Source organism: Biomphalaria glabrata, chromosome 1 (genome assembly GCF_947242115.1).
Source record: "Biomphalaria glabrata chromosome 1, xgBioGlab47.1, whole genome shotgun sequence".
In the NCBI taxonomy this organism is placed as follows: Eukaryota; Metazoa; Mollusca; class Gastropoda; family Planorbidae; genus Biomphalaria; species Biomphalaria glabrata.
The window spans coordinates 46,273,614-46,345,702 of NC_074711.1; the positions used below are offsets into that span (position 1 = coordinate 46,273,614).

General features: G+C 33.7%; 5 protein-coding genes across 16 annotated transcripts in view; 2 read left to right on the forward strand and 3 right to left on the reverse strand.

Moving 5' to 3' along the window:
- The window catches only part of LOC106073778 (kxDL motif-containing protein 1-like), an 8,000-nt gene extending 2,290 nt beyond the window's left edge, over positions 1-5,710 (reverse strand). Inside the window, exons 1-4 of one of the 5 annotated variants that reach the window (XM_013234423.2) lie at positions 5,593-5,710; positions 3,493-3,749; positions 2,367-2,519; positions 1,673-1,719 (exon numbers count right to left, since the gene is read on the reverse strand). In XM_013234423.2, the coding sequence (XP_013089877.2) occupies positions 1,673-1,719; positions 2,367-2,519; positions 3,493-3,617 (325 nt within the window). In that variant the 5' untranslated portion in view covers positions 3,618-3,749; positions 5,593-5,710. Of the gene's footprint in view, positions 1-1,672; positions 1,720-2,366; positions 2,520-3,492; positions 5,349-5,592 lie in introns of those variants that run through there. The other 4 variants (XM_056039766.1, XM_013234422.2, XM_056039765.1 and 1 more) reach the window with 4 other exon arrangements.
- A 3,226-nt stretch (positions 5,711-8,936) lies between these two features.
- On the forward strand, positions 8,937-14,822 carry LOC106073777 (ribosome biogenesis protein NSA2 homolog). The gene is made up of 9 exons (XM_013234420.2): positions 8,937-9,020; positions 10,097-10,164; positions 11,589-11,708; positions 11,889-12,039; positions 13,227-13,311; positions 13,509-13,603; positions 13,999-14,139; positions 14,344-14,395; positions 14,700-14,822. Exons 1-9 carry the CDS (start codon positions 9,018-9,020, stop codon positions 14,765-14,767), a joined length of 783 nt encoding a protein of 260 aa, XP_013089874.2. The 5' UTR covers positions 8,937-9,017; the 3' UTR covers positions 14,768-14,822.
- An 8,259-nt stretch (positions 14,823-23,081) lies between these two features.
- Positions 23,082-43,529, forward strand: LOC106060013 (transcriptional repressor NF-X1-like). Of its 3 annotated transcripts, none has more exons than XM_056039773.1 (22): positions 23,082-23,196; positions 24,056-25,085; positions 27,487-27,642; positions 27,839-27,913; positions 29,447-29,549; positions 29,770-29,841; positions 31,209-31,348; positions 33,953-34,043; positions 34,150-34,358; positions 34,735-34,866; positions 35,047-35,129; positions 35,886-35,994; positions 36,258-36,377; positions 36,685-36,764; positions 38,201-38,305; positions 38,504-38,629; positions 38,786-38,961; positions 39,078-39,212; positions 39,324-39,390; positions 39,501-39,646; positions 43,175-43,279; positions 43,388-43,529. In XM_056039773.1, exons 2-22 carry the CDS (start codon positions 24,083-24,085, stop codon positions 43,509-43,511), a joined length of 3,357 nt encoding a protein of 1,118 aa, XP_055895748.1. In that variant the 5' UTR covers positions 23,082-23,196; positions 24,056-24,082; the 3' UTR covers positions 43,512-43,529. The 3 variants fall into 3 exon arrangements, with proteins under 3 accessions (XP_055895748.1, XP_055895759.1, XP_055895755.1); XM_056039784.1 differs by lacking the exon at positions 23,082-23,196 and adding an exon at positions 23,208-23,228; XM_056039780.1 differs by lacking the exon at positions 23,082-23,196 and adding an exon at positions 23,302-23,418.
- Positions 43,530-43,984: 455 nt separating this feature from the next.
- Positions 43,985-55,775, reverse strand: LOC106060014 (BLOC-1-related complex subunit 8-like). Of its 6 annotated transcripts, XM_056039800.1 has the most exons (9): positions 55,638-55,766; positions 53,667-53,748; positions 53,363-53,452; positions 52,880-52,992; positions 52,248-52,312; positions 51,603-51,707; positions 47,800-47,895; positions 44,282-44,377; positions 43,985-44,029 (listed from the first exon to the last, which is right to left on the reverse strand). In XM_056039800.1, the coding sequence occupies exons 1-8, from the start codon at positions 55,638-55,640 to the stop codon at positions 44,323-44,325; spliced, it is 609 nt and encodes a 202-aa protein (XP_055895775.1). In that variant the 5' UTR covers positions 55,641-55,766; the 3' UTR covers positions 43,985-44,029; positions 44,282-44,322. The 6 variants fall into 6 exon arrangements, with proteins under 6 accessions (XP_055895775.1, XP_055895806.1, XP_055895769.1 ...); XM_056039831.1 differs by lacking the exon at positions 51,603-51,707 and having other exon boundaries at positions 55,638-55,769; XM_056039794.1 differs by lacking the exons at positions 43,985-44,029; positions 44,282-44,377 and adding an exon at positions 46,464-47,609 and having other exon boundaries at positions 55,638-55,764.
- A 10,326-nt stretch (positions 55,776-66,101) lies between these two features.
- LOC129924754 (myosin light chain kinase, smooth muscle-like) lies at positions 66,102-66,986 on the reverse strand. The gene has a single exon (XM_056021365.1). It carries the CDS (start codon positions 66,984-66,986, stop codon positions 66,102-66,104), a length of 885 nt encoding a protein of 294 aa, XP_055877340.1.
- Between the last annotated feature and the right edge of the window lie 5,103 nt (positions 66,987-72,089).

A 72,089-nucleotide genomic window follows, 5' to 3' on the forward strand; every position in this document is an offset into this window, starting at 1 on the left:
ACAATGTTATAAACAAAACAAGTATTGAGACAATGTTATAAACAAAACAAGTATTGAGACAATGTTATAAACAAAACAAGTATTGAGACAATGTTATAAACAAAACAAGTATTGAGACAATGTTAAAAACAAAACAAGTATTGAGACAATGTTATAAACAAAATAAGTATTGAGATAATGTTATAAACAAAACAAGTATTGAGACAATGTTATAAACAAAACAAGTATTGAGACAATGTTATGAACACAAACTGAAACATTTAAAACAAATATTTAGTTCAGAACTTGTAAAACATATTAAGGAAATGTATACATTTTACACTAGATCTATATAAATAACATTTGGTTTATGTCAGGAAACATACTTGTCGAAATTAAACCAATCAACAAAACTGTTTTACTGTTTTATCAAGTTTTAGGTTATTTCAAGGAAAGAAAATGTTTAGTGTCTGGTTAGTTGATTAGCTAAGTCTACATCTGTTACTCTATATAAAAAAAAATCCAGTAAACATTAAAAACTTATCTGATGAGACTATAAAATATGAATGGCACTTGTGAGGACCAGACTAAAGTATAACAGTCTTGCAAATAGACGTTTTGAGAAAAAATATCTAGAAGAACCCACATATTGGAATAGATTTGGTTCAAGGTTTACCTTCATACACCATTAAAATAGTGTTTTTAAAATTCTCCTTTCATGAAACATTTATCATACTGCAAGCTAAGAATTCATTCAAGAGACTTTATTTGATACAAAACATTGCCTTATAATCAACAATCATATAAACAAAAAATGTGTTTAATTTCATTTGTAACAGCTTAGCAAAACAAAGCCATACTTAAATAGACATGTCAATAAAATAAATAATGATATTAGCTTTAAACAAAATGTTTCAGCAACAGATTTTTTTCAGTTCAGTGAAACTAATCATGGCTTCACTTATTGATTGAAGATCTGTGCTGACTAAATCATTTTGAATTCAACACAAACTAATCATGGCTTCATTTATTGATTGAAGATCTGTGTTGACTAAATCATTTTGAATTCAACACAAACTAATGGCTTCATTTATTGATTGAAGATCTGTGCTGACTAAATCATTTGGAATTCAACACAAACTAATGGCTTCATTTATTGATTGAAGATTTGTGCTGACTAAATCATTTGGAATTCAACACAAACTAATGGCTTCATTTATTGATTGAAGATTTGTGCTGACTAAATCATTTGGAATTCAACACAAACTAATGGCTTCATTTATTGATTGAAGATTTGTGCTGACTAAATCATTTGGAATTCAACACAAACTAATGGCTTCATTTATTGATTGAAGATCTGTGCTGACTAAATCATTTGGAATTCAACACAAACTAATGGCTTCATTTATTGATTGAAGATCTGTGCTGACTAAATCATTTGGAATTCAACACAAACTAATGGCTTCATTTATTGATTGAAGATTTGTGCTGACTAAATCATTTGGAATTCAACACAAACTAGTAAATATGCTAAGTACTAGACTGAGTAACAAATTTGGATGCTTGGGTTTTTAAAAGTTACTGTTTAATGCTAAGTTAAACTATGAAACAACATAACAAAGGTAAATAGAGATAATTTGTTAACAGTAATTAAACTTAAACGGACTAGCTAACAAGAAAAATAGACAGTTACCTGAAAATGCCTCAGGGTATGTTTTCTCTAGTCTTTGTTTTAATAATCTTTAGAAAGGCAAACGAAACAAATTGATTTCAGTGCAGAGAGTTCAATGTTCAAGTATTGAAGATCGAAAGAATTAAGTAGAAATAACATAAAATATGCAATCCTATTGCTAGCTTTAAAAAATGCAGAACTTGAAGGAATACTGTCATCTAAAAATAGCCCTGTTGTTGACTAGAAATACTAAATGGATGGAGTGCCTTGATGTGTTAGCTTCGAATCAGAAGGAGAAGAATAAATGTGTAAAAAAAAGTATGTAGAACTGAGTTTTAAACAGAATTTGTTACCATTATCAACACATTTTGAAAGTAAGAATTGGGTGTGCAGGTATAGCAGTATATGGTCAAAACATGAAAACATCCTTCTAATTATTGTCATTTCTTGTTCTTTTTTAAAGATCTAAGAACTATAAACTATATAGGAAAACAGCTAACCTAGAGATTGGGTTAAAATAAGTTTCTTTACAATGAAATGATTTACTTTAAATGTTCCAAGACATTTTTTTGTCGACTGTGCGATTAATCAATTATAGATATGGGGAAAAATAGAGAAACTGTACATCATTTTGTACATCAACTTTTGAAAAGAAAATAGTCCAAAGGTCAACACAAAGGTCAGTCGAAACAATGAAATAATGAGAGACATTTACCTGATTCTCTTGAAAACAGTATCTAAGTCTTTCTTCATATCTGACAGAAGACCAGTATGTTTGTGAAACTGTTTCAGTGTGGCTTCGTATCGGCTCAAAGACAACATATTAAAGTTTATTAACATTTCATTGGTCTTTTCAAAACGTGCAAGCCTGCGTTTTAAAAAACAATATACATTTAAAGCATATAACTGATTTATTGATACAAAATAATTTTACATAAGAAGTGGCCATTATAAAGGTTTTGTATAAACAAAAATTACAATAAGAAACACAAATCTGTTTCCTCATAAATTTTTACAAAACAAGTTGTTGATTTTTGTGTTTTTGTTAATAGGATTTCAAATCTTTAGTTTTAAGATGACTTTTTGAATTAGTATTCTGTTAGATTTTTAGTGTAAATAATAGTTTTTCATTTCAATAATTTTGTATCACTGGTTCAAAAAAAACAAAGTAAAATATACAAATCAAAACTTACTGATCATGCAGTATTTTGTTGATGAGTGACTAGGTATTAAGAATGTGTCTTATATAAGATACAGGCTATTACAACTTCAAATCAGACACTCAACAGGTTGAACTGTAATTAGTCAATTCAGTGATGATTTCTTTGTTCTCCCTTTGAAGGTTCTCTTCACACTGCTACTCTGTACTTATATTTGTTTCTAGTTATTTCTATTTCTTAGTTTTTTAACCCTATTTCATCTTCTACAGACTTCTCGAAAAGAAAATTCATTAAAATGAGAGAATGAGTTGAGCATTGGGTAAAATTGATCAGAAAAGTTACAGGCTAAACTCTCTACAGGAGATATATGCTTAGTTCCTTTTCTTGCATTTACACAAGTATATTTTAATGAAGTCATAATTAAATATGATTTATTCAACGCATTTTACAGTAAGGACATAAAAGGGTAAACAATGGATAGCTGCCAGGTCAAATGAAATGTGCTTCAAACTGTCACCAAGAAGGTCCTGAGTTCAAGCCCTGTACTAAATAATTAAACTAGAGATTTAACAATGAATACAAACAATTTATAGCCAAAAATGTGTCTTTTAACTATTCATAGAACTTTACAATGTTTACAAGCCAGTTTGTAAGGTGTAACTAATAAAAAACATGACTTACATATCACGCTGAATGTACACCATAGAAGCAATGTCTTCAGTGTTAACTTGTTCGATCAAAGATGAGGCTAACATAGATGCATCATCATGTACCATAGACTCGGTTAAGCTATTTATGGTGTCCATAATTGTGTCCTTCAAGATGCAACTACAGCAAAATGATGAATAAAATTCTATAGGTTTCTATAGGTTAACTTTTTCTATGACTTGAATGATGAGTGAACAAAAGCTTCTCATAGAAATCAAATACGCCTGTCACTGAAACATAATAAAAACAAAGAAGTGAAACACAAATTATTAAAAAAGGAAAAACATAACAAAAGCATAATAACTACCCCAGGAAAAAAAACATGGTGCAAGTATCAGCCTGCATTGATATATATATATCACATCATAACACTTTGATAATAATTCCAACTAAATAGACGTGCAAATGGAGCTGATTTCCTTACAAAGCCAGACATCCTTGTTTGAGAAATTTAGAGCGATGCAGGTAATTGATTTCTTCTCCGTGTTGTATGAAGAAACTTTTCATTTTTCCTAAATTAAGTGTTACGGACGATCACAATGTTTACAAGCACTTCATTGAGTAGACAAACGTTTCACTAAAAAAACAGATGAAATCGATCTTACATAATTGTCATACATGTGTACGTAGCCCAAATAGTGCTATGGGTTTCTAATAAAACTATTTAAAATGGTTTATTCTCTATTTCTTTTTTTTTTTTTGTATCTATTCGATGATGTGGCCCGCGACACGAGTGTCAGAAATTAAACTGGCCTGCCAGCCGAAAATGGTTGGGCACCACTGATTTATGCTATTCGGACACCTATAGGCCAAAATTTCAAAGTTTGACTTTGACAGTGCATTATTTGACAATGGTTCGACATAGAAAAGAAAATGAAGTATCAAAATCTTCTTTAGGAGAATAAGGATGACTACTTATATTTGTACCCCTAACCTATATTTGTTATTATATTTAAGGTCAAAGGGGCCATGTGTTTTCATTAAAATTCAGACAAATTTGACCTACATTATTTGATTCCAGACACCATATGAATATGAACACACTTATTCTACCTAAATTAGGTCACTGGGATACTGACTTCTATACTGACTTTTAGACTTATTTTATGTTTGCATGATTAGATGTGTGTTGAATGTTTGTGTTTTTTGTTTATTAATTTAATAAATTTCTAATACAGATGATTTTGTAGTATAGTACAGGTTAGGATAGCCATTCTTGCCTAATTGAATCCTCTATATTCTCTCTATATAAATCTAGATTTAGATCTATCTAGTAGGTCTAGATCTAAGCATTTAACTTCATTCAATGTACCAAGCTCACTCCAAACATTTGCCCATTTATTCTCTATAAAAAAAAACAACAACAAATATACTATAAGTATAGTATAAGATCATTAACATTGATGTCCAAAACTGGCTATCCGAAATACATTTTGGTAAGAAATTCGTAATTTAATTCGGACACCCTATTAATATTTTTTTTGTATGGAATCAAACAATTAGCTTATGAATCAAATAAATCAGCTCCAAAAATATTGCCGGGCTCATTAGTATAGACTTAGGACTTAGCCAATCAAAAAATATAGTCTTAACCACTTAACCTTAGGAAGAGGTAAAGTCATTTAGGTAACAGGAAAAAACAGGGTTTGAAATTCAAAGGATTAACTGATTAACTAGGGTACAAATCGTGTGAACGAGTTAATTTCATGAATGGTCATGCTTCAATGAGATCCACCTTCGTAGACCCCCATTAACAGGCCATAGACCCCCAATTTATTTTTTCACTTCCGTAGACCCCTTGGAAGTCCTCGTAGACCCCTGGGGGTCTAAATAGAGGCACTTTGTTTGGCCCACTTTCACTTTGGGAATCACTGCTCTAGATTATTATAATATTATAATCATTATTATGATTATAGTTTATAGATCTAGAATCTATATTTTATAGATTTAGATAGTATAGATTCTAGATCTAGACGAGCTCTAGTCTATTAATACGAGCATTTAATAATAGAATAGATCTAGATTCTACTAATTCTATATCAATGATAAGATTTAGAAGTTCTAGATACTTACCAACTAAAGATCATTTTGATCTCTAAAATAAGAGTTAGAATATGTCAACATCACAGATCTATATAGATCTATAGGTCTAGACCATTGACTATATATATAGTTTATGGTAGACCATAGACTATATAGCCCTATATAGTCTATGGTCTATGTCTATATATTTCAATGAGACTGTCTTGTGGTCTTACGTTTAAACAGGGCCGGTCTTAGGCCAGTGCAACCTATGCAGCCGTAGTGGGCCCCGCACTTTCATAGGCCCCGCGCAATGCGAATTCTTGGTGTAAATTATTATACCTATTAGTAAATATTAAACCATTTTAACTTATTATCAAAGGGTTCCTGGAATTCTCCTGAAATTATAAAATATAAGAAAAAGTCATGAAAATCTCCTGAAAGTATTAAAATATTCTGAAAACTGACGCCAATCTCCTTAAAACAGACAAAATTGTCGTTTCGGGGTGTCATTCAATATGGAAAACGCCAAACCTACTCGCATTGTCAACTTTCATTTAATAAAATGTAATGATAAGCCTAATTTTAACCAAATCAAGAAGTTCAAATACTTAATTTACTTTTATAATTACTGGTATACAAATATAGATCTAAATCTATCTCGACCTCTTAGAAAAAAAAAATAAAACAAAAGCGATATTTTGCTAGTCGATAGTAGGCCTAAATCTAAAAGGCAGATCTGAATGTTTATCGGCTTTTTGTTGAAAAACTACTATCTACTGTAGAAAGCTCATAAAGTTAATTTAACAGTTATTATTTACTTAGTAAAAATATGAATACAATGCAAAGACGAATTTATTTTCTAACACAAAATCTTAATTTTCACTTATTTTATCCTTTTCACAACCCAAATTACGCCTCGTGCAATATCCGTTTTGCATAGGGCCCCACAAACATGTATGGACCGGCCCTGAGTCTAAACTCATGTTGTTGTTTTCTTCTTACTTTTTTTTAGATATCTCTGCCAGGTCAAAAAATATAGATCACAAAGAAAACAATTCAAATAGGCCTATATATTTTAAAATGTACCATAATATTATATATTGGACGTACCCTTATTTGTTCACGACCATATGGTTAAGATGGATCTAATTTTATTTTAAAAACTAGATCTAGGTTTAAATCTAGAGATCGAGAGCTACAAAACTAGCAAATTCATTTAAAACAAGCTTTCATATTAATATACATATAAATATAAATGTACACAACCATTTCAAATTTAATATTGTAATAGCTCTGCCATGCGCACTGCCATTCAAGATAGCGCAGAAGGTGCGCATTGCCCTGTCAGAAACTAGACTAGGAAGGATGTTTACATGAGAAGTGAGAACGATTTCCGCCCAAGTCTAGAGCCGATATGAAGATGCTGTGCTCAAGGCAGATACGATGTCCTATGTGTTTGTCATGTCCTCTTGTAAATAAACATCTATATCTCGTTGAGTTGCCTCCCTTAAGTAATTATTATACATTGGTGTAAGAAGTGGGATTATAGGCGACTCAACGAGAGGAGGTAGGATTCGACAACAATGGCATGTTTAAAACAGCTAGACCAACTCTCAATTAAAGAGCTTAGACAGGAACTTCGTTACCGATATCAGAAGCTTGGAGGTACCAAGGAGGTGTATTGATGCAATGTGTGAACAAATTAACAAGGTAGATAAAATGGTGTCTCAAGCGAAAGAAGGAATGGACTTGTTGGTGAAGGAGCAGTTGCCTGTAGACTCGTTGGTGAAGAAGTTGCATGGTCAGGTCTGTGGCTGCACAAACAGTGGTGACGGAGACGCTGGGGATTGGAGCGCCGTCTGTGGCTGTGTTGTGGGCAAGTCTTGAGGGCGTGACTTTCTAGACAAGAAACGTGACAACGATTGCTGCGACGATTCTCAACGGAATGTACCAAATTGAAGGGAAAGAGACAAATGAAGAAACTGAAGTCTGTTATGTGCCTGACGCGTTTATTCCTGTTGCACCTGTTACCAGTACCTTAACTGAAGTGTGTTACATGCCTGAAGCGTTTGTTCCTGTTGTACCTGTTACCAGTACCTTAATGAGCTGGACAGATCAAGACAACGTTGGGTCTGCGTTCAAGCCTGTTGCTATGGACCTTAAAGACCTCTGCCTATCTGCCTGTGCTTACGAGGGAAATTCGAGGCTCGACTATTGCATTCAGAGGTTAAGCATGAACTGTACGTGCGGCGCATCACACAGAGAATTTAGATGCCAAGAAAACCAGCAACAAAGTATTTGTACTTCTGCCATAATCATAGACATTGGCATAGACGAATGTCAGTCAATCCAGGTTAAATCTGAGCTAGCAGGAAGAAGACATTCGAAACTTGAACTTGAAGAGACCTATCTCCTGGACGTGAGACTGTTATCTGAGGATGACTGCGGCGCATTGGACTTTGTTTGCAACGTGGCTGGATGTGAACCTGCAGTTCCCTTGAGAGCCGTCTGTCGGGAAAGTATGCTGAGACAGCGTGTCCGATCAACGGCTGTGCTGAAGAAAACAGTGAGCGGCACTATCTGTTTGTGTGTCAAACGGCCACGTCATCATCTCAACGACAGCTTGGTCAACTGGAGAAAGAGAAAGCGGCACCAGAGGAAAACTGCTCAGATGGCTTCGTGGGCAACAGGCACTCTACCGTCTGTAGCTCCCACCGATCGACCTCCACCTGAACAGTCAAACCTCCACGGCACTGTTGCTTTTCGGGACGAAAAGCGCTAAGAAGGGTTCAATGTTATAACTCTGCCATGCGCACTGCCATTCAAGATAGCGCAGAAGATGCGCACTGCCAGAAACTAGACTAAGAAGGATGTTTACATGAGAAGTGAGAACGATTTCCGCCCAAGTCTAGAGCCGATATGAAGATGCTGTGCTCAAGGCAGATGCCCTATGTGTTTGTCATGTCCTCTTGTAAATAAACATTTGTATTTCGTTGAGTTGCCTTCCTTCAGCTATATTACGACGGTATGTAGGTCAAGTAGACTAAACTTTAAATAATATAGGCCTACTATTAATGTTACATATCGCAGGCGTCTCTTAAATAACTATTATGATTACCTACGATTTTATATAGATTAGCTACAACTGACTTAATTGTTAAATTCCCTTAAAGAGATTAAAGTAAATGAAGGAAAAAGAATAGATCTCATAGATCTAGAAAAGTTAACATGCATAACTAGATTGGCCTAGGGACACACGTAGGATGTAATATAATCTTCTTCTTTTAAAAAAAAAATAAAGTAACGTCCTGTTATAAAAAGAACACAAAATGTAGCTGATTACGTTGGCCAACTTGGTATGTTTATTAAAATAATATTATTTTGGTTTAGTTTCTATAAATAAGCACTTCTTTTTATATCTCTCAAACTCAAAGAGTTCTTTTCTGTTTTGTTTAGTGTGTTTATTGTGCATCATGGTAAATAACATTTTAATATTGTTTTATTAGGCAATAAAGCATCTAAATTATATCAGAATTATGTTTGTAAACGACCCTCTACTTCTAAGGCGATGAATTCCTAATTATTTTCTTTGTCCATGTGCTAAATTTTTACTTATTCTAAGAATTGAATTAATGCTATTAGAATATTATTAGAAGATTATGAAGATAACCAATTACCGATACTATCGCGATAGAATTATAATGATAGAACCCTAAGGCCATAACAGTAACTGAGTAACTAAAAACTAGGTTTAAGTAGGTAGAGTTCTCTAGAGACTAGATTCTCAATCTAGATCTAGTCATAGACTGTTACAGTCAGTCACAGTGTCGTCTATTATGACTTTATAAGTCTAAGTATAACGGACATAATTCATTTTTTTTTAATGTAGAATAATGTAGATCTAAGTGAATTGTTATTGTAGTGTCACTGACACTAGTCACTAGTGTAGATCTAGATTCTAGATATTATCTTGTTTAATCTAGACTCTATACTACTCTATAGATTTAAATAAATTCAAAGTAGATCTATTTAAAGTAGTAAAGACAGTAAAGTAGATATCTAGATCTAGACTAGAAAACTATATAGTATTATTTTAGACCCTAGATTCTAGATCTAGAGATCTTCTAATTTCCAAGAAGACTAAACTAAGTGATTGATAATAAATATCAAATAATATATAAAAATAAATACTGCTATATAAATAATAATAATATTTAGTAAATAAATCACAAATGTACAACTGACTAACTTATTATCTTCTCCATTTATACTGTTCTAGAGACAGGAAGGAATGAGAATCTGCAAAGGAAAAATCTGTTTATTTTAAGCACACTTAAACTTTCTTTAGCTACTTTTAGCTTTGCTCCAAGGTGTAAATGAATTGCAGCATAATATTGTAACTTCCCTATTGACAAACAGTAATGCATCTTATAACATGACACATTGCTTTTCTTTATGCTCTCACTCTAGACCAGAGCTTATTTACCACTTTTTATTTCTAATGTGCATACTATAGACTATAATATTTTTTTTTACACTTGTATCTTACTAGCCTCAGAATGAGTACATTGAGTTGCATACAAAACGTCATGGAAGAAGGCTGGATTATGAAGAAAAAAAGTAAGCCTATTCATGTTTAGAGAATTGAAAAATTATTTGTGCAGCTATATATATATATATGTAGGTATATATATATATAATGTTGAGGCTTGATTATTTTTGTTTCCATTTAAATAAAGTTGTTTTTTTTTACTATACAAGTAACTATATTGAAGGTTTTTGTTTAAATTTGTAGTAGTACAGATAGTAGGTTAGAATGTCAAGCTTGCTATCCTTGACTCACAAAAAACTATGTAAATTACTTTTTATTATCCTTTAGTTCATTTACTATTTTATATGATAAGAAACATTTATTCATGCCTTACATTATGATTGACATTTAAGGTTATAGTATCTACTTCAACCCGAAATAGAGAGTGGTGGATTTAATTAGCTTTTACGGTTAGGATAAGGCATGAGTTAATTTTAATTTTAAATTCACATGCAAAATGGCCACTGAATCTTTTCCTACTTTACTGAACAGTATTTAATAATAGCTAATATGCTCATTGTTAACCAATCAGAAGCATTGTATGGTTAAATAATGGTTGTTAGTTGATAAAAATATAATAAAATATATATATATCCTGTATAACAAATAGCTATCTGTCTAATCATTTGAGATACATTTTTTTTTATTACACTATGAAAACCCAGATTAAATGATCATTTTAATAAAAGGCAAAAGGAAACTGATACTTAAGGCAGATTTCAATAACAATAGCTTCATACAAGAAAGTTGATATATTAAGAAAATGGAAACATTGTTATAAAGCAATCAACTTGCTTCAATTAATTTTTTTTATTAAAAGTACACAAAAGGTTTAATCATAATTGTTATATATTATTTTTAAGTAATACAGGAATAATTCATCCCCAGAATAGTCCCACAGTAATCATGCAACCTAATGATTAACCTTGTGCTTTCCTTCTTATCAACCAAAAAATATTGCTTTCAAACAAGCTATAATATTGTTTTTGTAATAGTATAACTAACCTTTCGGGTTACTTTTTATTGCTTGGCTCTTGAGAGGTTACTTAAATAAGAACAATTAATAATAAATATACTTCAACTCCTGCTATTCATGAATAACAAAAATACTTTAATATCAAATAAAGCACACAATTATATCACTCATAATACAAAATACCAGTCTAGGAAGCCAGCAACCAACCTTCCTGGACCGGGAACAAGACCTCACTGACTAACACACTCTCTCACACATTCAAGGAAGACTAAATCATTCAGTTCATAACACGTGCAAGACTATTCACATTCATAATCTGGGAGTACATAAACAAGGGGATATAACTATCATACCAAAATATCAACGTAACATATTTACTCTTGCCATACTTCCCCCTGACATAACCCATTACTTTTTTTTTTTTTACACATTAAGTTCTGTAAGTAAATTTTGAAAATTTTCTTGTTTTATTACCAGGAGAAAGAAAGAGGCGCGTATGCCTCATGAGCTTGCCGAAAAGGCCAAGAAACTGAGAGGCATTAAGGCCAAAATATACAATAAGAGGCGCCATGCAGAGAAAGTACAAATGAAGAAAACGTAAGTATACACAGTGTTGTAAATAGACATTTAGTAAGTAGATTGAATTTAGTGTGGTCTATAGAAGGATTTCAATATTTATTTCTGTTCCTTGGAATGATGGAAATTTTTTATTTTGTTTTTTCTTATTAGTTGTTTAAATTTAAGATTCACTTTTTTTTTTATATTTGTCTGTTAAAGTATTAAGATGCACGAGGAAAAAAAAACTAAACAAAAAGCTGCAGACACAGATGGTAGATTTGGTAACCCTGCATACTTATTGGAAAGAGAGAATCAGATTAGGGCAAAAGTTCTGTCCAATACGATTAAACAGAAACGGAAAGAAAAAGCTGTAAGTCATTGGCAAGCATTGTACGTATTTGTTGTTCAGTTAGGTCATTGACAACCACTGTATGTATTTGTTGTTCAGTTAGGTCATTGTCAACCACTGTATGTATTTGTTGTTCAGTTAGGTCATTGACAACCACTGTATGTATTTGTTGTTCAGTTAGGTCATTGTCAACCACTGTATGTATTTGTTGTTCAGTTAGGTCATTAACAACCACTGTATGTATTTGTTGTTCAGTTAGGTCATTGTCAACCACTGTATGTATTTGTTGTTCAGTTAGGTCATTGACAACCACTGTATGTATTTTTTGTTCAGTTAAGTCATTGACAACCACTGTATGTATTTTGAATTTCTGGATTTTTAGGGCACCCCTGAGTCCACCCTAGGAGGTGCAGTGGCTGAGCAGTAAAGCGCTTGACTTCTGAACCAATGGTCCTGGGTTCGAATCCTGGTGAAGACTGTGATTTCTAATTCCGGGATCTTTGAGCACCTCTGAGTCCACACAGCTCTAATGGATACCTGACATTAGTTGGGGAAAAGTAAAGGGGATTGGTCGTTGTGCTGGATACATGACACCCTTGTAGGCCACAGAAACAGATAACCTTTACATCATCTGCCCCATAGACCACAAGGTCTGAAAGGGGAACTTTTTTATTTACTGAGTCCGCTCAACTTAATGGTTACCTGACTTTAGTTGGGGAAAGTAAAGGTGGTTGGTCATTGTGCTGGCCACATAACACACTGCTCGTTAACCATTAGTAAAAGAAACAGATGACTTTAACATCATCTGCCCTACGGATCGCAAAGTCTGAAAGGGGGAACGTTACTTTACTTTTTAAGTCATTGTCAACCGCTGTATGAATTTGTTGTTCAGTTAAGTCATTGTCAACCACTGTATGAATTTGTTGTTCAGTTAGGTCATTGACAACCATTGTATGCATTTGTTGTTCAGTTAGGTCATTGACAACCACCGTATGTATTTGTTGTTCAGTTAAGTCATTGACAACCACTGTATGTATTTGTTCAGTAAAGTCATTGTTGTTTTTGTTTTTGTTGTTCAGTTTCACATTAACTTTTAATATTCTTGGACATTGATAAATACCTCTTGATATTTAAATACAAATAATGTGCAAATCAAACATATACATTATATTTTCCATTTTTCCAAGTTTACTTTTTTTTCCTTCTAGGGCAAATGGGATGTTCCAATACCAAAAGTTAAAGGAGTCTCAGAAGCAGAAGTTTTTAAAGTTGTTAAAACAGGCAAAACAAAAAGTAAGTTGGAAGAAGAAAAGATGTTTTGTTTTTGAAACCTTATTACATCTAGCAAACATCAATGTTCTTATTGAGACTTTCATGTTGATTAGACTTGTCAACTTACTCATTCTTTAATTCACAGTTGAAAAGAAAACTTTTTTTTTCTTCATTGCTTTTAAATATTCTTATATATATATATATATATATTCCTGTAGGAAAAGCCTGGAAAAGAATGGTGACAAAAGTAACATATGTTGGTGACGGCTTCACAAGAAAGCCTGTTAAGTTTGAAAGATTTATTAGGCCAATGGTGAGTGTCATTTTAATTTTTGGTTTGGCATAAGAAAACGGGTAAATTTTGTGGAACTGAAGATTTTTAAAGTCTGTGCTATGATTGTAATATATCTAGGCTTTTGTATGAATTTAGCTACTTTACTCAATGTTTTGTTAAGACTTTGAAATAAAAGTTCTTTTTACTTAATCCAAATTATTTAGCTATACCGGTATCTTCAAAATGGATTTCAGTAGCTGTGAATGGACATACAAAATATTTATGAGAAAATTTCAGATCTTAACAGTATGATATCATGATTGATCTATTGAACTCAGTGAATGAGTAGTAGGGCTTCTGTTTTGTCAGTTACATGCTTTCTATGAAGATTTCTTAGTGAGTACATTGTTATTACTTCATTCTCCCTTCTTCAGGCTCTTAGGTTTAAAAAGGCAAATGTGACACATCCTGAATTAAAAGCTTCCTTCTTCTTACCCATAATTGGGGTAAAAAAAAATCCTAGTTCAGTTATGTACACAAGCCTGGGAGTCATCACAAAAGGAACCATTATAGAGGTAATTTTAAGACATAGGACTCATGGAAATATTGGTGTGAAGTTTAGTGTTGTTGTTTTTTTATTTCTTCTATGTATTGTGGATTTTTTAAATATCTGATGATATTTTTTGTTCCTTTCTAAATATTTGCAACTTATTTAGTTATGGGCTGTTCTGTTTTGTTCATTCCCAGTACTATGCTGATTCTTGTTATTGTATTGACAGGTTAATATTAGTGAACTGGGTTTGGTGACCAATGCAGGAAAGATTGTTTGGGGTTTGTATTTTTCTCTTCATTATATTTTAACTTTTTTTACTTAACTAAAATATACAGAATTAGAATGAGTTATTAGATATGTTCATTTGAGCCAGGGTTTAAGTTTTCAAGAATGATTGATTGGTGGACCTTATCCTGAAGTTTATATTATTTTTATAACTTTGCTTTCATTGAATATTTTGCATGATTATGGCTCATCACACTTAAGTAACATCTTGACATGTGTTTCAGCCAATTCTAAAAGAAATCTGCTATTATATGTCTGGTCTTAACAGTCATTTTATATACTCTTGTTTCTCTTCAGGTAAATATGCACAAGTTACTAACAACCCTGAAAATGATGGCTGCATAAATGCTGTTCTCTTAGTATAATTTGGTTTGAAGATCAAGTACATCAATGATTCTATTATTAAAGATTCAAATCATGTGATTGGTTCTGTTTTAAATAATAGTGATAAAGTCAAAATGCAACTTATACAAATTAGTTCTCTGAAAAATATTTAAGAGATCTTTAAGAACTAATGACTTGCAGCTAGTTCAATGTGGGGTAAAAAAAAAAAATAACTCACTGACTCTAAGCTTTTCTTTTTTTTTTCAAATGTAATCATTACAATTAATTTTCATTTTCAAATGCTGAGAGAGGATTTATGACTAGATAGCCATATTTAAAATATGTCACATGGGATTTCTCTACCCTGTTGTAAAACATTACAAAATAATACTATCTGCCCCCCCCCCCTTTTTTTTTTTTTTTTTTTTTTTGCCTCACTCTTTTTAATAGCCTAACATCTTGGGATAAAGACATGATTTCCACTCACTCCCCAATAGCTCATAGCAACAAAAACAAAACTTGAAGCCAGTCAATTTCTTTATCAAAATTTTCTTTTTATTTAATTATTACCGTGTTGATCTATCAACAATTCTAATTTGATACTATATAAATAAATTATATGGCCATACTCTGTTGACCACTTCAATACATATGGTTTAGTTTATGCTCAATTCCTTTTTAAAGTGGTTTGATTTATCTTGCAACATAAAGTGAGAAAATGACACTTTTATGCCCAGAGCTATTCCATGGTTGTCAGCATTTCTCATGCACACAAGTTGATTTTAAAATATTCCCATTTATTAGTTCATGTATCCTATGTCTTTAACTTGACTCTGTGTGTTTGGGTTCAACATAAAGTATTACATACAATGTCTTTTATTAGGTTTTTTTTTTTTTAATGTACTATTTCTTGTATGAGATTATATCAATACAACAACAAGGTTCTTAGGTTCCCACTTGACAAACATATTTATCTCACTGTTAGACAGAAAGCACTGAACTATGTAGAGGAAGATTTAAAATTAACTGATACATTTATGAAATGAAATCCTGAGGAAGTACACTAAGTACATGTCTAGAATCACTGACAGGTAAGTCTTGCAGGGGGCCTGACTGGCCCCATCATTTTCCTGACAATACAGTTCAATCAAAAACTAATCATGGAAGTGGGTGTAATGTTTCAGAACACATCAATTACAAGATAACAGCTTATTGTACAAGTAACTTTTGCTTCATTACTCATAACAAGAATATGTTTACAATATATACATTATCATTCTCATTTCTGTTCAATTTGAAAAGTTTGTAAATCAATCTAAACGTTTGTAAACAAATTTTAAAAAAATGAAAACAATTAAATATACCGGTATCAAAAAAATGAAATAGTTTGTACGCCTATCATTCGAAGTGGAAAAAGCTCACAAGTTTCGAATTGGAAAAAGCTAAATGATTTGCTATGGCTTGCAATTAAGTTTAACAAAATGTAGCTGGCTTTCACTGCAGACTCACTCTCGTTGTTCAGTTTAACAAATACTATTTTTGAATTCAACTAGCTTGTCATCTCTTTCTTTTCCAGCATAGTAGTTTAACATTATTTTGATAACGCCGTTTTTTGACATGCCTAGTTTAGGTGACAGTGAGCAAATAGATGCTATCTTACTAGATTTTTCAAAGGCTTTTGACAAAGTTCACCACCATAGTTTGCTTAAAAAATAAAATATTTTGGCATTGATTGTCAATTGCATCAGTGGATTAAAGATTTTCTGATAAGGAGAGAACAAACGGTAATAATAATTTTAAATGGCTCTAAATCAACACCAATAACAGTAAACTCAGGTGTACCACAAGGAGCAGTCTTAGGTACACTACTATTTTTAATTTACATAAACGATTTACCAAATTGCATTAGTTCAGAAACAAAAGTCAGATTATTTGCAGACGATTGCATAACATATATAACAATAAAACAACACAAGATACAGACATTTTACAAAGAGAATTAGATGAATTACAGAAATGGGAATCAAATTGGAGCATTTCTTTCCACATAGAAAAATGTCAGTTGTTAAGAGTAACAAAAAAAAAAACTAAAATTAATTCCTCTTATCTTATTCATGGTAAACCAGTAACAAATAAAGCAGTGAGATTCATAACAATCGAATATTCACATTCGACTAGAGTAACACCTTTAGTAAAATCCCTAAATTTAGTAAGCCTTCGGGTTAGAAGACTTAAAAGCAAAGTAGCAATTATACATAAAACACTGAACCATAATCTTCCAATACAATAACGAAATTTAATAAAATACTCAGAAAGACACAAAGATAAAGGCACATTCCTCGTTCCATATGCTAGGACAAATTTGTACTAATGCTCTTTCTTCCCTAGCGCTATTAGAGCATGGAATGGGTTGCCTGGGCTAGCCAGGAAAACCAGTGACTTGGCAGAATTTAGGTCATTGGTTAATATCAGGGGCGGACTGGGTATCGAAATCGGCCCGGGCATTACCATATAAACCGGCCCACAATTGGCATGTCATATCATGGGCGTAGCCAGCATTTTTTTCCTGGGGAAGTTTTTTTTTCTTTTCCCCTCCGCACCGCGCATATATATTTATATGAGTGAATGTGTGTACGTAATTAATCTTCATTACATACTGACTTTTCATTTTTTCGGCCGTTTTATTTTTAAACCTAGAATAGGCTCTACCTTTAGTTAGTGGAAAGACAGTAGACATCCCCCAACTTGACAGATGGGGGAGCGCTGTGAGCTCCCCCATTGGGGTCCAGGGCAAGGCCCCGGATCCTAACATTATTTCCAGTATTTAAAGCTTTAAAAAATGCATAATCTGAGGTATCTACATTGCATTATCCTGCTTCTTTTCTGCTACCCGTTTTAGCTACGCTCATAGAATATATATAGTCTATGCTTGAGATAAACAATTTACGAAAATAGATGAGTGTGATCTATGCTGAATACCAAATTTTGAAATTTTTAAAAAATCTAATCTATATTTTATTTTCAAAAACATACAGTAAACATTTGTTGTTGTTGTTGTAAGCCTTAGGTCTACGTGTAGTAGTATCAGATCTATAATGGTATTAAAAATATAAAAAAGAAAGCTTACTTTTTGTTTACAAATCTCAGAAAGTAGAGCTTTATACCCATATTGAGCTGTGAATAAGTTGGGTGGTTTGCAATTTTGAGGCTGTGTGTATGTATAAGTTAATTTCTGCTAAGTATTGTTAAAGAGCTAGATCTGCTAAATCTAACTGTCGCACCTATTTTTTGCTGCGTTACATCAATGTTTTCTAACTTAACCTCTCTCTTCCCTCTTTTTCGGTAACATTTTCAATGGAACCATCAAAAGACGGGGGAGGGATGGAACAAAAACAAATGTGAGTGCCATCAAACATCCATGCCACCAGCAAAATGATTAGGCCAAACAGAACATCGAAGACATCAAAATCAAAGCAGTGTTGAAGTCCATGCCGCTCTTACACAGCCAAGAGTAGGCCTACTGTCAAACGTTTTTGCAAATGATAATAAGTACAGTTTGTAGAGTAAAGAGATTTTATCCTTGTTGAATTTCAAACAAAATTTACAGTAGCTTAAAAAAGAAAACGTGTTCGGACATCTATGTCTTGCTGCTGTCACCTTTTTGTTTAAAGTATGCATGCATTAAAATTTGTTTTTCTTTGGTCGCGACCAGACCGGCCCATTTGGTGCCGGCCCACCGGTCATTTGCCCGTTTGCTCATATAGCCAGTCCGCCCCTGAATAGAGGCAAATAGAGCCAATATTATTTTTGTTTTATTGTAATCATTATTTTTCAGTCCTTTTGCAGGAAACACTTTAGACAATAGGCTATACATGCAAACATTAAGCAAAAATGATCATGGACTAAAATGAATATTTTCAAAATATAACATTTTTTACATTCCAAAACTTTACTTTGAAAACAGTCAAAGATACTTGTCAGATTTATACACACACACACACACAAATGGCTGCCTGGTCGTGCGTTTTCGCGCTGGATTGTCGTTCAGATTTATCGATGGTCCAGGGTTTAAACCCTGCCCGCTCCCATCCCCCGTCGTCCTGCGGGAGGTTTGGACTAGGAAGTAATTATCTTCAACTTTGAAGGAACATCCGAAACATGTAAAACATTTTACAACAAAACATTTTACAACAAACTTTTACAAAGTTAAATTGTAGGAAAAGTCACTTAGAAATTCCATCACTGGTTGAACGGGGTCAGCGCATTTCAAAATCCTATTTTTAGCAAGTTATGTATTTTAAACATTGGTGAAAAAGGTGAATGATATAAAATTTAAAGTACTCTTGTGCTCTGCAAATATGGCATACTTTCAGATCGATTACTATTGAAAAAGATGGAAAAATGCTGCCCAGCACAATCCGGTACTTGTATACACATCATATACAAGTCCGCGCTATTTTGTCTTGTGCTATTTTGTTATCGGATTTCTCGATAAATAAATCACTCAGTGGTTGGTAACTTACAAATATAATATACAAATATAACATAGATTTAATGAAAATGACCTACGAACGAGAATTTCGTGACATGTCTGTTGAAGATATAAAAGTGTCTAAACGCAAAATGTAACTCTTTCTCTCCTAATTAGCGATACGATCTCATTAAATAAAATTACTTTCTGGTTTTATCAACTTTAATTTGTGTTATATAAAAAGAGCACGCATTCTCTTAAAATTCTATTCCAAAAGTTTTCTGATTAGAAACAAAAATGAATTTATTCATTACAAGGTAGAAGTAGGCCTACAAATGTGAAAAATGAACAATTCTGTCAGAACGAGGAACAATACTTACGGAGATAAAGAGTTAAGGTCTTTATTATCAGGACATCAGTCAGCTTTTAGCACAGCTTCTTCTCTTTCCGTAGACTTGGGTTCAACTCCGCTGTATCTTGTAAGATAAAATAATGTTAACACCCCTTCTAAGTCTAGTCTCAGACAGAGCACGAGCCAAAGTGGTGTACAAGGTAGGGTTACAACAATACTTTGAACAATCTATATCTAATGAAGGTGGGAATTTAAGATTTTTTTTTGTTTTAATTCCTACCGGTAAGAACTATGAACTACTTGGAGGTTCGCGCGCCACGCCTTCAAGTCAGACACATAGGCCTACTCCAGATGACTGGGGGGGGGGGAGGGAACACGATGTAACCACACCTACAGATGAGATCTAGCACACCATAACCTAGATCACTTACAATGACAACAAACCAGGATCCAGCTACAGACAGCGCATCCCCTGCTCACAGTACACTACACTACCACTAGGTACCAGCTTTCTAGACGAAATTAACGCAATTTGCAGAACACCATTTAGGGGTCCTCCTAAATACGTCATTAATCGTTAGAATCATCAAATCATTAATTAAATAGCTAGGTAGATGTTAGGGTTAGATAGATCATTTCATCAATTCATTAGGTTCATGACATTAGGTCTACATTAGCTCCTTTCTACTGACAAAACTTGCATGCGCGAAATTTTCAGCTTTAGGTTGGGTTTAGTGTAGGAAAAAAAAGGTAGGCATAGGTTATACTTTTAGTGCCGGCATCAGATCTAAATTAGCGGTTAGTATAGGAAAAGAAGTTAAGCATAGGTTAAACTTTTAGTGCCGGCGTGAGGTTAGGGTAAGCGTTTAGTAGGCCTATAGGAAAAGAAGTTAGGCATAGGTTAAACTTTTAGAGCCGTTGTCAGGTCTAAATTAGCGTTTAGTAGCCTATAGGAAAAAAAGTTAGGCATAGGTTAAACTTTTAGTGCCGTCATCAGATCTAAATTAGCGTTTAGTATTGGAAAAAAAGGTAGGCATAGGTTAAACTTTTAGTGCCGGCGTCAGATCTAAATTAGTGTTTAGTATAGGAAAAAAAGTTAGGCATAGGTTAAACTTTTAGTGCCGGAGTCAGATCTAAATTAGCGTTTAGTATAGGAAAAAAAAGTTAGGCATAGGTTAAACTTTTAGTGCCGGCGTCAGATCTAAATTAGTGTTTAGTATTGGAAAAAAAGGTAGGCATAGGTTAAACTTTTAGTGCCGTCGTCAGGTCTAAATTAGCGTTTAGTATAGGAAAAAAAGTTAGGCATAGGTTAAACTTTTAGTGCCGGAGTCAGATCTAAATTAGCGTTTAGTATAGGAAAAAAAGTTAGGCATAGGTTAAACTTTTAGTGCCGGAGTCAGATCTAAATTAGCTTTTAGTATTGGAAAAAAAGGTAGGCATAGGTTAAACTTTTAGTGCCGTCGTCAGGTCTTAATTAGCGTTTAGTTTAGGAAAAAAAGCTAGGCATAGGTTAAACTTTTAGTGCCGGCGTCAGATCTAAATTAGTGTTTAGTATAGGAAAAAAAGTTAGGCATATGTTAAACTTTTAGTGCCGTCATCAGATCTAAATTAGCGTTTAGTATAGGAAAAAAAGTTAGGCATAGGTTAAACTTTTAGTGCCGTCGTCAGGTCTAAATTAGCGTTTAGTTTAGGAAAAAAGCTATAGGCATAGGTTAAACTGCAATGTAGTTTGCCTTATATTTTATATCGAAAAGGGAAGTTCTATCGTCAAAATCATCTGTTGTGGGGTTTTAAACTAAAAAAATCTCTGGAGTTTTTTTTAATAACGAATTCAAAATCCGATTTAGCTACGCTCATAGAATTAGGCGAGTGTAGTTTGCTTTAGAATAATATTGAAAAGGAGGTTTTCATGGCAACCTCAAAACTCTCTGTAGGGGGATTTTGTACTACAGCCATGTGGAGAGATTTTCATACCTTACTTTGGTGTTTGGATGTTGTTTTCCTTAAAAATCGGAACATAATATTAACGATAATTAGATTTTGTAATGTTTTAGCTCGAAAATTAAATGTACTGTCAGAGAGAAGTGAGTTAAAATATTTTTCATAAAAATCCGGAACAACATTTTTTCGTAAATGAGAAGATTATTTGTTTATTAATTAGAAGAGGGAGTTCAAACAGTTATTTGGCGTTATTAGATTTTTAAATAAAATTTGGAAATTTTTGGCGACGAAAATGGAAGTAATTTAAGTCAATTTCTTTTCAAAACAAAATCCGGAACATTCTTTATTGATTACAAAACTTTTATGTTATGTTTCAGCAAGAAAATTAAATGTCTAAAAAGTGATTTTCAGTAATCAATTCTAGTAAATTACTATTTTATTAAAGCCCTGAACAACCTATTGTCGATATTTTTAAAATTTGTTTAAAGATGAAAATACGAAACAATTTGATATTGATAATCAAATTATAGTGACGCATTATCAAAGAATATAAATGTAATTATGCGATTTCAAACAATCATTTGACATAATTCATTTTTATAAAACAATATCCGGAACATTTTTACACTTAATGAAATATAAGTCAGTATAGAGATTTTGTTTTAGCATTAATTATAATATGCTATTTACATAAAAAAACGGAACAACATATTATTGATAATGTGTTTTTGCAACGTTTAAGCATGGGAATTGAATGTAATATAGGTTAGAAGAGCAAACAAACATTCGTTGGCGTTGATTAGTTTTGCACACAAAAATCCGGAGCAATCAATTTTAGATACTTAAAACTATTGAGATGTTACGGAAGGAACATTAAAGGGTAAATCAGATTTTCAATAGCTTTTGTAATTGTTTTTTTTTATCTAAACGTGACGGACAGACCTACCGACAGACAAAACGCACAAAAATAAACCTATTCTGATGGGGGCACTAAACAAAAAAAAATAAAATCTGATTTTTAAAAAAAGTTTAAGAAATTAGTTTGGCACCATGTCAAGGACGGGCTTTACGCTACTACACAAAGTCGCTGCATAAAAAGTCCATTTTAAGAAATGTTCGTGATATTTATACTTAAATTTTTTCTTTTAATTTTAGCAGCTAGTCGACCAGAAAAAAACACCATTAATTAATATTTATATTTGTTGTAAACATTTGTAGTACATTTTATAAAAATATTTGACTTAGTGATACTGAAAATGCACCAACATTGACCATCTTTGTTAGCATATTGTAACATTGCCTCCCTTACATTTACGTTATTGTTTTAGAATTGGTGTATTTTTATGAAAAAATCGCTTGCATAATTAATTTTATAAATTAAACGGTTTGCTTTTAGAAAACCAAAAGTAGCCGTTGCACCTAAACTTTTCAAGCCACATTTAATGGTGAAATAATATTTTTCATATCTCTTCTAGTTTTCGAGATCTGAGTGTGACAGACTGACAGACGGATATTTTGCACAAACCTAATAGCGGCTTTTTCTCATTACGGGGCCGCTAATAAATTAGCTCTGGCTTTGTCCTTGACCTTTAGTACTACTAGTTCTAAATTCTAAATCTAAGGTTTTTTTCCTTACTCGATATGAGTAGAATCGGAAGCACACAATAAATAGATTTAACAGCAGTATTGCTTCATCGCTCGTCCAGGTCATTAGTCGTCATAGATCTAGATTCTAGAGGTCTAGGTCTAAATATAAATTATATGTCTGGGCGTTGTGTCTACTAGATCTAATCTAGATCTATATACTATATATAATCTATAATATAGGATAGCTAGATCAATCTAGATTCTATTAATTGAGTCTAGAAAAGCAGCTCAGTAGAGCAACTAGAGTCTAGAACTAGATCTTAGATTACTTAGAATCTTAGGTTAGTGAGAAAGTCTGCTTTTTAATTAGATCTAGATTTAGATCTAGACTCTGAGTCTGACTCTGGATATCTAGCCTATGCCTATACCTAGGCTATACTCTATACTATTAGAACTAGTCATACTAGTCTATACTCGTGATACTCTAGTGATAGATCTAATCATCTATCTTATTCTTACTATCGTAAACATTGAATGATTGAGTCAATTGAGTCTTGTATTAGTCAGAATAGATCTATCTAATCTAAGTTGTATCTATCTGAAAACTGATCTAGATCTACTATTATTAGAAATATTATTCTAGATTTAGATCTATTGACTATAGATTAGTATAGATCTAGTTAAATCTAGTATTATCTAGAACTAATAACAAGAATACTACTACTACTAGTATTACTAGTACTAGACATTATATATTATTTAAATTATTATAACTAGATGATACTAGAATCTATTATCTATCTTTCTAAATCTAATTAACTAAGACTTCGACTTAGATCTAGATCTAAGTAATTTAGATATCTAACTATACTATAGATTCTATTAGTTACTTAGCTTACTATTCTAAATTATTTTAGTATTGCAAGTTATTATTTATTATATTAGAAAAATAATTATTTCCTTCTTGTTTTCCCTCAGATTTTGTTAACATTTTCTGGATTAAATATGGAACCTAATTCTGTTCCGATGTATACAGGAGCTTACAATACTGATCATATGTCTCATTCTCAAAGTTTGGATGGGAATAATGTGACTTATTTTAACAATTCATATCCTACTCATTACCAAGGAGCACCTATGGGTGTCTATTGGTCTGAGCAGCAGTACTATCCACCCACTAACCACTACTCTACAAGTATGCCATATTATGAGACTGACTACCCTCACTCATCTAATACATATTATAGCCCTGTATCTGAATATTTAGATTCATCTGGTCAATCTCACAGAGAGAGAAATCTGCAAGGAATTAAATTTCATAACTTTGCAAGTGAAGTAAAACATCCGCCAAAGAGACAAAACAATAATGTGGCAAGTTATAAAGGAGCAGAAAATACATCGCTTCCAGATGATTCTAAACAAAACAGCTTTCCTCAGTCCAATTATGGTGTTTCTTTTCCAGGCTACAGAGGGCGTGGGAGACATTTTTCTGCTAGTAAACGTCCCAATTATTGGGGTGGTCAGTCTCAAAAGAGTAAACATGATACAGGATATCAACAAAGAAAACAGGAGGAAGCTGGTCCTTTGTCTTCCCATCAGCGCACAAAAGAAACAGATCAGTATTTACATCATTATGAAAAAAGTAACACCAATGTTCAGGCCTCAGCATTAGGTAATGGTAGAACTCAACAGTTTGATGGTGCATCAAGGGAGATAACTAGTGATGTAGATCTTGTGTCAAGTCATCAAAGGAGAGCTACTAATGCTGGTGTGAACCCCAGTGCTTCTAGTTTTGGAAAAGGAACTTCTGAAGATAGAGGAACTTCTAAAAGATTTACAGAGAAAACAAAACAGGTCAAAATGGAAGAATCACTGTATAGCTCAAAGAAGAAGTATAGTTATGGTCATAACCAACATTTCTATGGAGACAAGCAGGCTATGAAATACAGAGGATCTTTAAACAGAAAGAATGGAGAAAGTGCCATTGAAAATGATGAAAGCCAAAGATGTAATTTTTTTTGGTCATCTATTTGTTTCTATTCACAGTAATGTAATTGTGTATGTTTAATAATACTTAATTTGTAGTGGATCTTTGTCTTAGTCATTAACACATACTTTACATATCAAGGTTACAGTAAATTACAAAATTTCCAAGTTTTTAAAAATTTTAAAACAAAAACTTTCTTTTCAGTTATAAAGAAACATCTTTAAATGAATTAAACCATAAGTTTGAATATATCTGTGTAACACCATTATTATCACTCAATTCTCTGGATGGGTTCTTGTGTATGTGTCTTGTGTTTTGTTAAAACACCTAGCAGGAACATCCTGGGGAGCTGAAAAGAAAACCTTAAGACAGTTATACACTGGATATGTCAGATCTGTAATGGATAACTGTCTCTCCATACAAGTAGCTGCCAACAAAACCTATCAATCATCATTAGATACAATCCAAAACCAAGCCTTGCGGTTAATTAGTGGAGGTATGAGAACTACTCCCACAGCAGCCTGTGAAATAGACTCCAATATTGAACCTCTTTAGTTAAGGCACAACAGAGCAGCATTAGAAGCTATTGAGAGATACAGAAGGTTGGAGGACGATCATCCAAATAAATTACTAACACAGAGAAATAGGAAAAACAACCAAAAAAAGCAAAGGACTCTGATCCAACTTACTGACGAACTAGCCCTAAAACACCACCTACCCAATAACAGAGAAAAAATTACCAGGTTTTCAAACATTACACCCGGACTAAACTACAAACAACCAACCATCAAAATACATTTACTAAATAACACCTTAACAAAAGAATCAAATCCACTGGAGCTCAAAGTAGGCACGCTTGAAACAATCGAAAGCTATCAAAAAACAGCTATCCATATTTATACAGACGGATGGGCTTTCAAAGCTACCATCAATGCTGGTCTTGGTGCCTTCCTGGTCTTCCCTAAAAATAAACACTTTGAGATAAGCGCACCCTGTGGTGATTACTGCTCAAACTTCCAAGCCGAAATTGAGGCAATTACCATAGCACTCCAGACAGTGGAAAACAAATTATATGAAGGAGTGCAACCACCATCAGATATTGTTGTCTTTACAGACTCCCAATCTACTCTGCAAGCACTTAACAGCAGCACCTCAAAGAGCCCAAGAGAGTTGACAACACTTATTATGATAATCCACCAGATGATATCAAAATTAAATATCAATATTACACTACAGTGGATCCCTGGACACATTGGCATCATGGGAAATGAAAAGGCAGATAAGCTATCAAAGGCAGGTTCATCTATGGAACAACCAGATAGACCTGTTAACTACCTCACCCTAAGGTCAATGTTAGTCAACAATCACAAAGAGGAGTGGCTCAACCAATGGGCATCAGGAAACACAGGCAGAGCCATGTACAGAGAAATGACTACGCCTAACAAACTGGACAGTATTAACTTCCTCCCCCGCAAAGAACAATCTACAATCTTCCAACTAAGAACAGGACACACACCACTATTAAATTACCACCTGAACAAAATAAACTCCACACAACTACCCCTTTGCAGACATTGCGCCCACCCCTTTGAAACCGTAAACCATATCCTCTTTGAATGCCCCTCCCTAATCCACCTTAGGCAGACCCTACTTCCACTACAGCCCAACATAACCAACACCCTTTACGGCAGTGCTGAACAGCTGAAGAAAACAGCACACTTTTTTTCCTTGGCACAGTCTGCAAAAGAGCTCACAGCTCAGCAGCAATAAAGCTGGCTAGAAGAAGAAGATGTGTCTTGTGTCTTTAGTATCACGACGAACATTAAAATTCACTGACCAAGGCGCTTGTTAGCAGACATTATATTTATTAATATAAAACAGTGATAGATAAATCCAGCCGTAAAGGTGTAACACATTGAATCATAGCTTCAAGAAAAAATTACAAGTCCAACATCTGAATACACTTTACAATGATACTTAATAGTAATTTTCGCTTTACAATTAATAATTTTACTATCACATATGTCCTTCCTCTCTCTGAGGACCAAGTAACAACTGCCATTCTATCTCATGGTTTCAGCTCAGACCAAGCTTTTTCCACATGAGAAGAACACGAAATATTATAAGTGATCACTAATCACTACCAGTCGCAATGAGTCTCAAACGAGGCTGTGACAATCTGACACTTGGTGTGTTTTACAATGTTGGCCATTTTAAATTATTTGAAAACAGAAACATTTGTGAAAAAAAAAACTCATAAGTAAGAATCCATTGCTTACATAATCAACAGCCAAAGTAGTCTTAAGATTTTATTCACATTGAGTGAAAGCTTTAAGATATTTATATATATATATATATACATATATATGTAAAGAAAAGAAAGACAAGCAAATATTCAAATGATATTTATTTTTTCTCCCAGCCACATTAACAGAGCAGTTGTCTTCCAGTAAATATGAATGTATGATCTGTTGTGAAAACATTAGAGCAGATGCTCCAGTCTGGAGTTGTTCTATGTGTTACCATGTCTTTCACTTGCAATGTATTCAAAAATGGGCTAGGTCTTCCATAAACAAAGGTAATAATACAATTATGATGTCAAGATGATATATATTTTGTATAAAAGATTCATTGTAAAATGTTATAATAGTAAAATGATCTACTTTTTTTTTATGCTTAGCTGCCTATAATTGTTCTTTATTACTAGATGTAGTTTGAAAGTTAATTTTTTTTATTGTTAAAATATATCTTACTGGTAATTTTTCCTGTAATAGAGGACCAGAACTGGCGCTGCCCTGGATGCCAGAACATATCTTCAAAAATTCCTTATCAATATAGATGTTTCTGTGGTGAGTACATTTAAGTGCTAAAATATTTGTGTTATTAAAGTCAACTTTATTTTATTTTTATTTTTTTCAGGCATAGTTTAAATTATTTTAAGATTTTAAACTATTAGATTAGTCTGTCCATATGTCTATTATGTTAAGAGGAAGAAAGAAATGACAGAAAAATGGAGTACTTTGAACGAGGATATTATTGACATTATTATTTGTTGAACAGGATTAAAGTTCTCATTATCTATGACTTGTAGTTCTGTGTAAGAGTTTATAATTTTAAAAATACTAGTCTACCCACGGTGTAGCATACGCCGCTATTTTGCAGGGTCGGCTTTATGCCCCGCACTTTCATAGGACCCTCGCTAATTCTAGGTGTAAATTATTAAATTAAACCATTTTATAACTTATAACAGATTTCCCACGGCCTCCTCATTTACCAGGAATTCCTGGAAATCTCCTGAAATTGCAAAATATCCAAAAAATCCTGGAAATCTCTGGAAATTATTAAAATCTTTTGAAATTTCATACAAATCTCCTGAAATATATTGGGGTGTCGTTCAATATGGAAAACGCCAATCCCACGTGCAATAATTAAAAAAACAAAAAATGGCATTATGCAATACCCATAATTGTGGAATCTGGTGAAAGAAGCTTCTCGTGCCTCAAACTAATGAAGAATTACTTGAGGTCAAGAATTCTTGAAGATAGAGTGAAACATTTGGTAATTCTTGATATTGAGCGTGATCTATATAGGAAACAGAATTTTTATGATATACTGTATGACTTCGCTACACGCAAATAATTCTGTACGTAGTAAAGAATGAATAAAATGCAAAGACAAATTTATTTTCTAATAAAAACTCTTAATTTTCACTAATTATCAGTATTCCTATCCAAACTGGGCCCCACGATATCCGTTTCGCATAGGACCCCACAATGGTTAAGTCCGGCCCTGCTATTTAGTGACGGATGAATGCTACTTGTTCTCCCCTCCTTTTTTTTTTTTTTTTTCAACGCTTAAGTTACGTGAGGCTACTCTGGTTGCTATTTAGTGACGGGTGAATACTACTTGTTCTCCCCCTATTTTTTTTTCACTGCTAAAATTACATAGGGTAACTCTAGTCCAACTTGTAGAAATAAAAGCATGATCTTTCCTTTACGTCTTGGTGTCCAAACTGTTGAGCCATGAAGAGAATTATATATATAGATTCAATGACTCTTTATTAAGGTTACCTCAGCTAGCTTGTGCAGAAAATTTCCTAAAATTATTTTAAAGTGTGTTTCCATCACTGATATATACTAGCATAGCACACCAGCTATTCTAGTTGATTTGTATGCAGGATTACTTGTTAGCAGTTTACTTAACATTTGCCTTTTTAACAAATGGCTCCATTTAGCCTTCACAATGCTTTACCAGCTAAAATTTTGTCTATCAAGAATCTAATCAGCAAATAACACCCATATTTCTTGAAGGAATTAAAAAAAAATCATTTTTGTTATGCTTGTATAGCAATCTTTAGTCCTGAACTTATGTTCATATTTCAGGCTCCAGAAGAGACCCCAGGTACAGCAGAGGAGAAATAGCTCATAGCTGTGGTGAAGTGTGTAACAAGAGTAGACAAGGTGACTGTAAACATCCATGCACTATGTAAGTACTCGGTTTGAAAGAGGAAGAAAGAAAGGACTGTAACATACAGTCTGACATGCTATAGTGGTGTGTGTTTAGTGTTTACATTATTTCGACTATACTTTCTATTAAAAGTCAGCATGCTATGATATTAATGACTTGACTAAAACTGTTATTTATATTCTTTTTGAAACTTACTTAATGTTCCCATCACTTTTCAAATCTTGTTCTGTGTGTTCAGCTTGTGTCATCCAGGCCCATGTCCTCCCTGTTGTGCTACAGTTTGGATCACTTGTGACTGTGGGAAACTCAAGTAAGATTACATTTCAGAGTTTCTTTTTTTTTCTCTCTCTAATGTTTAGATAGAAAGTAGGACACCCAAACTTGGACAAAGTGTATTATGTATATATATTATGTATGGTGATGCTCCAACTGAGTATTAAGCCAAAAATAATTCTTTAGCTAAATAAATTGTTGATTACATATATAATAAATTCAATTTTAAAATGATTTTATTATATATTTTGATTGATCAAAGAATTACTGGGTACAATGTTAAAAGCATTACTGAAGTCAACTAACTCAAGATCAATTCTTATAGTACGCCTCAACACTGACTTGTAACATTGCAACCTGTGGGTAGTGAAGACCGTTAGCTCGTAGCCACTTTATAGGTCTGTACATCAGACATGTGACGTTTTGGTCTCCCTGACCAGTGTTCAGGCCTACTATGACGATTGGTCTCAACTAACTACATGACTCTGGTCAACTAGCTACATGACTCTGGTCAACTAGCTACATGACTCTGGTCATCTAACTACATGACTCTGGTCAACTAACTACATGACTCTGGTCAACTAACTACATGACTCTGGTCAACTAACTACATGACTCTGGTCAACTAACTACATGACTCTGGTCAACTAACTACATGACTCTGGTCAACTAACTACATGACTCTGGTCAACTAACTACATGACTGGTCAACTAACTACATGACTCTGGTCAACTAACTACATGACTCTGGTCAACTAACTACATGACTCTGGTCAACTAACTACATGACTCTGGTCAACTAACTACATCACTGGTCAACTAACTACATGACTCTGGTCAACTAACTACATGACTCTGGTCAACTAACTACATGACTCTGGTCAACTAACTACATGACTCTGGTCAACTAACTACATCACTGGTCAACTAACTACATGACTCTGGTCAACTAACTACATGACTCTGGTCAACTAACTACATGACTCTGGTCAACTAACTACATGACTCTGGTCAACTAACTATGACTGGTCAACAAACTACATCACTGGTCAACAAACTACATCACTGGTCAACTAACTACATGACTCTGGTCAACTAACTATGACTGGTCAACAAACTACATCACTGGCCAAATAACTACATCAGTGGTTAGCTAACTTCTTTAGTCAATTAACCAAATGACTCATCCAAAAAACTTTAAACTGGTCAAATAAATACATTACTAATCAACAAACCTCCTGACTGGTCAATTATGACTGGTCAAATACCAATGACTAGTCAAATAACTACTTAACTGGTCAATTTATTTCTTTAGCCAAACAATCTAATGACTGGACAACTAACTACATGGCAGAAGTGAATTAATTTCATGATAGTATTCAACTAACTTGTATTATTTTCCAGAAAAAATGTTCGCTGTTCTAAGTCTTCTAAGTTTCAGTGTGATCAAGAATGTGGGAAGCAATTAAACTGTGGTATTCACAACTGTAGAGCTGTCTGTCACTCTGGGTCATGTCAACCTTGTCAAGTGGACAAAACTCAAGGTGAAATAATGTGGATTACATTTAAATTGGGTTTTAATTACCTCCCTTTGAAGGTGTAGCCAAATGTTTTAACATTTCATCATTTCTTAAGTACAAAATTGCATTGAAATAATACAGTTGCAATTATAAAGATGTGCCTAAAAGCCAAAATGCAGATATGTAGCCTATTTGAAGACCTGGAAATGTCTATTTTGAGAGGCAAATGTGTATTTTCCTAAATATCAAGAAATATACTCAGGAAAGACTAAAATCATTCAAGCACATTACATACACAAAATGCAGCAATCCAAAAAATTAACACAGCATAAAGTTATAAGACATTCTGTACATTTTTCAAACTATTTACACATTTAGTCTTTGTCATAGACTTTTCTAGACTATGTTAGAATGTTGCCGTTGTAGTCACTTGGCAATGATTTTATGATCCTAATGCCTCTAGTGTTTTGTAACTGATTCCATATTAGCACCAACAGACATTTCATTCAAAAGAGTGGGACTAGATGCTAGAAGGGAATTTAGATTCAAACCAGATGCAATGAACTTGTTTCTAATATAGAAGCTGGCCTATTGAGTCTGCTGAATAGATAAACTCCCTAGCTGTTGTAAGATAAAGTTATTTAGGCTGAGTGCTGTTGCTTGAAGTTCTTTGAGAAAACAAACAGATGGAGGCGCAAGAAATCAAGAATTTAATAATTTTTTTCTGCATAAGAAAATGCTTTTCTTTATTTAGATCAGCAAGAGCTAGTAAATATTTTCAATCTTCACACGTCAGCATGTGTAAAAAAAAAATCAACACTACTAACTCTTGTGGTAGGTCTTAAAAGAAAAGTCCATTCTTACATATATGATTAGCAACAACTTCTTGTTGTTTTTATTTAATTTTTTTTGGTTGCTATTGCATGGGAAATGCATATGTTTAGATGATAAACCCTAGGCACGTATTTTCGTGTCCTTTTGCATACAAAATACGCAAGATGAGTACTTGTAGACAACTCTGAATTATTTTTATTTAAAAAAAAAAAATCAAAGGGCATCAGCTTTGAGGTAAATTTTGTCTTATTAAAAACAAAGCTAAGTAATATCTTTCATCAATGAGCTAAAGGGTCAAATAAGGTAATAAGCCTTGACCTAATTGTATTCTTCCATTAGATGTAAAATTCATGTGTGACCTAAAATTACATGTGTGATTACTTTGAACTGCTGATGATGAAAAATAAAAGGAAAAATTAACCCACATTACATCCTAAATTGAACATACTCACTGTAGTTCTGTATGAAACTTTAAATGTGTATAGACTGTTACAAGAAAAACATATAAATACTTTTAAAAAAAACAACAACAAAGCTTACATTAAATGTAATTGTATCAATTAGTTGGATCAATCATGTCATTAAATTTGTAATAGATCTAGACTAACAATAGTAAATTTGTAATTAGAAATATTTGTACCAATTGTTTTTGTTTCATACTTGTAACTTTCTCAAAGTGCTATGATCCTTCAACTTGTCAGGACCAGTTGGGAAGGAGGGGGGAGGTAGTATCTGGCTGAATGTTACCATGTACTACTTAAATTTAAACTCATGGCTCAAGGGGACTAATTCAACTTATACCACCACATCTGTCAATTATGATTTCTTTCCTTGTGCAATACCAAACAAAATAATTCATTACCATTAGTTAATAAGTTGTGCAAAATTTCAGCTTGATCTGAGATTGGATGTGGGAGAAATAGCGTGTACAAACTTTTGATCAGACAGGCAGAGTGAGTTGATATAAGCTTTGTTCAAGTGATAGGTGTTCCAAATATGTAATTATTTGATATTGTTAATAGAATGTCATTTACTAATGGAAGTTGCTGAGATCAGAATTTTTTCACATTATATCAATTTGTTGTATCTCAGACATTGTAAAAGAAGATAAATGGTGTAATGTTGAAGAATGCGAATGTCGTGGAATGCTGGGTGCGTGCTTCCTGGAGTACTCTTGACACGTGACAAACATATATACTACAAACTGACTTAAGTCCGTTTCAGCAGACGAATACAAAGTTTATTTGACAACAATAATAATAATAATACTGCACTTCTTATTAGTGCTACAAGTCAAGAAAATCCTATCGGCATAACAGCGGTATCAAAAAAACGTCCAATATGTTAAACTCTCTAGAGTAGATTACAAATCACGTCCGCATCTCAGCGGGTAACACTACAGAATAATAATACATATCTCAAAAAGAACACTGGCATCAACTGCCTAAAAGATACTTCCTAACTGTAAATACTGCTCAACTTTTCTAAGTCGCTAGTGTCCGTCCCGAACCGAAATATTACTTGACTGCCCGGTCTAAAGGATACCACTTGACTGACTTGACTGAACTCAAAGTCAACTTTATTCATTCTACTTCCTGTTTTCTACATCAGGAATTCCATGTGTCTTTTAAACTCTTAACATGACGTGAACATTAGATCAGGCAATGTCAACTGAGACTGTGACAGACATGCACCCATAAATCATATGGTAACATTGTTTTATAGTTGTCTAGCTCATCTGTTAGATTTATTGTTGACATAAAAGATAACATTTTAATCAAATCTGACTTTCAGAATGTTTGTGTAAAAAATCAATCCGAAAAGTTTTGTGTGGCTCAGAAGAATATACGAAATCTGATTTTCGTTGTATGCAGATTTGTGGAAAGTAAGTTCAGCTTACCAACACACATATATAAATATATTATATTATTATTATCTATAATCATCTAAAATAGAAAGGAGATGTTTAAAATGATCCAATCTATCTGAAGACTTTTAGACTGTGCTAACCATACCTGCAAGGAATTGTGTCACTCTGGGGAATGCAAGTCTTGTGAACAGCTGCCCCAGAATCTGCTGACTTGCTGTTGTGGTCAGAGTTCACTGTCAAGTCTTGAATTAAAACAGAGACTGTCGTGTTTAGACCCTATACCTACATGTCCATTACAGTGTAATAAACCTCTGCCCTGTGGTTCTAATTGTGAGTATATTTGTCCTAGACTGTCAATCAAATATTGTTTTATTAGTAATTAACAATTTTTAAATTATCATGTAAAAAAAGAGTGCATAAGTTGAGATACTTTTATTCATGGTTATATCTTGATGGAGTGATCAGGTGATTACCTTTTCCCTTCTTTGGCTCTGCAAGCAAAACCATATTTTGAAATGATTTTGTCTCTTAGTTTTTAGATATTAAGATAGTAAGTAAAGAGACATTACTACTATACATTACATGTATGAAGTTTAATTACCCCTAATAATAATAATAATAAAAAGAGGTTTGAAGCTAATGAAAAATTTATTTTTTTTGTGCTTAAAATGTTTGAACACAAAATTTGGACCAATACTATTGTTAGCTGAGCCTCATTTGTGTGAAAAGAAATGTCATCCTGGAGAATGTGGACCTTGTGAGAAAGTTACTCACATCAGATGTCAGTGTGGTAGCACAGAGAAACAAATGCCTTGTGGAGTAGCATTTACTTTTAATGGTTAGTTCTTTTCATTTGTATTTAATTCCTATAGTTTGTATGCACCAGTTCCATTAATAAACATAAAACATGAATATGATCCTTTTCACAGTACATAGATACTAAGTTATGATTTTGTGCTTTATAATTGATGTTATGAATACACTTGACTTATAATTAGTTTGATTTAATATCTGACAGAAACCAACCCATTGAAATGTCAGAGAAGGTGTGGCAAAAAGAAAACTTGTGGCAGACATAAATGTTCTGACAATTGTTGTGTGGTGAGTTTTGTTTTGTACAGCCAGGCAAGAACTATAGAAGTGATTGTGTCAGATTTATAATAACACTGTTACACAAATGATGAAACTTTTTTTATTAGTTTGTTTATGTTAATGAAGAAAGCTTACAATAGAACCTCTTCAATATTTCTCTTGCTAGAAGAAATTAAAAGCTGAAACTATGATTGATCCATACATATTAAGCTAGCACTTGGGACCAAATTTTCAAGGAGAGAAGATGTGAAATATAATGAAATAATGGACAATCCTGATAAGGGCACTGACCATGGACACTCCAATAGTCTAAACAAGTCCACCTAGCAGCTACACAGGAACAAACTGCTCAACCATCCATATTCCCAAATAAAAGAATATATTTGATCAGTAGCGTTGAGACAGCTCTGCACTTTGCCCCCAGAGGTTAACAATCACATAACCCATGCAGTCTCCCCCTTTCACCAATAATCTTAACAGAGCTGACACAAAAAGCATTTAGGCTTTTATTAAACAGAGACTCAATTTAAATTGTATATCTATCAACAGAACAATTAACAACACATATACATAACATATAGAAGCTTCAGTGAATAGGTAGCTATTAAGTTGTAAATGAAAATGCAAATATGAAGTTAGTGCTGAACCAATGAATGATGCATGCATGCTACTTATATATTTAGCATTAGGTACCATATATTTCTCTCATTAATAAATAAATTAATTAATTTTAGTTTAATTCAAAAGGAACTGTATTTTTTTCAGAAAGAGTACCACATCTGTGAGATAGTTTGTGGTCAAAAATTATCTTGTGGACTTCACAAGTGTGAAGAGTTGTGTCACCGTGGCAACTGTAAACGATGTCTTCAAGCAAGTTAGTTTTCAGTTTTGTAGTTCTTCTTGATTTCTCTTGTTCTTTAGGCTACTCATTCTGTCTTATGTAACCAATTCTCAATATTGTCTTGTAATGACTTCTTGTAATTTAAACTGTTCTCAATTTGAACAATTCTCTAATGTTTGTGTGTATCCTCCATTTTGTTTACAACTACACTAAGATAGAGTTAGCATTGTGAAACAAGAGTTAGCATTGTGAAACAAGAGTTAGCATTGTGAAACAAGACTTGTTTACTTTCTAAGGTTTTGATGAATTGACTTGTCATTGTGGAGCTGAAGTGCTAGAGCCACCTGTTGCTTGTGGAACAAAACCACCAGAATGTCGCAAGTTATGTTCTAGACAACATAATTGTCAGCATCCAGGTGAGAATAATATCTAATGCAATTATTACTTTTATTCTAGCCAATTTATAAACATGCTTTATCACTTTACCTTCAGCCAATTTATAAACAAGTTTTATCACTTCAATTTCTGCCAATTTATAAACATGCTTTATCACTTTTACTCTAGACAAAAATTGTAGACCAGTCAATTGTTTGATAAAACCCATAAAGATTTCCAACAATTATTCCTGAGTTAGATGAAAGTAAACAATGACAGATATTATTGTTTCTTTTTTTTTTTTTTAGTGAACTTTGTTGAGCTTATTGATATATTTCTATCTTTCAGTTCGACATAACTGCCACAGTGAAGAGGTGTGTCCTCCATGTACAGAATTGACAGACAAAATGTGTGCAGGAAGTCATATGGTAAGTCCATGACAGAAGCTTGTCCTCATGTCATTTATGTGGGTGAAAAGGTGTGGGGGTGTACATCTATTTGCATCTTTGGAGTACTGGCCACTATTTGAATTCAAGTTATGAAGACCCTAAAGAAAAGCTTGGGTCAAGCTGTTTACTATTTTGGATGATATTGTGCTCCTTATTTCATTTGAACATTCATACAAGTATCTTTGAATAAATTCCTGGAGTGCTCTGTTGATTCATTCATTCAAATGATCTACACAAATATGTCAGTAATGAAATTTTATGTTCAGTTCATCATGTTAGCAACTCAGGTTTTTCCTCATTTTGTGTGCGTACATGTCGTCTTCCCTCTCTTTTACCACATATCCATAGCCTTACAATCTGCAATTAGCACAAAATAGTTTTACCTTTGTCAACTCAGTTTTCATTTTTCTTTGCCCTTCACACTGACACACTGCCATCCACCCTGTGGAGAAGATGCACACCGTCTTGTGCACTATACAAGACTGGACTTGTGCAGAATGATTTGAGTGTAAAGGGAGTTCTGCCCAAGTCTGGTAGCTGAGAGCTGTGCATCAAAGGCAGATTGGTTATATTTTGTGTTTTCTTCCTCATCATCTCTTACCTCCCTTTGCATGAGTTGCTTGCTATAGAGTAGTATAAACTGACTCAGTTAAAACAAAATAAGGGAATGTAGGTTTTGACCTAAAACACGTTTACTTTACTGCCTCTATCTACTAGTCCAAGGGGCGGCACATATCTAGAGCTACTTTTTGACATGCTGAAGCACAAACGTAACATTGTTTATGTTTCTTTACTTCAAGTAACTTGCTGGTGTGTCAATAGAAATGTTTATTTCTTTTTTAAATGAACCATTTTAGCCAATCAATGAATATATTTATATATAAAGAATGACACAAATGGAAAAAAAATGTACTTTTTAGGTAAATCTGGTTGAAATTTAAACAAAATGTCTTATACCTTGCATTGACACCAGGAAAACATAAAAGAATACTTTTAGCTATGTACCAGCATCATGGATATAGAGACTGATTGCTATATATATATATATAAACAAATGATGACAGATGTCACTGACATCTTTAGAATACTGAAATTAACTCAGAAGATTCTTGTTGCCATTTTGTGAGCATTACTGCTGCAGACCATGACTCTGTTACCACACTAGCATACTTGGTTGTTACAATTCTAGTTCAGGTACAATGTGCAATCGATAAGTTGGATTTCATTCTCTCACTTTTCTCAAACATGTTTTAGTGCTAACAGATTACTTCACAAATCATTGTACAAGCATCATTTAATTTGCTACTATGTTACATTATATTATATGTTACATTATATACACAGAACACTGAATTCTGATTAGAAATTATTTAAAAAAAAAACAGAAGTTTAATTAAAAATTTTTTTTTTTTCAGATGCGTAAAAATGTACCATGTCATTTGACCAGTATAAGTTGTGGCTATCCTTGTCAAAAATTGTTACCTTGTGGACAGCATAAATGTCAAAAACCATGTCACAAAGTAAATTGATTATTTTTCAAATTTCATTAAAATTGTCCAAAATATTTTTTTTTCCTGAGGTAAAACTACAATGAAATTTGTTTTTTCAGGAGCCTTTGTCATAAAAGTATAAGAATGTTATATTAATATTATAGCTAGGATACAGATTAGATATTACTTCCAATGTTCAAATTAGAAGCTATTGTTTTTTACTTGCAGGATAGTTGTCTTAAAGATGGTGTTAAGTGCAGTCAACCATGTCAAAAAGCTAGACCATCTTGTGGTCACCCCTGTGATGCTCCTTGTCACACCAATGGTTGTCCTGATGAACCTTGTAAAGCAGAGGTGAGTGGACTAGGTTTAGGTGCCAATACAATTGTCTTGATGAACCTTGTAAAGCAGAGGTGAGTGGACTAGGTTTAGGTGCCAATACAATTGTCTTGATGAACTTGAAGAGTGCAAGTAATGTTGACAAAAAAAATGTTGTCTGTTTCCATCTAGGTGACCATAACATGTCCATGTGGCAGTAGAACCGCCACATCTCAGTGTTTGTCTGGAGGTGATCCACTGGCTAACCTTGCCCAGTTTCAACGGTTGAGTGTTCAGAGCTATTCAGAATTAGGAGATCAAGGATTAGAACTTTCTCAATTTCTTCAAGCCAAAAAATCCAATAAAAGGTTTCAAGTCCTTAAGTTGATAATGGAAATAAATAGATTCATAAAAAAATAATAAACTTTTATTTTAGCATTTGAATTTTGTTTTGTTTTTTCAGTTCCTTTTTTTTTCTTTTCAGGCTAGAATGTGACTCTAATTGTGCTATGTTGGAACGCAATCGACGCCTTGCATTGGCATTAGAAATTAAAAACCCAGACTTACAAGCTAAATTAGGAAATCCAGCATTCACTGAGTTTTTAAAAGATTATGCCAAGTATGTACTACTGATATTTTAGTTGTGCAAAGGCTATTAGAGGGGATAAATAAGGGGATAAATAAGACATTGTAAATAGAATAATTGAATGTTATTTGTTTTTTGTTTCAGAAAAAATCTTAAGTTTGCTTCCAATGTTGAGAAAAATTTAAACACTTTAGTTCAATCGGCTAAACAGGTAAGTGTGTGTGGTCATTATTATTGTGTTGGAATTGAACTAGTTGTTTACTGAACTTACATTTAATAAGCTAAGTTTAAAGTAGTTGATATTTTTGTCTTGTACTTCAGTCATTGCAGTCGTCCAGGAGTTTTGCCTTCCAATCAATGAACAGAGATCAAAGAAGATTTGTTCATGAGTTGGCCGAGTTCTATGGCTGTCAGACACAAAGTTATGATTCTGAACCCAATAAAAATGTTGTGGCAACTGCTCAGAAGTAAGTTATGATTACTTTTAATATTGTAGTGAGAGTTAGAAGTTTCTAAACAATTAAATTCTTTAGGAAAATTCAATATAGATATTTTAGTCCTGCATAGTTTGTATCAAAATTGGTTTTACTAGTTACAACATTCTAGTCTCTCAGTAGATAGAAATTAAATCTTTTAATACAGTAATGAGAGATTAATGTTATCATTATTAGGGTTGTTATATTGCATGGTGATAACTATTGTTGCTTTTGTATAGCATATCTTTTATGCTACTGTAGTATGCTTATTCTGTTTTGGTCCAATCTCTTTTGGGAGGGGAGAGGGGGAGGCATCTGGGAGAAAATAATAATAGAAACATAAGCTAAAAAATAAAATATAAGCTACTTGATAAAACATGTTATATAATGAAATATAAGCTCCATGATAAAACATAAGTTATATAATAAAATATAAGCTACTTGATAAACATATGTTATAAAATAAAATATAAGCTGCGTGATAAAAAAATAAGCTATATAATAAAATATAAGCTACTTGACAAAACATAAGTTATATAATAAAATATAAGCTGCGTCTTAAAACATAAGTTATATTGGGGTTCAAATCCTGGTGAAGACTGCGATTTTTAATTTCGGGATCTTTGGGCGCCTCTGAGTCCACCCAGCTCTAAATGGGTATCTGACATTAGTTAGGGAAAAGTAAAGGCGGTTGGTTGTTGTGCTGGTCACATGACACGCTCATTAACTGTAGGCCACACAGAAATAGATGACCTTTACATCATCTGCCCTATAGACCATAAGATCTCAAATGGAAACTTTACTTTTTTTTTATATAATAAAATATAAGCTGTGTGATAAAACATAAGTTATATAATAAAATATAAGCTGCGTGATAAAACATAAGTTATATAATAAAATATAACCATACTTTATATAACGTCATGTAACGTACAGTTTTAATTGTTTGTTTAGTAAAACATTTGGATAATTGAACTCTTGATTTCAAGTGATATTTTTTTTATTATTGTAATGATCTGTTTTGAAGTCCACTCACATCTATATCTGAAGAATAGCTTCATAATTGAATGTTGCAATTAAGCTACATAGTGGCAATTCACAAAGTTAGTCCAGATTTTACATTTTGTTCTATCCCTGTAGATTCTGACATGTTTTTGTAGTAATGAGTTCTAAGAATAATTTCTTTTCTTCCACCACATTTGAGACTAAAATATTTCACTCTAATTGTTGGCATCTTACCTTCATCTGGATTGTAAAAATCGGAATAGAATTTAAAGCTTAAGGCAGCGGTTCTCAACCTTTTTAGCTCTGCGACCCCCTAATACAATTTTCCACTCGGTGGCGACCCCCAACCGTAATTTTTTTGGTCATAGGTCTTGGTAGGCCTAAATCTGATTTAGCTAATGATATTAAATGGATATCAAAATGTATATAACAAATATCCATAGTGTTAATTTAATTGTTAGAAACTTAACCCATTTATTTAGTGTAAAATAAATTTGTGATTTAATTTTTTTTAAAAAGCAGATTTTATGATTTTTATTTATTTACTTTTCATTGCGTGTTAATAATATTCACATTACATACATATTTTATAATTTAAAAAGTATTACTAATCATGGAAAACTTTGGGACAGTATTTGAGCTTGTTTTTAATTCACTAGATTAGGAATACACATCAAGTTTGTTTCTGTATTATGACTTGATAACTGACAGGCAGAAAAAAACATGTTTCATAATGTTACAGTGTTGGAAATGGAAAAGGAAGTCTAGAAAAATTCTCATATAGAACAGAATGACAGCAAACAATTGATCCAAAATAGTGTAACTGACATTGAAGAGAAATATTTAGATGCATTGCAATTGACGTTGCTAATATATGTGGATGAATCATACAATGAGTTACAATGGATTCTTATGGTGACTCATTCTGTACCAAACATTGAAATACAGACATCCAAGCATACTTACAGCACCATGAGTACAGGCAACATAAATATTTTTCCAAGAACTTTTACTTTGTCAAATTTAACCAACTTTGTCAGTTACATCACTCGCTGTAATGGTCGTTTATAGAGGTTTGCATAGAAACTTATCTTGAAAATCGCTATTATGTATACATCTTAAGTATACCGGAACTAGTAATTGTGAACAATCCACAACACCTGTGGATTCATCAAGCTGAATGCTAAATATAGTAAAAGAAGCAGACACCGTTTCCTTAATATCAGAAGACATGTCAACTAATCTCCTGTGTATAGTGTCATTAGGTATGCAAATTGCACTAAATTTATTAATAAATTTGGCTCCAAACATAACAAGCAATGTCTTTGGCCGCTGACAATAACTTCTTGGTAATGGTGTGAGGTTTCTAGACTCTGGGAGCCACCAAAATAAGAAGCTTCATAGGCTGATATGCTTTAATTATGGTACTCTCCATCTGAGTCATCTGAATTTCATCAGGATTGAAAACTAAACTACTGGATGTCATTATCGACAAAGCACGGACGTTAATACATATGACAGAGAGAACTTCATTATAAATGCTGCATCGGGATCTCTGAATTCCTGCTTGAACTATTGAAACAAAAGTATACCGCAAAATAATCGTCATTCTCTTTTCTTTTCTTAACTTTCTTTTGTTTGAAGTCCGTGTTCATGAGTTGGTCCATAATGAATTTATTTTCATTGACTATAATGCGACGGCGAATTATTTCGTGATTAGATCTTCACCAAAGAAATGTTTGATCCCACAATGGTGTTTCGACGCTTTGATGGATATGTAGTCTGCAGCATCTATTTTTGAATGACAATTATAAAAAAAAACAAAGAAGAACCAAATAAAAAAAACATGTATACTTTCAAACAAAGATGTTACATGCACTAAAAGTGCCCTCTGTATCCTCTGGCAGTATATCCTTGTTTATATTTGTCACCCCCACTTTTTTTTTTTAAATTGAAGCTTGACGATCGTTTCATGATTTGTTTGGTAATAATGTAATTTGAGAAATGTCCCATTCAACCATAAATACACTTGTTAGAACACATTAGAAACAACAACCAAAAAAAAAACTCCGATAAAAAAATTGCTACCCCCTCCAAATTTTCCAATGGTCTTAGGCGACCCCTGGCAAATGGTCATTTGACCCCAAAGGGGTCGCGACCCACAGGTTGAGAACCCCTGGCTTAAGGGCTTTTGGAAATAGTGCAGGGGCTTGGTCCAATTCAGCAAGCATGTCTTTGTGCCCATTGATAGCTCACTTCTCTACCTTAAGCTGGTACATAGAGCATAAACAACACAAATGAGCTGAGATCCTGATGCAAGTTCAACTGTGGCAGTAAATGCAGGGGAACTAACAAAGTACTGCACATAACAAAAGGCTGGTTAAAAGAAGACTTGTGAATGTCTGCAGCACAACTCAATGGACTCTAGGCTATAACTTTGCTTCATAATTCTTTGTCAGTTTTGTTTTAGTGGACTGTCAACTCAATTAGTGAAAGTGACTGTTTTGTCCACAGGGAAAAATGTTGGCTACCTAATGTGACATTGACTCAGTTGGTCAGTAAAGGTCAGACTGTGAAGGCCCCTCCACCCTTGAGCTCTACAGTGTCTCAAGGTGCTAAGTAAGTTGACCTCTACTTGTGCAATGAATTAGATGACTAGACTAGAATGACTTACTATAACTGTACCTACGTTATAAAGACATTGAAGCCTATCTTTACTCTTCTCAGCTACACAGTATTAGAAAAGAAAAAAGCTGATGGTTCCCCTAAAGAAGCCTGGAGTGGAACAGCATCTACATCATCAGATCAGAAAGCAGCTGCTCCCATTGATTATTTTGATTTCACAGATTGACTTGTTTTTCCATGTATGATTAGTGTGTTGGCTGGTGAACCATCAATACTCCAAATTATTTCTACATTGAATTAAACTGTTTGTTTTCAAGGTGACTCTGTTTTGCACTTCCATTGAAGTTTGTCCTGAACTTGATTGTAACTTTTCACCTGTCTATTTATCCTTTGCTGTAAATCCATTCAAGTGTGTGACTGTTAGCTAATAATGAAAGATAACAATGCACTTTTTTCTAAAATGTATGTCAGATCTGCATATATTTATGTTTAGTTGTTTTAAATATCAAGTATAAACCTTTTTTTGAATTGCATAAAACATTAAAGCCAAACAATTATATAAGCCACAGCAGCACATACATATTGGTATATTCAGATCAATTAATACTTTAAGAAACACTCTCTAAATATTTCTTTCTTTTGTTAAACTTACCAAGTTAATTTTTTTATTTAACTATTATTAAAGATTTCAATAAATAAATGTATAGACACATACACTTTGTCGTCTTTCAGAAAAGGTTTTTCAACTATGACACTCTTGTTTGACTTGTGCTTCAGTTTCTCTTAACTATGACACTCTTGTTTGACTTGTGCTTCAGTTTCTCTTAACTATGACACTCTTGTTTGACTTGTGCTTCGGTTTCTCTTAACTATGACACTCTTGTTTGACTTGTGCTTCAGTTTCTCTTAACCCTTAAAACGCGTGTGGTAGTCTATCCTCCAAGCATCAGACTTGTGGTCGCACTCATTGTAAAACAGTTCAGCACTTTAAGGGTTAACTATGACACTCTTGTTTGACTTGTGCTTCAGTTTCTCTTTTATTCATGCATTGTTTTTTCCTTTCTATTTTTTTCTTTGACTTTTTCACTTGTTCTGTAGAAAATAAAATTGTATTCAGAAACTATAGAAGGTGTTTTATTTATTGGTTTTATCTTTCTCCACTAAAACCACTAGCTAAAATTACATTTTTTTCAATTGATCCTAAACTTGTGTTAATGCCAGTAAAATATTTGTACTACTTTAGCCAGGTATTCCACTTGCTGGTTTAATCATCATCCCAGACCCCAGCAGTGCAACAGTTCAATAAAGTTTAGAATTTAATCATTGCAAGTGGAGGTGTTTCTTTTGAAATGCTGTTTTAAATTTAGTCAGTTTAACTGGGTAATTAGTGTGCCATAACATATTTTTAGGTATTTTAGAATTAATAACACATATGAAGACCAAACAACTTGTATTTGTTGACTTTACCAGTCTTTTATCAACAGATTTAGCTTTCACATACTCCTCATTCTTGGCCAGTGGAAAGCTACCGAACATCTCACTAAAGATCAAGATGAAATATTTCTTGAGTCTGAGTGATATATCATTGTATTTTGTGTGTCTTTTAATGTGGAGCTAATTCATATTTCTAATCATCATAAATCTTTTTAAAAATGTCAGAAGACATAGATTGCAATGAATAATAACTTTAATTAAATGAACTCAAATACTGCAATAGCACAAAACAAATATTTGATTTGAATTCATTTTTAAGAATTGCAAGTACAAATAACATCATACAAAAATAAACAGAAAAGTTTGTTTAATTGTTCTTAACATGTATTCTTACTATTTAACCCCAAATTTATATAATAGTTCTTAAAATGTACTGATTTATTAAAACTAAAAAAAAAAAATTAAAAATATTCTTTGCCCATTATATAACCTGAAACCAGTTGCGAGATGCAGATTAGGACACAGAAAAAAGGTCTAATTGATTCTTTTTAGATGTGATATGTCTTTGAGATGACAATTTCAAGTACAATTTAAGAACTTTTGAACTGTTTCAACTCAACTTTACATGACAGATTGAAATAAATAGATATAAGCCAGTAAACATTTTTACATTATTTTCAGACATTTTATTAACTAAACTATCTAAAAACAAAACAAAAAAAAATGATAATGACATAATTTTAATTATCGTTAAAACATAATTAACCCATTCAGGTCGTCTGCCCAACTAGTCCAAGAACCATACTTTGGAGATGACTTTAAGGTGAATGGCCAACTTAATGTGCCATGTTTGGGTTCATAACTTAGCTATCATTATTTGCCAAAAAATAATGATATATTATTGAATCTAATGATTCTAGTAATAATGTTTGTATTGAAAACACCCACTGGAAGTGCAACAATGATGAGCAAGAGAAGCGTGCTGATACCAATAGTTCTACGCTAAATAAGCTAGCTTTTACTTCAACAAATACTGGAATGCAAAGAACTTGCTATAACATTCATGATACTTAGTGGAATGTTCTTTTTGTATTGCAAAAAAAGGCTAGCTCAAATAAATAAATCAAGAATTCAAACCACAAGGACCTGTCAAAAACATCCATATGATTCAAGTCGAAAGAAGTTACAATTACCGAATGTCACAGTTTTGTTGAGTATATTTGTAAATATGTAAACAATCAAATAGCGCCACTTTCTTTTATAGGCTATGAAGTCATTCATAGCAATTATATTTTGTGTAGTATATTTTTTTCGCCACATTTTCATTATTTGCTGTGACGTCATTTATTAGCACTTACTTTGGGGTGCATTTTTTCACTATCTTTAAATTGATAGACAAGCTGTACTTTTGTGGTCATGTATAGTCTTTTGGCATTGGACAACCTTAGTCATATTGCCTTTGATCTATTATGGGTAGGACTATTTAACCCCTGTTTAGGGTGAGTCTTAGTTATTTATTTCTATAGGGTTTCAGGGTTGGCAATATTTATTTCACCATTGAGTTGATACAGTGGGTTTTGGTATTACCCTAGACATAGTTGTTAATCTTGGTCAGTCTTGGTGGTCAGAAGTTAATGAACTTTCTTGTAAGCTACTACCAAGATTGACTTCCAGTGACAGTTTCTACAGTGTACCTGTTACAGAGACGAACCTTTGGCATAAATTATGAAACTGAGAGGTTGAAGTCATTATGAATGATTTGTCAATGTTGCCAAGCAACCTATGACTTATTATCTTCATATTTATTTCTGATTATCATTCACATTATTCATTTTAATATCATTGTATAAATATCATTGTATTAAATTCATATTTTATTTTAAATCATCATACACAGTGTATGTACAACTGAGTGTGTATGGTGTGTCTGTTAGGCTGAACTTCAGGACTAGTATAATTATCAAGTAAAAAGAAAACATAATTTTTCTTTAATACACACACATGCTGTAATTAAAATTATACTTAATTACCTAGGCTTTTAAATATATAATGATACATAATTAGGGTCCTGATACCAAACAAACAAACAAACAAAAAAATATGTGTCATCTAAGAATGGCAATACAAACCATGGAATTAAGAAAATATTTTTGTCAGGATTTGACAGACTACATAACTTTCTATAACATTTTCAGTTGGGATTGTTTTTTTTAATAAATTCTTTGAAAGTAAACCCACTTGGTACACATGTTGACTGGAGGAAGTAAAAGGAAACAAATACATTCAGTTCATCATGTTCAGCTATATAAAGAAAAACTGCCAGGAACTATTTATTCCTGAGCAAAGCACCATAAGCTTCAAAGGAAGAGTAGTGTTCAAAATGTACAATCCACAGAGTTCAATAACACATTTTATATTCTGCATTTCAAAGCTGTCTTTTCAAACAAAAAGACTTAAGTCTGTAGTAATGGTAACGGAAAAACAGTAACAGAAGAGTGTTTTGTTTACTATAGTCAAATTACTCAGGCCAACCTAGACTGCATCCTGGAGAATGCTGAAAAATATTTTCTATACATGAGAAAACTCAAAAAAATAAACATTCCTGCATCATATATAGAAAAATGTTTTACAAATAATTTCAATATTACATGAAAATTAATTGGAACTAATTTTTCTGTAAAATTCTATTTTAGCTATAATTTAATTCAGACCCGCGGGTCATTCTTTAAGAAAAATAGAAATATTATAACTTAAATTACTATCCTATTTCTAAACTACAGCCAATGCTAGAACTGATCCACAAATCTAGAGTTTGTTAACTCCTAATGACATGTACTGTTCAACTTCTTCATTTTCTTGTGAATCTTCAACTAGTTGTTTAGGAATGTTTCTGAAAAACAGTGAGAACAAAATGGAGATTTTGATTCATTCCATAACTCACCAGTTTTTAAGTTTTATATTTTTTGTGTATTTAGAATTCCATTTATTTATATTATCTTTACAGACATTCTTCTGTTCAAACTAAGGATAAACATTGAAAAGTTGTAAGAATATTATCTGACTAAAAACAAAAAACTTACTCTGGTAATAATTGATGGTCAGCTTGTAGATGTCTATCCCCTGACTTCTCTAACTGTTGAGTTGAAGCCCCATTGGGACTATGTTTCACAATCTTTCTGAAAATTTATAAAAACTAGATTCATAAACTTAATAGGACTAAGAGCTTGAATTATAATTTTATACCATACTAGCTGATACCCGTGCTATGCTAGGGTTGAAATACTTGGTATGTATGCTTATTTTGCATGGAACACCCTTAAACTCTTAATAAAACAGCCCGTATTACAACACTTCCACACCCCCCAACACATCAGTTGTAGCCTTCTTATCTGCCTGTATTACAATGCCCCCCCCCCTAATTTTAATGAAACATCTCTCCCCCAATAATTTCACTTTTTTCAGATACAATAATATCCCATAATTTTTTTTTTCATCTTTCAATAGAGAGCCCTCATTACCAACCTCGAACTTTTAATTCTGCCCCAATGTTTTTTCATCTTTCAAATGAATGGTCAGTAAAGCACAGTTTTAAACAAAGCATGCATTCCTAGCAAATAATAATGCACCCTCACTACACACATTTGTACCCATAAATAAAAGAAGTAATGATAAATAATTAATTGAAGCTTTGTTCTACCCATGGAACAGTTTAAAAGTTACTCCACTCTTTACATATTTATTTTTATTTTGTCAGTCATAGATCTAGATTTAGAGAGATGCCTTATTTAGAATAAACCTTCTTCACAAACACTTTTAATACGCTCTTATATTCATTGAAACAATTTTTTGGGACTTTTAATTTAGAATAGAGTTAAAATTGTGCTTCACATTATCATTAACTACAGTCTTTTACATTTCAAATTTTAGTAGTTTTCTCCACACACACACACACGCTTTCATACAGATGTTTCATGTTTTTTCTAAAAACACATTTGATAGTAGGGGTGCACCGGATAGTACTTTTTGATATCCGGCCGGAGCCGGATATGATCAGATAGTAAAATTTGATATTCGGCCGGAGCCGAATACCTAAGTGTCTTGTAAATAGCTTGTATTGCTGAGCATTTTACGAAACTGTTAAATAACATACCTATATTGGTTGGTATTAATTTTTTTTCCTTTTATATACCTTATTGTTTTTAACTCTTTTACTGATTGATTTATTCAAGATTAACAGTATTTATAAACATAAATTAATGAGTGTAGCATGAGCGTGTCTGTGTGTATGTACGAGGCCACCAACTATAAAGGCTGTGTGTTGGAGGGTCAATGTAAAATATGTTAGTATATATTTAACTAGTTACTAATGTAAATCTCTCATCTGGCTTGTATGTTGGTTGGATGTATGTGTTCAATAATTTCTGCCCAACAACTGGTCATCAGACTTGTAATTTTAAGTCCAAAGACTGCTTCTGGCTTCAAGGGCTTAATACTGATAGCTGTTAGTTAATCGTTGGAATCTGAAGCGTAGTAGGTCATATATTTATTAATCCAATTGTGGCAAACAATATTTTATTAACAGCAGGAACATCTATTATACCTACTCATGGCCTGAGCTTTAATTGTTGCGAAGCATAGATTTAATTGTAGTCTGTAGGCCTATTATTGATATCAGTGTTTAGATCTACTGTTATATAGATCTAAGAGAATTAGGAAAACCAACTATAGAAGAAACAAAATCACCCACACCCTCCCTACCAAAAAAAAAAAACAACATAAATAGACTTTGTGTTTGACGGATTGTAACAACCTGGTCAGATAGACGTAGTGAGCCTACACATGTAGTCCTAGTGTAGTGTGTATAGTTGATGGTGTTGACCTTCACGCCTTTTTTTTCCTTGGGCATACGCAATAGTGTTTAGTGTGCAGGCGAAAAAAGATAACACATTGGCATGATCAGTCAAGCATGTAGATAAATTATCTCTGTACCTTAGTTACAAAGGTCAAGTGTTTCTTAACATTCCAGCATATTTTTCTTTGTTTGCTAGATCTAATTGTGGTGCTTTAGATCAATTTATTTTCTGCGATGTTAAATTTAACTGTAAGGTTTTCCTTTATATATTAAGTCAATAGAATTAAACAATGAAATTAGTTTTCTTTCTAAAAGTTTTAATACAAGGGGAAAAATACATGCACATATTTGTTTTATTTTATTGTGCAACAAACGTGTGTTCAGCGCCCTAAATGACATTTCTCTACAAGTAAACAAACTTAGTCTCATCATCTAGTCACCTCTAGACAGTGTCAATATTTCTCAACAATCTGCGTTAATCCATTCTGGCTTAAGAATGGTCAATGTCTATCAATACATTGTCATGGATTAAACAAATAAGAAGTTGGGGGTGTTGAGCCCTCCCTTTAAAGATACCCCTGGTCAGTGTCTGTTTGGCTTGTAGTCCAGCCTCCTAATTGAGACTTAAAGTAAACAAACTTATTGATCCGGCCAATAGTATAAAAGGTGTGGCTTGTTTCCAGACCCTTGATTGACAACCTATCTCATAATAAACAAACTCATACCACAGTAACCTTATAGAGATTTGGCTTGTAGTCCCGCCCTAATAAAAATTCTTCTTCAAGTAAACAAACTCAGTTCCCTCATAAGATGTGACCTCTAGAAAGTGTCAACACGTTGACATCTGGCTTAATGTGGTCAGCTGCCTATCTGTGAACTCAATGTTATGGACTAACCAAACAAAAGGAGGTGGGGGTTGCTCCTCTCTACCTCTGAAGATATACCCGCACATCTAGACAGATTATCAGGGTGACGTAGTTAAGGAATATTACATGTTTACTAGACCACTCAAAGGTCAAGACAAGCTTTTAAAATGTGCCAGACATCGCTGCTACGTATTTAATGCAAATTTATAATGTAAAGACTTATTTCTATTTAGATTAACACGCCTTGTCTTTGTACTAAAAAATATTTGGTGCATAGTCATAGTTTATAGTTTTAAAAACAAATTCTTTTATTTGAAACAAAAACGTTAATGTATTTCAGAACTGACATTATTGATTCATGTCCACTTTATGAGTATTGGTTTATTTTTATTAACATGGAGATTTAGTTTAAACTTCTTGTTGGACATTTATCAGCATCGATTACCTTTATATTGTTTGCCTTTTGCCTGTTTTGTTTCGATATTTAAGTGTTACCTCCGTTTGGCGTATCTGGAAAAGACTTAGTGCGGAGGCGCATAACAATATTAATAGAAATACAAGTGTAGCTTTTACTGTCCGGTTTACTATCCGGTAGTGATATCCGACCAGAGCCGGATAATGAAAAAGTGCAGAATATTCGGCAGAAGCCGGAGCCGGAGGGACTATCCGGTGCACCCCTATTTGATAGTCACAATGATCTAAGGATAATCCCTCACATTTACTCTGACACCTATCTACACCTAGATCTGTGAAGAAATAAACATAAATTTTAAAAAAATGGAAGAAAAGAAATTTACGCACCAAGAAAGTATTAACAAGTGTTTTTTAAAGCTGAAAGAATTATAGTTTTATAGTTTAGACATTCAAATGTAAACTTTCCAAGACTTGGTAGAAATTGTGAATAAAAAATCCTTTTTGATAAATTTATCCACTGCGGTTTCAACCTTGAAGATGGCTGTTATCATACACTTAAGTTAAATAAGAACAAAATAATTTTTAAAAATAGAATCATCCACTGCAAATGGGAGAATTAGTAATTATGAATCAGTGAGTGTATAAGACCAAGAGTTTTAGATCATATATTATGATAGTAAAGAAAGGTTTGCATAATTTAGCTAGTACTGCTGAAAATGTTTCTAAATGATATCACACATAAATACTTGACCTTTTGTCTGCGTAGGAAATTTGCTGTTTCATGAACATTGCATTTTTTAATAAATCTTGAATATTTTGAAAATGTATTGCACTGGATAGCATGCCCTTGACTGCACTGTTAGAAAATAGTTCAGAATAATTATGTGCATGCATATGGCTTGAATGGTGAGGTCAAAACCTCATAGTGAATTATTGCACAGTAGTTGCATTAGAGTGCATGTCTATTCGCAGAAACATTAATATCAAATTAAAATGACACATTCTTTTGAGGTATTAACCCCAATACAACCTTGACAATAACCATAAATCAAATCTTTAAAAGTTATATTTATGAAGCAAGTGCTTCTGTTTAGGATTATAGCTATTCAAACTCTTCCAACGCCCAGAGGTTTGTACCTAGCTCTAAAGTATTACATATCAGCATTGTATTTCTTAGCTTATATTTTCTATTTGTAAAGTATGTTTCAATAATATTTAGCTAAGTTTCCACACATCAGTTAATAACACCCTTAGTAGAGTTTATAAGTAAAATAAAAAGCCAATGTAAATAAAAACAAATTATTCAAATAATAGATATAGAAGCAGTGGGTGAAAAAATCATTACATAAGTTTTAAAAGGAAAGCACAAACTGGAGAAATATCTATTGCTACTAACTTTGTGGCATACTCTGCATCAAAACATGAGCCTTGAACTTTGGCTTGAATGTCTTCAACTTCATGCTAATAAACAAAACAAAATGGCGGCTCATCATTAATCTCCTCACTAATATCAATCGGAAACATTTTTTAAATATCTGTACAATAAAATAATAATCATCCAACCCACAGATTAGAAGCAAACCTTATCTTAGGAAACTTGCATGTATAAAGATGGGTAGTAGAGTATTTAAACAATATGTTTTTTTTTACACCCAGTGAATTTTTCAAAAGTCTTAGATTCTCTTAGCCACATAAAATATATATTTTTTTTTGCCAAAAAGCTATTTCAAGTCTTTTACATGTCTAATGTTTTGCAAATGAAAAATGAATATGTTGTGCGTACATTTGTAAATCTGTTTTCTAGCATACTTTCAATGGCATCAAAGTATTTTTCAATAAACTAGAAACGTTTTATACTCGCAACATTCTTTCAAATCTCTAAAAAAAAATGTATGTGTAAATATCTCCTTCAGAATACTAACTACCAGAGTGTACAAGTGAATATTTAAGTATTGATGCTAAACAACAAATGTACATTCCTAAACCAAAAAGTGAACAGGAAGCTAATTGTCACTGAATTCTTCAAACCTTTTGATCAACAAGTTGGGGTAAAGTTTTTCTAACATGTTCTTGGATACGAAAAAATGCTAAAGATGGCTCATTAGCAATGATGTTCACAGTTTCTGAAAGTTTATCAGCAACTGGGGACATAAGAAAAAATAAAAATTAACTGACAAAAGGAAGGTCAACCATTTCTACATACAAATATCTCCCTGAGACAGAAACAATTATATATTTTAAACATTTCTTAGGATTTTTTGCCTTTAAAATGTAATATTGAAAAAGTATTTTAACCAACAATATTTTTCATATGCATATTGGAGCTGGCATTTAGCTTTTTGAATTAGATACTATTGACAGTGCTTATTTTACATGAAATTTAAACTAAGATCAATCAAGCTAAGTTTAGAATGTCAACATCATTCTGATGATAATTTAATTTGTGGATGATAAGTAATGTATTGTATGTATTCAGTTAAATTTTATTGAAACAACACCAACTAAACCTACATTTTTTGACTTTATGTTCTAGCTCTGGATCTGTTTGATTCTCCTTGTAAAAGGGCTGTGCTGACATCCGTGTATATAAACTGTCATTTCCTTAAACATAGAAAAAAAAAGAAAAATAAACAATTCTGTCTGCAAGGAAAACAAACACAAGAAGTAAATCTAGAGAGCTAAAAAACAAAAATGCTTATCTAGATTCTCTACATTAGTAATCCCCAAAGTATGTCCCAATACGCCAGCACAAGGTGTTGAAAATCAATCCCCTTTATCAAAAAAAAAAAAAAAAGGTTGAAAAATGTATCTTTACCTACATTAGGGCACTCGCTTTTCTCAAACATGATTGGAACCATGACCTTTAACATATGTGTGTTTATGACTGAATGTAGAATCTACCAGCAAAAGGAAAAGGGTACTTGTTGAGCTATAGCCAATATGCATATATAACTTTGGTTTTATCAAGTGAAGGCCTATCCTTATTTCTCTTTCTGCTAGCCCTCAACTAGAGTCTATGTTAATGTTACGAAAAAAAAAAATTAATCAGGCTTAATTCTCATTAGTCTGTATCCCATGGCATAAACCAAACCAACTGAAGGACCTGGATTGTGAGGATGATCTATTCATCATATATTCTAGCATTACCTGGGAATACAATTAAATTACATTTTAAATGTATAAAAGAGATGATGGAGAGCTTAAAAGAAAGCCTCTAGCTCTAGTTTCTATTATTATACTTTTAGTTGGAGAAAGTAAAAACACTTGTGCTGGCCAGATGACACCCTGCTTGTTAACCATTGCCATTCCATTGGCCAAAGATACCTTAACATCATCTTCCCTATGCTCTACTGCAGTCTATACTGTTGTATACTTTAGTCTATACTTTATTATTATACTTCTTATCTTATATAATACAGACATTACTTCAAAAAAGAAGATGATTACATCATACGCGTCATGCATTTAGTCATGTATATTAACAATGAAGTAAATTCTGCAAAGTTACTGGTTTTCCTGGCTAGCCCAGGCAACCCATTCCATGCTCTAATAGCACTAGGGAAGAAGGAGCATTTGTACAAATTTGTCCCAGCATATGGAATGAGGAATGTGCCTTTATCTTTGTGTCTTTCTAAGTATTTTATTAGTTTCTGTTTTTGTATTTGAAGATTTTGGTTCAGTGTTTTATGTATAATTGCTACTTTACTTTTAAGTCTTCTATCCTGAAGGCAGTCTAAATTTAGTGATTTTATTAAAAGTGTTACTTTAGTCAAATGTGAATATTCGTTTGTTATGAATCTCACTGCTATATTTTGTGTCCGTTTCTTAATGTTTTCTTGAGTTGAGGGGTCCCAAACAGAGGATGCATGTATATTCTTTTTTGGCCTAACCAAGGTTAAATAACATTTTAGTTTTATGTTCTTATTTGATTTATAGAAATTTCTTTTAATAAATCCTAATGCTTTGTTTGATTTTTTGATAGCTTAATTTAATCATCAATATGGAGATTCCATGACAGTTTTTCATTTATTATAACACCTAGGAGGTATTTTACATTTTTAGTCTGTGTTACTGGTTTACCATTAATAAGATAAGTGGAATTAATTTGTTTTAGTTTTTTTGTTACTCTTAACAACTGACATTTTTCTGGGTGGAAAGACATGCTCCAATTTGATTCCCATTTCTGTAATTCATCTAATTCTCTTTGTAAAATGTCTGTATCTTGTGTTGTTTTTATTGTTCTATATATTATGCAATCATCTGCAAATAATCTGACTTTTGTTCCTGAACTAATGCAATTTGGTAAATCATTTATGTAAATTAAAATTAGTAGTGGACCTAACTTCCTAAGCCTAAGACTGTTCGTTGAGGTACACCTGAGTTTACTGGGTGTTATTTTTTTTATTGGTGTTGATTTAGAGTTTAGAGCCATTTATTATTACAGTTTGTTCTCTCCTTATCAGAAAATCTTTAATCAATCTCAATGCCATCAATACTACTAGATAGATCTAGATCTAAATTCTAGTACAACTAGATCTATGACTATACTATAGTCTATACTGTCTATATAGTAATACTACTATTAGTACTATACTATTATGTCTAGCTATATTAACTATATAGGCTATAGTATATATACTATATAGCCTATACTGCCGCTTTTAGTATTATACTATTCTAGATTTAGTTATAAAATTATAAAAAATCTAGATCTATCAACTAGATCTGGATTAAATTTAGATCTAGATCGATCTAATAAATTATGAATATATTAATCTAGATTTACCATGCATGACTATTTTAATATTTAGATCGTAAGGTTATAAATTAACTTCATAAAATATTATTATGATAAGCTCTTTCACTTTCACCACCGATAGACATTATGATTCTTTTGTCAGGCTACCACTTTGGGTATTCTGGGGTGAAAAAAAAAAAGAATCTAGGGCTAAGTGTTTGGTTACGTTTCATTATGTATGTATGTATGTATGTATGTACATACATGTACCAAGAGCACAGATTGAATAGTTTCCACTTGCGCTGAGACGCATAATGGGCATCTCTTGGAGGGACCATGTCTCCAATCAGGAAGTTTTGAGATTGGCCAATATGAACAGCATGTATGCTCTCCTGACACAAAGAAGATTACGCTGGCTCGGACATGTCACCCGCATGCCAGATGGCAGAATCCCGAAAGATATCTTGTGTGCTGAGCTTGTGGAAGGAGTCAGACCCAAGGGCCGCCCAAGACTAATATATAGAGATGTCTGCAAGCGAGACATGAGAGCCACAGGCATCAGTGAAAGTATGTGGGAAAACATAGCCAAAGACCGGAGTGCATGGAGACAGACTGTGCGTGCTGGGACAACCCTTGCTGAGAACAAAAGAATTGAAGCGGCCTTAATCAAGAGGGAAAAAAAAGAAAGCTGCCCTGTCCGCTAGCCCTAAATCAGAGGCATACACATATACGAATTGTGGCAAAGTCTGCCGTTCTAGAATTGGCTTGATTAGCCACACCAGATTCTGCCCGTCTCAAGATTAAGCCAAAACCAGTGACTCATTTGGGCGCATCCATTGCCTTTCGAGACAAAAGGAGCCATATATCACGTTTCATAATTCATTTAGATTCACAGATTCATATTTTATCCTCAAAATATAAAAAATAGATCTAGATCTATGTATTAAATGTATAGATCAATGTAGATCTAATAGACCTATTACTATTACCTATAGAGAACCTACTCTTGCTCTTTTATCTCCAATCAAGATAGATCGCTAGATGTATTGTAGATTAATAGATCTTAAATCTAGATAAGAGCTATGTAAATAAAGATCTATACAGGTAAATATACAATAGTAAGCATATCACTACCACTCTAACCAGTCATGACTTTTGTCGCAGGCTTTTAAAGATACAGGATTTAATGAAACCAATCATTCAAATGAAAGGGTAATACATTACTTAGTAGAGGCCTATATCGTACGAGCGACGTAAATAGTCATTTTGAGCCTCTTGATTTGAGTTGCTTCCTTTGCACATATTGTAGGCTATAATAAATATAAATGTAATGATCTAATTAATTATAATATTAGTGTTGAAAACAAAATGAGAAGAAAGGCCTAGCAAACATCTATCAAATTTGGCCTCGCATTTCGTAAGGCCGGCCCTGATCACACCGCCCTCTCAGACCCTCTAGCTTCATGTGCTGAACCATAATTTAGGGGAATTTCAGGGGCGGACTGCATGATGGGTATTAAATTAAAATCGTCCCGAGCATTTCAAAATCTATACAATCCGGCCCACAAATTGTAGGACAGATGATGGACTATTGAAAACTGTCGGTCTAAGCATGCATGCTTGGGTAAGTGTAACAAATTATAATGTATTTGAACTAGTAGGTATTATAGCCTGGTTAGCTATAGGAATAAGTTGTTGCTTGATTCTGAAAATATCAGATATTGCTCAATGAGTAAGGTATATCTCAATGTTCGTGATATTGAAATTCAATTTAAGGCATGTGAAAACAAGCATAATATAAACAAAGCTTATCTAAGGGAAAGAACAGCTACATAATGTCGAAGTTATTTCCCTTTTCCGATATCAAACAAAATAGTTAATTACCAATAACTATCTATAATTGAGTAGGCTATACATAAATAGTTGTTTAAAGTTTCAACTTGATCCGAAATGTGTGTGGGAGAATCAATGTGCACATTTATCTGACCTAATCACAACATATTTAGCCATATCTTATCTTATCTTATATAATACAGACGTTACTTCAAAAAAGAAGATGATTACGTCCTACGCGTCATGCATTTAGTCATGCATATTAACCAATGACTTAAATTCTGCCAAGTCACTGGTTTTCCTGGCTAGCTCAGGCAACCCATTCCATGCTCTAATAGCACTAGGGAAGAAGGAGTATTTGTACAAATTTGTCCTAGCATATGGGACGAGGAATGTGCCTTTATCTTTGAGTCTTTCAGAGTATTTTATTAAATTTTGTTTTTGTATTTGAAGATTATGGTTCAGTGTTTTATGTATGATTGCTACTTTACTTTTGAGCCTTCTGTCCTGAAGGCTTTCTAAATTTAGTGATTTTACTAAAGGTGTTACTCTAGTCAAATGTGAATATTCGTTTGTTATGAATCGCACTGCTCTAATTTGTGTCTGTTCTAGTTTCTTAATGTTTTCTTGAGTTGAGGGGTCCCAAACAGAGGATGCATATTCTATTATTGGCCTAACCAAGGTTAAATAACATTTTAGTTTTATGTTATTATTTGATTTATAGAAATTTCTTTTAATAAATCCTAATGCTTTGTTTAATTTTTTTGTAGTTTCATCAATATGTGGATTCCATGACAGTTTTTCATTTATTATAACACCTAGGTATTTAGCGTTTTTAGTCTGTGTTACTGGTTTGCCATGAATAAGATAAGTGGAATTAATTTGTTTTAGTTTTTTTTGTTACTCTTAACAACTGACATTTTTCTGGGTGGAAAGACATGCTCCAATTTGATTCCAATGTCTGTAATTCATCTAATTCTCTTTGTAAAATATCTGTGTCTTGTGTTGTTTTTATTGTTCTATATATTATGCAATCGTCTGCAAATAATCTGACTTTTGTTCCTGAAGTAATGCAATTTGGTAAATCATTTATGTAAATTAAAAATAGTAGTGGACCCAAGACTGTTCCTTGAGGTACACCTGAGTTTACTGTTATCGGTGTTGATTTAGAACCATTTATTATTACAGTTTGTTCTCTCCCTATCAGAAAGTCTTAATCCACTGATGCAGTGGACCATTAATGCCGAAATATTTTAATTTTTTAAGCAAACTATGGTGGTGAACTTTGTCAAAAGCCTTAGAAAAATCTAGTAAGATAGCATCTATTTGTTCACTATTATCTAAACCTTTTGAAAAATCATCAATTAGTCCTATTAGTTGTGTTTCACATGATCTATATTTCCTAAAGCCATGTTGGTATGGTGTGAGGACATTATGTTTGTCTAAGTGGTTTATGATGTTGCTACATATTATGTGTTCAAGGATTTTACATGTGATGCTGGTAAGTGATACTGGTCTGTAGTTTCCTGGGTCAGATTTTTCTCCTTTTTTAAATAGGGGGGTGACATTAGCTTCTTTCCAGTCCTTTGGTACTCTGCCCTGGTTAAGTGAGTATTTTGAACACTGGGGCTAGCTCATTACTTAGTTCTTTGAGTAATCTAGCTGGAATACCATCAGATCCAGAAGCTTTATTTGGTTTGGTGTTGGCTAATAGTTTTTGAATTCCATTTTCTTGTACTACTATATCTTCTATGTTGTCTACTTGGTTCAAATTCAGTAATATGTCTTTGTCTCCTGGGGCTGAGAATGCTGGAGCAAAGTGTTTGTACAAAGTGTTTGCTTTAGTTTCATTATCATTATGTATTATGTTATGTTCATCTTTTAATGGCGCTACGCCTGTTGTTTCCATTTTCTTAGACTTAATGTATGACCATAGGTTTTTGTTGTTATCTTTAGATATTACATTGTTTATGTATTCACTCTGCAGTTGTCTGCTTACTTTTTGGGTTAAGTGTTTAATTTTTATATACTTTTTGTAAACTCTTTCTGCCATATCTGTGAATACTGAAGGATTAATTGCCCTTGTTGGTATAAAAAATAATTACCAGTAAATAATTGACTAATTGGTTAATTTAAACAATTGATTCATGTATTATCTTCGCCAATGAATAGCCTAGTTGTGCAAAGTTTCATCTTGATCCAAGAATAACGACAATGTCTTCGATTCGGAAGATTAAAGATAAGTGCAGTGTTTCACAGGACTACGCAAACTCATTTGCGACCTGCATATTTTTCCGCATCTCATGCATAAAAAGCCGTACTCCGCCTGTGGTCTATTTAAGTTATTTTTTTCTTCTTCTGCACCTGTCTGAGGTAAAGGCTTTCCTTTGGGTCTCAAATGTGTGTCCCGCAGCCTATGTGAGAACTGTCCAACTGTCTCTTTCGGATGTCATCTGCTGCCAGCTACTTTCCAACATTAAACCAAAACAGTGATCCATATTACCAACCTTGACCCTGGGGTAGGGGAGAAGTATGCTGTGAGAATTGATTTAAAGACTTCAACGGCATGTTTCTATCTGAGGTCTGGTTTACATTTGTAGGCTACCTCTTCTACTTATAGGCCTATGTTGTAGTCTTTTAGAAAAAAATAGTTTCAAAGAAAGCTTTTGAAACACACACACACACACACACACACACAAAGTACGTGGACAATTGGAAAGCCTACATTGGACTGCATCAAACATTCCTAACAGGCACATTTCTTGACATTTATTTATTTATTTACAGTAACTTAGGACTTGTTCCAAGAGGCGGGTATTTTTGTTTTTAGTTATTGCAATGTACGTCACACTATAGTTGACCCGATAAGAACTCCACCCGGGTTTCAACAATATCGACACTTACAATAACTTACATTTGAAATGTAGGCCTACATCAGGGGTGGGCAAATTACGACACGCGGACCACATGCGGCCCGCCGAAGTGTTTTATGAGGCTCGCACACACCTGAAGAAATCATGTGCCCACAAAATACACAAATATAAAAATGCAAGTATATAAAAAATAAATAATGGTAAATATCTATAGAAATTATTGAAACTTTTGATTGTTGGATGGGAAACGGGAATGTGATACTCGAGACCTTCGGGAAATACATTTTTGTTTCTGTTACTCTAGGCCTGAAACTGATGGTAAGAAGAAATATATTCGGTGTCTTATACTGTACATTGCTGACATAAAGATTAAAGGTTCAATAAAAGTAACAAAAAAAATGGGGAGGGGGGGGGTCACGCTCGAAATATAAATTGAATTGAGAAGCCTCAGAGAGTCATGGAGTGTACGAAGGACTTTTTGTTTTATGCCGGAAGGGTGGGGGGAGGAGAAGCGGATAATTAAAAGTGCTTCTAGAATTCACAGGCCCAAAATATGAGTGCGCGTATGTGTCCGGGCGGCGGGCGCATTTTGAAACAGGTCTTTCCAAATCAAGTCAATAGTCTATATCGGAGAAATTACGATGCGCAGGTTAAAAAAAAATGTGGGTCCCAGAGAGTGAGAGAGAGAGAGAGAGAAGGAAAGAGAAAGCTGGCCGTGTACCAGACACACACTAATTCACGGGCTCAAAAGTACGTTAGGCTGGTCATTGAAATATATTATGTCTATTACAATAAAAAAAGGGGGGGGGGGTTAACTTTTATGGTCATAATAAACTATATAAAACCAGGGAACAAATCAACGGGCGTAACCGGTGTGTACTACTAGTAATTCTAATAAAAGTCAAATAGTGAAACTCGTAAATCGCGTAGGAAACCTTTTTTTGTTCTTGGAGCGATTATTTTGAAATATAAAATGGATTTTGTAGCCATTTCATAAAAAAACTCATGCATCAGACACTGAAGTATTTATTCAGAGAAGTTATCTCCTTAATATATATATATCTAGTCTCATTGATTATATCACGTGGGCTTTTTTTTTTCCCTTTCATGTATTTAGTTTCGATATGGCTTAGCATTAGCTCTACCATGGGATTATAGTAGCCTAGATAGTAGATAATATTTTATGCTTCAGAACTCTGTCTCTGTCTCTCTCTCTCTTAGTCACTTCTATTCCCAGTCTCTCCCTACCCGCCTCTCTGTCTCTCTCATCTTCTAATGCTAGAGAAGATGGTTGATGAGATGTTTAGAACTAGAAGGGGAGATTACCAATGTGTCTAGCAGAATGTTTGTCTAACATATATCGTGAAAGAAGTCTTGGTATATCTTTACCAGGCAGTAGAACCATTCCAATGTCTAAAAGATGACCTGAGAGAAGTCAATGAAGCATATGTGGATACATACACTAGGTCATTGGATCATAGGGCTACACATCCACAGGTTGAAACAAAAACTTACGTGTAGACATATTGGTTGAAAATATACAGAGTTATTCCTCTTCTGTGTCTCATATCTCCATCAATCTGTTAGTCTGTCTGTACTCCTATCAACATTACAACATCACCCGTAAGTCCGTTAGTCTGTCTGTACTCCTATCAACATTACAACATCACCCGTAAGTCCGTTAGTCTGTCTGTACTCCTATCAACATTACAACATCACCCGTAAGTCCGTTAGTCTGTCTGTACTCCTATCAACATTACAACATCACCCGTAAGTCCGTTAGTCTGTCTGTACTCCTATCAACATTACAACATCACCCGTAAGTCCGTTAGTCTGTCTGTACTCCTATCAACATTACAACATCACCCGTAAGTCCGTTAGTCTGTCTGTACTCCTATCAACATTACAACATCACCCGTAAGTCCGTTAGTCTGTCTGTACTCCTATCAACATTACAACATCACCCGTAAGTCCGTTAGTCTGTCTGTACTCCTATCAACATTACAACATCACCCGTAAGTCCGTTAGTCTGTCTGTACTCCTATCAACATTACAACATCACCCGTAAGTCCGTTAGTCTGTCTGTACTCCTATCAACATTACAACATCACCCGTAAGTCCGTTAGTCTGTCTGTACTCCTATCAACATTACAACATCACCCGTAAGTCCGTTAGTCTGTCTGTACTCCTATCAACATTACAACATCACCCGTAAGTCCGTTAGTCTGTCTGTACTCCTATCAACATTACAACATCACCCGTAAGTCCGTTAGTCTGTCTGTACTCCTATCAACATTACAACCGTAAGTCCGTTAGTCTGTCTGTACTCCTATCAACATTACAACCGTAAGTCCTTTAGTCTGTCTGTACTCCTATCAACATTACAACCGTAAGTCCGTTAGTCTGTCTGTACTCCTATCAACTTATCAATACACACAATGCTTGGTGCAGTCTATATGCTATGCTTTATTTCTGTATATTTTATTTTTATTTTTAAAGTTATTTTCAAGTATTAATCTTCTTATCAGAAGTCCTGCCTGTATCCATGTTTCATTGGTTTTCCTGTCTGATTCAGGCAACCCATTCCAAGCTATCGTTGAAGAAAAGCGCAGGAATAATCTGAAGAGACTTCAACCGGACGACAAAGTCCCACCGGTCCCACCTGGACCAAATGTGTCATGATTCAATCTTATTTCATCTTTTGAACAAAATAATCCTTATTCTTAGTTATGTCTACATACAACTTGACAACAACATCGAGATAATGTTGTTTTTCATGAAACATTGAATCTATGCGAACATCCATAAAGCTGATTTTTACATTAGAAAACTAAACCTTTCACCTGCCAGAAATATTGATACGGCTAGATGTAGAGTTTTTTCGTTTCTTGAGATGAGCCAACAACTGTAGTGTGTGACCTCAACGCTGTTGAATATCATTTCCACAGACTACAAGATAGAGTTATGGTCGTTCCAAAAATAAAGTTGTCAAATCTTCGCCTCTTACATTTTACTCTCATGGAGTGTAGGGAGAAGGGAAATAGTTACATGGGAAACAAAATAATTGTTATAAAATGTGAAGAAAAACACAAAACTGACTTACGTTTAGGGTTAGGGTTGTTTACTTTGCTACATTTCTACAAGTATTATTTACTTTGCTACATTTCTACAAATATTATTTACTTTGCTACATTTCTACAAATATTGTTCACTTTGCTACATTTCTACAAATATTGTTCACTTTGCTATATGTCTACAAGTATTGTTCACTTTGCTATATGTCTACAAGTATTGTTTACTTTGCTACATTTCTACAAGTATTGTTCACTTTGCTACATTTCTACATGTATTGTTCACTTTGCTACATTTCTACAAGTATTGTTTACTTTGCTACATTTCTACAAGTATTGTTTACTTTGCTACATTTCTACTAGTAATGTTTACTTTGCTACATTTCTACTAGTAATGTTTACTTTGCTACATTTCTACAAGTATTGTTTACTTTGCTACATTTCTACAAATATTGTTCACTTTGCTATATGTCTACAAGTATTGTTCACTTTGCTATATGTCTACAAGTATTGTTCACTTTGCTACATTTCTACAAGTATTGTTCACTTTGCTACATTTCTACAAGTATTATTCACTTTGCTACATTTCTACAAGTATTGTTTACTTTGCTACATCTCTACAAGTATTGTTTACTTTGCTACATTTCTACTAGTAATGTTTACTTTGCTACATTTCTACTAGTAATGTTTACTTTTGCTTTGAAAGGTAGGCTGAGGTGGCATCCCTGTGTCGGATCTATCCGCTGGCAACACAAGCTATCGTTCCAATCTCTTGGAGCCCAAAAAGGTTTCATGAATATTTCAAGTCTTGAATATCATCAATATTTATTTTTTTACTTTTGATTACAGCATATACACAATATTCCTTTAATGTAGACACTTACTTACAGAATGAAATTGTATCAGGAAAAAAAAAGGTCATGTTGAAATGGGAAGAAAATCATACAACTCAAGACATAAAATAGAAAAATTGATTGTTATAAACAAATTACTTCCCCTTTATTACTCTGTAGGCAAGACACAATGAGATATTAGAGCTGATGAGATCCAGGACCAACACATCGTACGGAAATGATCCAAAATTGTGTAGTTTGAAAGGTTTCTAATCTATGACAGTTCAGGAAGGAAGTTCGCGCAATCATTTGATTGTCTAAAAGTCACGTGGTAACCTGGTTGGAAGATACAGAGAGACCGGTCAGAAATCAGTTAGTTGCTATTTATACTAGACTTGGAGTTACAAAGCCGAGAAGTTTGTATACGAGTTATTAGCCGCCATCGAAAGGGGGAAAAATGGTATATATATATATATATATATATATATATATATATATATATATATATATATATATATATATATATATATATATATATATATATTTGTGGTACGTCTGTGTTGTTTTTATTTCTTAAAAATAAACCATTTTAAAAACTATTATTAATAGTAATAAACAGGCTCCTCTTACAGACCTATAGGGCTACGCTACAGGAGGTAAGTAATTATGCTCTCTAATTTTGTAAAACATTTAAGCAAATGGTTTTATTTCCTAAAAACGTTAAAAAGTTATTACATTAAATGATGTTTTCTATTACACGACCTTTTGGTCATTGATAGTGTATGGTCATGCATGTTTAAAAACGAAAGAATTCATTTTGTATGCACACTGAACCATATCTTCATAACAATCAGTTCAATGGATATTTATAAATATCAATAGCGCAGGTATCCCATGCATGCTACAATCACATCGGCAACACGTTTTGTTTGTAGTGAGGTAGGAGTTCATTAGCTCTGACCTACGTGATGTGGATGTGGAGACTTGCCTTTTTACCTACATTACTCACCATACAGACGACCCATGGGTGGACTCTTCGGGTGCTTCTGAGTTTGTGCTTATACAAACTCTCTTTATAATCATGTTTAATCGCATTAGTTTTAGTATGTAGCATGCTACTGACATTGTGAAAGTTTCAATAAACTTCGAATGTATCAATTAAACACGTAGCACATATCCAGGGCCGGATTTAAGTTAGTGGAGGCCCCGGGCAGACCCTTAGTAGATGCGCTGCCGAAAATTCGGAGCTGCATTTCCATATTGCGAGAGGACACTTCTTCATCTCGACAGTTTTGCCAGCCGAAGTCAGATTGAAAGTTGGTCAAAATACGAAAAACAAAATGATTAAAAAAAAAACAACAACATGAAAGTTTCTGACCAGTCGAATTTTGTAGATATATTTTTGGACGCCCCTTTCTTGTGGAGTCCCCGGGGAAGTAGCCCCGCATTCCCTCCCTTAAATCCGGCCCTGAACTTAAGCCATTTTTTTTATTTTAAGACACTATCAAGTATACATTGACACTGACTCACTTGCCGATCTTGAGTGAGATCTTTTATTTATTTGTTTAAAGATGTCCAGGTTTTTTTTCCTCTAGATTCTCGTGTTTTTAATCTCATTTCTAGCACTACTTGTTTATCTTTGTAGGACCAAGTGACGTACTTAAGGGGTGTACTACATTGGGCAGACCTGCCTCCCAGTGACATACTTAAGGGGTGTACTACATTGTGCAGGCCTGCCTCCCAGTGACGTACTTAAGGGGTGTACTACATTGTGCAGGCCTGCCTCCCAGTGACGTACTTAAGGGGTGTACTACATTGTGCAGGCCTGCCTCCCAGTGACGTACTTAAGGGGTGTACTACATTGTGCAGGCCTGCCTCCCAGTGACGTACTTAAGGGGTGTACTACATTGTGCAGGCCTGCCTCCCAGTGACGTACTTAAGGGGTGTACTACATTGTGCAGGCCTGCCTCCCAGTGACGCCCAACCAAAGTTGGCCAGTGGACAGCGGCAATTTACATTTCCGACACCACTTAAAGATCGGAAACACATTTTGTATTGGAAAGTTTTAGTCCTGACATTGTTGAATGGCTTGTTTGAAGGTACAGTCCTAACATTTTTGAATGGCTTGTTTGAAGGTACAGTCCTGACATTGTTGAATGGCTTGTTTGAAGGTACAGTCCTGACATTGTTGAATGGCTTGTTTGAAGGTACAGTCCTGACATTGTTGAATGGCTTGTTTGAAGGTACAGTCCTGACATTGTTGAATGGCTTGTTTGAAGGTACAGTCCTGACATTGTTGAATGGCTTGTTTGAAGGTACAGTCCTAACATTTTTGAATGGCTTGTTTGAAGGTACAGTCCTGACATTGTTGAATGGCTTGTTTGAAGGTACAGTCCTAACATTTTTGAATGGCTTGTTTGAAGGTACAGTCCTGACATTGTTGAATGGCTTGTTTGAAGGTACAGTCCTAACATTTTTGAATGGCTTGTTTGAAGGTACAGTCCTGACATTGTTGAATGGCTTGTTTGAAGGTACAGTCCTGACATTGTTGAATGGCTTGTTTGAAGGTACAGTCCTAACATTTTTGAATGGCTTGTTTGAAGGTACAGTCCTGACATTGTTGAATGGCTTGTTTGAAGGTACAGTCCTGACATTGTTGAATGGCTTGTTTGAAGGTACAGTCCTGACATTGTTGAATGGCTTGTTTGAAGGTACTGGCAACCCAGCGCTCACATCATCGGCATCTTTCCAATTTTTTTTTCCAAGCAGGAATTTCAGGAAGTCCATTCGTGTTTATATTTCCTTTTTAAAATCATGAGATTCCACAAAGGTCTCTCTAAGATTGTCTTGCTGTCAATTGGCTTAAAATAAAAGTAAAGATTAATCTTCTTTTCTTGGCCGCCTCTATTCAACTGTCTGTTTCCTAGGCTGACCATTTCATCCACTCACTAGTTGAAAAGAGGCGACTATGTGATTTGATACCAAATAACGCGGCCAGTTGAAGGCGGAGCAAGGGTTTGGACGTGCAGGTACCGGTTGTCAATTTATTTCACTGTAAATATAAATGTTGTGTTTCCTACAATGATTTTAACTTTTGCTCATTTGAATACGACAGAATAAAATTCATTCAAAATAAAGTGACGTCACAACGTAGAGAAAGAGAACTATTTTCCTCCCCCCATCTTTGTTTTTTAAAATGTTAATTTTCTACACTACGTGTCAACATTTCGGCCTGAGAGCTGATGTAGCACACTGGTCGTAGTTTGGGTATCACTGTCCTAGACATTTTTTTTTCGGGAACACTAGAAACTATTGACATTGCACTCATGAACACATCTAGATCTACTTCATGAACACATCTAGATCTACTTCATGAACACATCTAGATCACATCATGAACACATCTAGATCACATCATGAACACATCTAGATCACATCATGAACACATCTAGATCACATCATGAACACATCTAGATCTACTTCATGAACACATCTAGATCACATCATGAACACATCTAGATCTACTTCATGAACACATCTAGATCACATCATGAACACATCTAGATCACATCATGAACACATCTAGATCATATCATGAACACATCTAGATCACATCATGAACACATCTAGATCACATCATGAACACATCTAGATCTACTTCATGAACACATCTAGATCACATCATGAACACATCTAGATCTACTTCATGAACACATCTAGATCACATCATGAACACATCTAGATCATATCATGAACACATCTAGATCACATCATGAACACATCTAGATCTACTTCATGAACACATCTAGATCACATCATGAACACATCTAGATCTACTTCATGAACACATCTAGATCACATCTAGATCTACTTCATGAACACATCTAGATCACATCATGAACACATCTAGATCACATCATGAACACATCTAGATCTACTTCATGAACACATCTAGATCACATCATGAACACATCTAGATCACATTATGAACACATCTAGATCTACTTCATGAACACATCTAGATCACATCATAAACACATCTAGATCTACTTCATGAACACATCTAGATCACATCATGAACGCATCTAGATCACATCATGAACACATCTAGATCATATCATGAACACATCTAGATCACATCATGAACACATCTAGATCTACTTCATGAACACATCTAGATCACATCATGAACACATCTAGATCACCTCATGAACACATCTAGATCTACTTCATGAACACATCTAGATCACATCATGAACACATCTAGATCTACTTCTTATTTGAAAAAAAATAGACAAAATGTGAGAGGAAAGAAAACAAAAGGAGAAAAAAATTCATCGAATGTCTGGAGAGACGAAAAGATTTTTTCTCCAGTTCTGTCCACAGCCGCCTGTTCATTAATCAGCTGGTAAGAAGTGACGAGACTCCATTGAGTAGCTTCAAGTTGCTGGAACAAGTTCGTGAGTGGCGCGTGCTGTCTGTTTAGCAGATGTTGAGTCTCAATCCTTACATGGTTTAGATTTCACAGGAATTCTAGGAATAGATCTTGTTATAGCTGATCCTTCCAACAAAAAAAAAATAGACCCCACCTTTTTGCCTGAACCTTACCTTGACCATACGTGATGTGTTTAGAGTAATTCAACATATAATTAGGTTGAATATTCTAAGCAATAAATACAACTTTTCTTTAATCTAAATTTGGTGCCAGAAAACTTAGCAAGTCTTAAAAAGATCACAACAAATAATTCGAAAAATAGGCTGCTCCATATAGGGCCTATTTAGTAGCGTAATAATGAACTATTGGTTTAAACTGCCCACAGGTTGTAACGTCGGTCCAGTCTGTTACGTTCTTTAGACAACCCTTTCTTCGTCCTCCATCCACTGTAACTTGAACAATGACTTTTGACCGGCAATCTTGTCTTACAGTATGACCAAACCAGCTCAGCAAACTAAACTGGCATAACCTTTTTTTTTACATAAGTATAAACACCTAAAGTAGAAATACTCGATTTAGAATGTCTATAATGACGTTGTTCGTGGAATGAATCAAGCTGCAAGTATGTGAACTAGAACAGACAGCGCCGCAAGTTGTCAGTTGCAATAATTGAGCAATTAATTAAACATGGTTTTGTGTGACATTTCCCGACTCACTCTGTACCGTACTGACAAATCTGTAGCCTTCAGAGTGACTTGCTAACCATTCTGTAGTAGACACAAATCTAACTTCAGAGTGACTTGCTAACCATTCTGTAGTAGACTTAGAACTAAGTGTGTCTCTCTTGCTAACCATTCTGTAGTAGACTTAGAACTAGGTGTGTCTCTTTTGCTAACCATTCTGTAGTAGACTTAGAACTAAGTGTGTCTCCCATATGGTGAGTTGGGTGACTACTGCTAAACGTAAACTCAATGGAGATATTTTTTTAGTTTTTCATTTGTTCAACAAGTCATACAAAAAAGTCTCAAAATTATGCGATGTTTGGTGACATTAAAATAATATATATATAATATATTTTTACATATTTATAGCGAACACCTTTCAGCCTTATTGTTATTACAAAACTTATATAAACTCACTCTGTATGTCTGTTTGTCTGGTAAAAAGTGTGTACACGTTATTTCTCCCACACCCAGTCTCGGGTCCAGTTTAAACTTCGCACAATTATCTATTAGCATAGACAAGGCATGAATCAATTTTAAAACATAGTAACCAATTAGACAATTAATTACTAGTAATTAATCATTTTGTTTACTACCAACAAGGGAAACTAATACTTCAGCATTCACAAATATGTCTAAATTTGTTGGGTTTAGTCCCCTTAAATAATTGTTTAACGCTATTTCTCCATCACGTATTCTACAATCAAGTTGAAATAAACAAAAAATACTCCATTAGTCAAGTAATTATTGGTAAGGGAAATAACTTGTACATTATTGATAGATATAGTTTTAAGGGCGGAGTTCTTCCCTTTAGATAAACATTAAAAAAAAAAGATTTTTTTACATTTTATTATATTTATAAACCGAGATGTGTATTATCCCAGTACAGGAGATAGATTCTAATTGGCAGACTCGAGTATTTCTGGAGTTTATAGTATTTCTAAGGAAGTTCATGCAGGAAGCTACAAATGCAGGTTTCTATATTTTAGCACAAAGTTAACAGCCAGCATCCTACATCTCTTCCTGCAAAATATTTATTTCCATTTTGCCAGTCACCCCCAGTGAATGAGGTCCTGCTTGCATGCGGCCAGTCACCCCCAGTGAATGAGGTCCTGCTTGCATGCGGCCAGTCACCCCCAGTGAATGAGGTCCTGCTTGCATGCGATCAGTCACACCCGGTGAATGAGGTCCTACTTGCATGCGGCCAGTCACACCCGGTGAATGAGGTCCTGCTTGCCTGCGATCAGTCACACCCGGTGAATGAGGTCCTGCTTGCCTGCGATCAGTCACACCCGGTGAATGAGGTCCTGTTTGTCTTCTGTCTAAATACGGCCAGCATTAATATTGTAAGATTTATCACCAAGTCCAAATTGATAGCAACATCTAATGTCTGCAATCTTTTATCAAGTCTTAAACAGAGAAAAAGAACCAGTAGGTTTCAAAATGTAGTTGTGGTGAAGGTGAGTAGTGATGGTAAAAGTATAAATTGATGGTGAAAGTATGTAGTGGTGGTGAAGGTGTGTAGTGGTGGTGAATTTGTGTAGTGGTGCTGACGGTATGTAGTGGTGGTGAAGGTATGTAGTGGTGCTGACGGTATGTAGTGGTGCTGACGGTATGTAGTGGTGCTGACGGTATGTAGTGGTAGTGAAGGTATGTAAGTGTTGTGAAGTTATGTAGTGGTGATATATTTATGTAGTGGTGGTGAAGGAATGTAAGTGTTGTGAAGGTATGTAGTGGTGGTGAAGGAATGTAAGTGTTGTGAAGGTATGTAGTGTATTTAAGCAAGATTCAAGATTCAGCAGATTAATGTGAAGGTATGTAGTGGTGGTGAAGGTTTGTAGGGATGGTGGAAGTATGTATTGGTGATGAAGGTATGTTGTGATGGTGAAGGTATGTATTGATGGTGAAAGTATGTAGTGGTGATAAAGGTATGTAGTGATGGTGAAGGTCTGCAGTGAAAATATGAAGGTAATTTCTGAGTAAGTCAGGGGTTACCGGGCTCCTTTAATTAGAGTCTCTCACTTTGATTGACAATAGCGCAACATACAATTACTTTAAAAATATTAAATGTTGTTTTAAAACTGTATAATTACGCGATTAAAATATGCATTCTTACTGTCTTGTGTGTCATTGCAATTGAAATAGAGACTGAATACAAAAGAAAGAAATCATAACTAATAGTATATAAAAAAAAAAGGTTTCAACTTTTGCAATACCTCTATTTAAGTCACTCCTTCTAGAAACCTGGGTGGACGCGATTCTCAAATACTGCTCTAAATATTTTCGTATAAGTTTAACAGTTGATGTTTATCTCTGAGAAAAGAATTACTAGCTCGTTGGCCACACGGGGAAAACTCTAGTTTGAACTTTATAATTTTTCAAAGTAAAAAAAAATGTAACTTTGGCTAGAGACTACATCTAGGTCTAGATCCAACGTTGGTTTTGCGTGTGAATATTCTGCGCTATTTAAGCAATTAACTTTGAAATCTCTAACCCTCGTTTTGACCATATAGAGCTTTTTGTTTGCTACTTAGCAGATAGATTCAAGATTCGCAAGATAATTCTATTAAAAAAAGATTTTTTTTATACACAAGGCTGACTCTAGAACAAGTACAATGATAGAACAAGTACAGTGATAGAACAAGTACAATGATAGAACAAGTACAATGATAGAACAAGTACAGTGATAGAACAAGTACAGTGATAGAACAAGTACAATGATAGAACAAGTAC

Bases quoted from the DNA above. Each gene is read 5' to 3' on its own strand.
- LOC106073777 (XM_013234420.2), top strand. The intron at 10,165-11,588 runs GTAAGCCTATTC...TTTTATTACCAG, and splicing joins CTGGATTATGAAGAAAAAAA to GAGAAAGAAAGAGGCGCGTA. The intron at 14,140-14,343 runs GTAATTTTAAGA...TTGTATTGACAG, and splicing joins CAAAAGGAACCATTATAGAG to GTTAATATTAGTGAACTGGG.
- LOC106060013 (XM_056039773.1), top strand. From the start codon at position 24,083: ATGGAACCTAATTCTGTTCCGATGTATACAGGAGCTTACAATACTGAT. The intron at 36,378-36,684 runs GTGAGAATAATA...TCTATCTTTCAG, and splicing joins ACATAATTGTCAGCATCCAG to TTCGACATAACTGCCACAGT. The intron at 36,765-38,200 runs GTAAGTCCATGA...TTTTTTTTTCAG, and splicing joins TGTGTGCAGGAAGTCATATG to ATGCGTAAAAATGTACCATG.
- LOC106060014 (XM_056039794.1), bottom strand. The intron at 52,313-52,879 runs GTTTGAAGAATT...TTTGTTTATTAG, and splicing joins CCCAACTTGTTGATCAAAAG to CATGAAGTTGAAGACATTCA. The intron at 47,610-47,799 runs GTAAGTTTTTTG...ACTGTTTTTCAG, and splicing joins GACCATCAATTATTACCAGA to AAACATTCCTAAACAACTAG.
- LOC129924754 (XM_056021365.1), bottom strand. From the start codon at position 66,986: ATGGACTTCCTGAAATTCCTGCTTGGAAAAAAAAATTGGAAAGATGCC.